Source organism: Peromyscus maniculatus, chromosome 11 (assembly GCF_049852395.1).
Source record: "Peromyscus maniculatus bairdii isolate BWxNUB_F1_BW_parent chromosome 11, HU_Pman_BW_mat_3.1, whole genome shotgun sequence".
Taxonomy (NCBI): domain Eukaryota; kingdom Metazoa; phylum Chordata; class Mammalia; order Rodentia; family Cricetidae; genus Peromyscus; species Peromyscus maniculatus.
In genome coordinates, this window is record NC_134862.1 from 41,356,597 (window position 1) to 41,426,345 (window position 69,749).

The following is a 69,749-nucleotide window of genomic DNA, read 5'->3' on the forward strand; positions in this document are numbered from 1 at the left end:
CCCTATTTATTTATTTATTTATTTATTTATTTATTTATTTTTTATTTATTTATTTATTATGTGTACAGTATTCTGCCTGCATGTGTCCCTGCAGGCCAGAAGAGGGCACCAGATCTCATTACAGATGGTTGTGAGCCACCATGTAGTTGTGGGAATTGAACTCAGGACCTCTGGAAGAGCAGTCGGTGCTCTTAACCACTGAGCCATCTCTCCAGCCCGTTTTGTTTTGTTTTTTAAATTTTACATGCATTGGTGTTTTTCTTGCATGTGTGTCTGCGTGAGGCTGTCAGATATTGGAGTTACAGACAGTTGTAAGCTGCCATGTGGGTGCTGAAGTTGAACCTGGGTCCTCCTCTACCCATCTTATATTCCTGTCTCCACCTCCCTAGTGCTGGGATTAAAGGTGTGATCCTCCCAAGTGCTGGGATTAAAGGTGTGTGCCACTGCTGCCTGGCTCCATGGTTAACAAGTGGCTGGCTCCACCCTCTGATCTCCAGGCAAGCTGTATTTGTCAGATCACAAAGAAACTCTCATACAACATGAGCCCTGTGGGTCTAGGGAAGCAGCCTGAAGACTCATCTCTGGTCCTCCTCCCACAGGATCTCAGTCTCGGAGAAGGGTGCCCTTGATCTGATGCTCCGAGTAGACATGACTCCAGGCCACTCTTCAGCTCCCCCAAAGGAGACAAGCATTGGCATCCTTTCCGCGGCTGTCAGCCGGTAAGCAGCTCCTGGCTCCGCCGCAGCTCCTGGCTCCCATCCCAGGACTGCTTTGGATGGAAGACCTGGTATTTATTTGCCCACTCTGAGACTGAAGAGCCAGCCTGCCTATACTTCCTGCCATAAAGCTGGCCCGAGGAGCAGAGGTGCAGGCCACCAGTCCCAAGAACAGGACTGGGATCAGAGGATCTATCAGTACAGTAAGAGGGCATGCAGGAACCAGCAGACAGAAACCTAGCCAGAGAGCTGGGTAGTCCGGAGCCCAGCCAAACAGTTAGAATTACGAGGTGGCAGTGACTGGTGAAGCTGTCTGAATTCTGCTGCTCTGGCAGGAGTACCAAGATAAATAAGAGGCACTGGCTATGGATAAAGACTCGGGTTTACAAGAACAACACTTACCTGTGTCTTGGTTCTCTTGGCAAAGTAAAAAGAAAGTGTGCTGGCTAGTTCAGTCAGCCTGACACAAGCTAGTCATCGGAGAGGAAGGAGCCTCCGTTGAGAAAATACCTCCGTAAGAGGGGACTATAGGCAAGCCTGTGGGGTGTTTTCTTAATTAGTGGTTGATGTGAGAGGGCCCAGCCCAGTGTGGGTGGTGCCATCCCTGGGCTGGTGGTCCTGGGTGCTCTAAAGCAGGCTGAGCAAGCCATGGGGAGCAAGCCAGTGAGCAGCGCCCCTGTGTGGCCTCTGCATCGATTACTGCCCTGTTTGAGTTCCTGTCCTGACTTCCTTCAATGATGGGCAGTGATGTGGAAGTATGTCCAAATGGACCCTTTCCTCCTTGAGTTGCTCTGGGTCATGGTGTTTCATCACAGCAATAGTCCCTAATGAGGACAGAACTGTTTTGTGTCAGGGAATACGGTAAAAATTGAGATGGCCCCTGCCCTAAGGAAGCCCAAGTTGGTACAGTAGACTGGCAGTCCTGCCACACTTGGTAAGCACTGTGAGAGTGGGCACAGGGTGGCAGAGGAGCGGAGCAAGAGAAGGACGTGACCCTGACTTACACTTGTGGCCAGGGAAGGCTCCTGCTGATGCTCTGGACCTTCAGCTGGGCTTGCTGGAGGTGACAGGCGGGTGGATGACTGAGCAGACTTGTTGAAACTTGCACCCATCTCCCGCATCCTCAGGATGCTGATCTTGGTCTGGGAGAGGCCTAGTCTTGAGAACTCTGTTTCTCTTCCAGACTGGAGCAGACACCAATGCCGAACATGTTTGGAAGTGGGCCAATGAAGAAGGCATTGAAACTTCTGGCAAATGAGGTGTGGGAGGAGCGTTCCGTGCTCCTGGCCAGCTATGTTGGAGAAGCAGAAAGTGGGTGGGGAAGGAAAGGGCTGGAGAGTAATAAAAGAGCCACTCTGTCAGTCGGGTCTCCGCCCATTCTCACCTCGGCCCAGCCAGCGGCTGAGTGAGCCAAGAAGGGGCGCGCTGTCTGGAGCTGAGAGGACTTACCCAAGGTCCTGCGGCCTAACGTGCCCAGGTCCCCTGGAAAGCTGTTTCTTACTCATCGTTTGTGACTGCTGAGCAATTGTTCCAAAGAATCAGATTTGTCCATCCGAGTGGAAACTGCCTCACTCCAGCAGACTGAGTCGGCCGATGGGGTGAGGGGGAGGTGTTGAGCACTGAACCCTGAGGTAGGCCTCCCGTAGAGAGACTCAGGCCTCAGCAGCAGCTGTTGTGCGGACCGTTCCCTCCTGCTGACCTTGATCTTTCTCTTCCAGTTTCCCTTCCCTGCCAATCTAGTCTTGAACAACCTGTGGCTATTTCGGCCCCTTGTCAGCAGGTAACGTATTCTGTCTCCCCCTCTAAGTCTCCCCTCTCCAGTCCCCCACCCCACCACCCACCCCCATTTCTTGGCTTACCTGGCCATAGATACTTCGTGTAATTAATGTAGAGGCCGATGTCTCTCTCAGCCTTAAAGGTCTCCAAGGTTTAGGACAAGAGAGTGAAATTCCAAGCCTTCCTAATGTCTAACCATAAGCTTTTCCCTGCAGGCTAATGGAGAGGAATCCCGTAACCAACGCGCTGGTCAGAACCACCACAGCCGTCACCATATTCAACGCAGGAGTCAAGGTAACATCATCCGGTTCCTCCGGCTACACTTGCCCCTCCAGCCCTTGAATTTATATACCGGCTTCCCCTTCCTGCTGTGGCTACAGTAAAGGAAGGGCTAGTGTGGTCCCATGACACCGTTCTGACATCAGCTGGAGAAGCCTCAAGAGCAAAGGCTCCAGAAGAAGTGTATAGCCCACTGAGTGTGGTCACATCTGTCTATGCATGTGTAGAGCGGGACTGGGGGCATTGGGTCTCCTAACCCATGCCCCAAATGTAATTCCGCATGTTTTATATTTTCCTATATATAGCACTGCGGTCATAAGGACTAAAACTTTCACATCCTTTAATCATCTAAGGTCTCTATCTATTTTTGTTTATTCGCTTACTTTTTAGTAGGGCCAGAGGTCGATCCTACAGCCTTCTACCTGGTGAGGTCTCTATCACAGCACCACAGCACCGGCCAAGTAGAACCTTTCATAAAAGTCTTTGTTTTTGAAGATTTAATTCAGTGGGTAGTTAATGTATGTCCCCCGGGTATAAATTCATAGACACACTCACTTGCCACTCATAAAATTTATGTCTTCCCCCAAATCCGCCTCAGTAAATGTAATTTCTATGTAAGTCTTACTTTTCTAGAAATAAGGAGCAATAATTTGATAAGCTTTTATTCCATAAAGAAAGCATTAAGTTTTCAGTAAACTGGCTCACTTGCAGTTGAACTACTCAGGAGTGTCTCTTGTTGAGGGACCAAGCCTGGCCCATAAAAGCATAGGGCTTTGAAGAGAATTAGACCCACCCATAACCATCAAGGCCACCAACACAACTTCAAGCACCACCACTTTCCTGAAGCACAATATGATCTTGAACTGTACTAATCTGGAAAACAAGACTGATTTGGGCTTGGCCTTTTATTTGTATGGTGTCTCACTGTGTAGCCCCTGCTGATCTAGAACTCACTATGTAGACCAGGTTGGCCTAAACCCCACAGAGATCCGCCTGCCTCTACTTCCTGAGTGCTGGGATCAAAGGCGTGCGCCACCACACCGGGTCCCAAGTTTTGATAGAAGTGAATGATGCCTCCAAATTTACTTCTGCCATAACGAACCTGAGCCAATCCAGGTTATTTTCACCAGCTATTATTCAAAATAGTCATATATGTCCAGCTATTGCTTGATCGCCAACATATTGTGCTCTTGCCTTTGTCCTGGGGTGATCTCTCCCCCGGGGCCAGGGGATACTCCATTTGATTCTTCTAGAAGCATGCAAGTAGTATTGCTTCAACCGCCAGCTGGAAAAGCAGAGGTGCTGTGAAGGAGCAGCTACTCAAAATTCACACTGCCAGTTTGTACTAGCCCAGCATGTTACCGAACCTGGTGCTTTTTGGCATCTTACCAGTTCAGAGAAAGATGTAGGAAATGTCTCTCAAGACATCAAGGAAATAATCCCTCTGTAGCCTGTCTTCTCCACACTAGTCATAAGCTCAGACAAAAAATAGGTAGGTTTTGTACCCAGACATGTAAAACAGCCACCACTACCATCCCTTAAGGGATTAAACACAGCTTACTATGGAGGAGACCCTAGAGACCCTGGGTGTTCCACCGCGAGGGAGCACCAGTGTTAACAGAAATGGCCAGGGTGTCCCGGGAACATGCACACAGAAGGCCCCCAGTGGCACAGCATAGAGTTGTCTGGCAGTCGCAGGGAAAGCAATCCTGTTCTGTGAGCCCTCCAGAACCAAGAAACACATAGATCTCACCTGAAGCAGAGGCCCTAAAAGTGTTGACTATAGCAGCGGGTCGAGGGCCAGGAGAAGACCAGGGCAGACTCCAGCCCTGGCTCCTTAAACCATGGCGGTTGCTTCCCTTCCTCCTGGTTGGTAGTTGGTGTGTTTCCTGGGCAGGGGCCGGCTCTGGAAGGCATGAGGAGGGTTCAGGCCAGCTTTCTGGTTCTCTGTCTAGGTGAATGTCATCCCCCCATTTGCTCAGGCTACAATCAACTTCCGGATTCACCCTTCGCAGACCGTACATGAGGTATGTACTTACCTTCCAAAGGGCAGGTGCAGCTTCAAGAAGTAGGACCCTCGAAACCTGAGGTTTGTTTTGTTTTGTTTTCCAAAAGTTCCTATGTATCAGCTGCATAAGACATATATGGTTTGGGAAAACTTGGAGTCTGAGGCTGAGACAGAAATACAGCTAAATGAGAGTGATAGTTTAAATCTTTAACGGGCTTGCTGTGTGCTTGGCACTATGCTTTGGTATACAGGCGCCTGCACTCACTCATTAGCACTCACACCACCCGATAAGGTAGGATCACTACTGTCCCCACTCAGCTAAGGAGAGCTGGGGTGCAGAGAGAGCAACAGAGCAGTATGCCTGTGAGTACATATCTGACAATCTGGCTCCGGGGCTGCTGCTTTTTCCAGCCCTTCACTACTATAATAATCAGGGGTAAACAGTCTCCCACAGGATCACACTGCAAAGCCACCTCGAAGGTCAAAACAGCCTTTTCTTACTAATAGAAATTTGAGCTGGGTGTTAAAGGACCATTAAGATGTTGCTAAGAGGGGCTAGAGAGATGGCTCAGTGGTTAAAAGCACCTCTTCCAGAGGTCCTGAGTTCAATTCCCAGCAACTACATGGTGGCTCACAACTATCTGTAATGGGGGTCTGGCGCCCTCTTCTGGCCTGCAAGGACAGCACTGTATACATAATAAATCTTTAAAATAAAAAAAGATGTTGCTAAGAATAAGATATAAGAATAAGATATTGAGGCAAAAGAGTAGATAAATGAGAATATAGGGGAAGTTTGAGACTAGCTTAGGCTAGAGACCTTGCCTCAAAAACAACAGCAAGACATATGAGCAATACTAAATGAACAGAGCTAGTTGTATGTGGGGAGGTTCAGCTTGTAAAAAACAATAATTTAAGGAATGAGGCCATGAATTTGAGAAAGAGTGGGGGAATATGGGAGGAGTTAAAGGGTGGGATGATATAAATATAGTATTCAAATGAAATTCTCAGTACCAACAAAACCAAGTAGATCAATGAAAAGCAGAGTAGGAACTGGGGAAATGGCTCAGTGGGAGAGTGCCTGCCATGTAAGCCTGGGGACCTCAGTTTGGGTTCCCAGCACCCGCAGAAAAGCCAGGTAAACTGTGAGCAGACATTTCCATGTCCCAAATAAACACACAGACGCTTATATGAATTATAAATGCTCAGCCGGTAGCTCAGGCTTATTACTAACTAGCTCTTACACTTAAATTAACCCATAATTATTATCTATGTTTAGCCACGTGGCTTGGTACCTTTTCTCAGTATACAGCATTCTCATCTTACTTCCTCTGCATCTGGCTGGCAGCTCCCATCATCCTCAGTTTGGCTTTCCTGCCTAACTTCCTGCCCAGCTACTGACCTGTCAGCTTTTTATTAACCAGTGAGAGTAACACATATTCATACTGTAGAAAAGGATTGTTCCACAGTGCACCTCTTAACCTAGCACTTGGGGGAGCAGAGCTAGGGTCCTTGGAGCTTGCTGGCTACCCAGTTGATCTAGCTGACTTGGTGAGCTCTAAGTTCAGACCCTGTCCTAAAAACCTAAGGTGGACCAGGATGTGATGGTACATGCATTTAACCCCAGAGCTTGGGAGACAGAGGTAGGTGAAACTGAGTTCAAGGCCAGCCTGGTCTGTATAGCAAGTTCCAAGCCCAGATGTCTTAGTCAGTGTTCAGGTGCTGTGAAGAGACACCATGACCTCAGCAACTCTTATAAAACAAAGCATTTCATTGCACCATGACCTCAGCAACTCTTATAAAACAAAGCATTTCATTGGGGGCTGGCTTACAGTTCAGAGGCTCAGTCCATTCTTACCATGGCAGGAAGCATGGTGGCACACAGGCAGACACGGTGCTGGAGAGGTAGCTGAGAGTTCTACATCTGGATCCACAGGCACCAGGAAGAGAGAAACCCTGGGCCTGGCTTGGGCTTTGGACACCTCAAAACCCATGCCCAGTGGCACACCTCCTCCAACAAGGCCACCCCTCCTAATCCTTCTAAGCAGCCCCACCCCCTGATGACAAAGCATTCAAACATATGAGCCTCTGGGGACCATGGCTATTCAAACCACTACACCAGACAAGGCTGCATAGTGAGATCCTCTCTCAAAAATAAAATGTAAGACAGAGAACAATAGAGAAAGGCACCCAACACTGACCTCTGTTCTGTTTATCACACATGCACACACATAGGAACATATGTGCACATGAACGCGCGCGCGCATGCACACACACACACACACACACACATACACACACACACACACACACACACACACACACACACACACACACACACACATTCACAATGACAATAACATCAAAAAAAGAAAACCCCAAGAGGGCAACCCAGCAGCTGGGAGATGGATAGTACATTCTAGAATACAGGAGGGACTCAAGGGTCAGACACACCTAGGTTTCTTTCTCCTTGTTGGTTTTCAAGAGTCCTTCCCACTTAAGATTCATCTGCCCCTATCTATGCAGGGAGGCAGGTGCACTCATGATTAGACACAGGAGTGGGTTAACAGCCTGCCCGGCCTTGGGAGAGGGGCCTGAGCTCAGAGTGAACCCTGGATTCAGCTGCTTTTCATCAGGTGCCAACCTTGTTCTCTCCCTGGAGGCTCAGGACCAGGAAATTACTGGATTTAATCAGCTGAGCTTTCCACCTGCTTTTTTTTTCCCCATTTTTTTCTTTTTTTCCAGCCCATTCCAACTCTATTTTTTTCCAAAGGCTGTTTTCCACCCATTAAGGCTTTCATCTCCCTGGCACTTTTCCCCTCCTAACCACAGAGGCCTTCCCTCTTATCTGTCTGATGACACTCCTGGAATCCCCAGGACTCATCCTGGCCACCTGCCCCGGTGAGGGGTGGAAAATCTCCATCCTTTAGAAAGCTCAGAGAACCCATTTGTTCTGACCGCTCTTTCTTGTCCAGGGGCCACAAGCTCAGAGCTTCACGCTGGGTCCAGTGGGAACACATGTGGAGGCCACAGCTCCCATCTAGCTACATCTGTTCTTCCCCACAGTGTAGAGGAAGGTGGCTGGGGGCAGACACACACACACACACACACACACACACACACACACACACACACACACACACACAAACACACACCAGCTGAGAGCCCTCCCATTATATTCCCAGCCCCTCCCCATTTTTCCTACTTTGTTATTTTGAAACAGGGCCTTGCTAAGTTACCCAAACTGGCCTTGAACTTGTCATTCTCCAAAGTAGCTATGATTACAGGCCTGCACCCCTGGACCTAGCTAGACATTCTTCTAAGCCCTTGGGATAGCGCTGACCCAGAAAGACAAGATTCCCATTCTAACGGTACTTGTGTGTGGTCCAGCGAGAAGGAACAGCAGGTAGCAGAAGTGGGGAGTAGTATAAGGTAATTGGCTGCCATGTCACACAGTGTGAAGTGGCAGTGGGGACATGCAGAGTTACATGCAGGGGCAGTGAAGTGTTAGCTGGGCATATTGACATGCCTTTTTTTTTTTTTTTTTAAGAAGGGTCTCAAGCCGGGCAGTGGTGGTGCATTCCTTTAATCCCAGCACTCGGGAGGCAGAGCCAGGCGGATCTCTGTGAGTTCAAGGCCAGCCTGGGCTACAGAGTGAGTTCCAGGACAGGCTCCAAAGCTACACAGAGAAACACTGTCTGGAAAAACAAAAACAAAAACAAAACTATGTAGCCCTCACTGGCCTGGAACTCACTGTAGATCAGGCTGGTCTTGGACTCACAGATCCTCCTGCCTCTGCCTCTGCTGGAATTAAAGCTATGCTCATCCACACCCAGCCAGCCAGACCGGCCTTTACTCCTGCCCTCAGGAGGTTCATATAAGATAGAGGCCCCACTGGGCTACAGTAATTGTCTGTTTGTAAAGAAGGGACATGACCCCTCCAGCAATAGTCAGAGTCACAATAATGGGACTAGAGGGAGGGACTGCCAATGGGAAGAGAGATCTCCAAGGTTGCTATGACGGTAAGAATGTTGGCTATCTGAATTTGGTCGGGTCTTAATGGTTGTGAATCCAGCTTCCATCCCGCTCTGTAGGCTGTTACCGGAAGACCCACAGCAGGCAACCGCTCAATATATGCTGTCCCACTTTTTAGCATGCTGGTTATGAATATCTTCCCTGTGATGCCTTTGAGGCGTGGTTTGCCGTAACACCTAACCCCAATTCCTTCTTCCATACCGTGCATACTGCACTGAGCGGAATGTAATAGTAGACCCGTCATAAACACGGAGAAGAAGCTTGGCTCCTGGTCACAGGAGCAGACAGGCAGAGAGGTCTGGGGGCTTGCCCAAAGTCACACCACTGTGAGCAATTATCCAGAGCATGACATTTTTGTCATGCCTCATTTTCTCTAACCCATCCTTCTTGACCTTAGGAATATCCTTTTGCCTCTTCTCTACCAGTACCATATCCTCTCTTCAGACTCAAAAATTCCCAACACCAAACTACACACCTAAGATGAATGCTTTTTGTTTTGTTTTGTTTTATTTTGTTTTGTTTTTCAAGTCAGGGTTTCTCTGTGTAGCTTTGGTGCCTTTCCTGGATCTCTGTAGCCCAGGCTGGCCTCGAACTCACAGAGATCCGCCTGCCTCTGCCTCCTGAGTGCTGGGACTAAAGGCCTGCGCCACCACTGCCTGACTGATGAATTCTTTTCTGATCCTCACCTCCTATTCTGGTGTACTCAGGACTCAGTAAAGCACCTTCCTTAGGTACTCAGAGACTCAGCCCAGCACTGCTAACTGTACAATGGGCGAGGTACTTAGAGGAACCACGCCTGTTATCATTTTTGTTGGTTCTTGTCTGTTTTGGCTCAAGTAGCCAACATTTATTCCTTTGTACTTGCTCCACACTATAAGGGAACGAGGCTGATGCAGTGTCTGCCTCTGAATCAGGCCCCGACCCCTCACTAAAAGGAGCCGGTCATCATACCTTCTTCAGTTTCCAGATGCAGAAACCTCTGGAGTGACTGAAGAAGGAAAAACAGGCACAGCCCCTATCTACTGCACAGATGATAACTTAGGAGCCTTTCCCTGGGTAAAACAATGTATGAAGACTATACATAGCTTTTTTTAAGGTACTGGGACTTGAACCTAGGGCCTTATGCATGCTAGGCGAGCAAGCATTCTGCCATTGAGCCATGCCCACGGTGAATTTGATATTTGAGAGTATTGGGGATACTAGTGCTGAGGTGAAACTGAGCTCTGATGGAAAACCAGTTCTCATAACCCTCACCCATTCATTCCCCGAAGGGCATTTGCTTCAATTCTGATGGAGTTTCTGAGCTACAAGTGGGAAACTTCACTGCTCTCTCCAGATGTAGCTTCTACCACACTTCTAGGGTCCATTGGCCTAAAATGAGTGCTCCCAATAATGCCCCCATTAGTGATCTCCAGCTATGAGACACGGGCCTCGGTAGGGCAGAAGCAGCTTCAGACTCATGACTGATCAAATGGTTGATATTGAGCTTTTCCTCGTGAGGCTGACTGGATTGGGGGGCCACAGTAAGCCTCCAGGTCCATTTCCTCATGTGACCTGAGCCTCCACATCCTTCCCGGGAGCAGGGATCTCAATGGATTCACCTCAGGCTCTGTCTTCTGGGAGTTTTCTCATGGTCCTGCTCAATAAAAAGAGGCAAAGGGAAACCTTTCAGCCCCAGCACCACACTCCTGATTTTGTGTGCATGGTGAGCTCATCTTTCTGGCTTGGTGTATTTGGTTACAAATCAGCGGCAGCTCAAGAGAGGAAAAAGAAAACTACGAGGTCTAGCCCTTTGCAACCCATGGCTGCACCCCAAAGTGCTCAGGTTGGAGCAGGATCGGCCCCTTGAGTTGGCTGAGATTCCCATCCTACTTACTATTCCTTATACTTTACCCATGGCCCATAACCCAAGGGAAAGAAACAATTTCCAGACTATCCAGTTCCCCATCTGACTCGGAGCGGTAAGATAATCCTCCCAAACACTTAGCTGAATTCTGCCATGCTTTCTAGGAAGTGCCAGCTCTTACATCACCCACCACGGCCAGGCAGCAAAAGCTGGGGTCCCACTGCAAAAACATTCTTTTCTCTAAACTCCAAGAGTGCTGCTACCTTGCTTTGAAACAAAAGATCTGAATTTGGTGCCCAGAGAGCAGATCTGTGACCCTCTTTGTTTCTACCCTGAAGGTCCTAGAACTCGTCAAGAACATCGTGGCTGATGACCGTGTCCAGTTACATGTGTTGAGATCCTTTGAGCCCTTGCCCATCAGCCCTTCAGATGCCCAGGCCATGGGCTACCAGCTGCTTCAACAGACCATACAGTCTGTCTTCCCGGAAGTCAATATTGTTGTCCCCGGTAATGACTTCATCGGCTGTGGCTGGTGGGTGGTGGTGGCTGGGGCTGCTTCCTATCTGATGTCCCATTCCCTGCCCCCAAGCCAGCCATTCATCCTGGAAACAGCTGGCTGCATCTGTCCCTGGAACTGTATTTTTCCCTCGGGGTGGAAGTGAGAAAGGAAACAGGAAAGGGAGAGAAACAATAAATTAGGTCAGTCGAGGATGGGTCCTTGCTTAACCTAGAGCAGCAGTGTCCCAGGTCCCTCTGCCATAGAGGAGGGGGTGGCTTAGAATACTCCTCTCCTAGAGGAGTTACCTCCGGGAGAATAACAGCTGAGCAGCCGGACTCAGAGTGGCAGCCCAGAAAAGCCTCTGTCTGAGTCCATTTATACCAGTGCTCCTCAGTCTAATGCCTGCAGATCCCTGTGCATTCCCCCACCTTCTAGCAGACCATCTAAACCTGCCAGTGGTTCTCCCAGGGAACTTCATAAACTGTAGAACAGCTGGACCCACTCGTGTATCCCAGCTGGAATCTGCCTCTTTGAAAGATGCTCCCAGAGGATTTTGGCATAGTGATGACTGAGCAGTTTCCAAATCTCTGGTCTCGATGTGTGGGCCTGTTCTAATGTGAAAGCCTGTGTCCAGTTCCTTCTAGGTAGGCTTACACATGGCTTTCTATGAACTTCTAAGAACCCCCGGCTCTCGCAGTCCATATCCTCCTCTTTCAGGCTCAAAGGCTCTCTTCACCCCATCCTTCCCACTGGCCACCATCCGGTCAGTAGGGTCGGACAGCAAGAGGGGTGGAGAAAAATCACAGGAAGAAACCCACAAAGCACAGAATAAGACTCAGGGATCCATTTGAAAGGAGAAGAGGAAAACAGAGCAAAACACAAAATACCGCCTTGAACCATCTCACTGCCCTTGAACTGATGCTGGGAATGTCCTTTCCCAGAGGCCATGCCTATTCAAGGCGAACCCCAGCCCAGCCCGGTGACCTACCCTTTGGGGACAGTAGGAGGTTGGGGAGGAGTTTCCTATCCTAGCTTTGCCTCCCCCACAGAGTCATCCCTCAGAAGATGAGACCAGCAGAACATTCTGCTCCATGAGGAGGGATCTTGTTCCACCTCAGTAAAATGTCCCCACAGTTGTCCTAAGTGATACACAATACAGGCCAAGGGGTCTCTCTGAACTCTTGATTCCTCAAAGAGCAAATGGCCTTGACTGTGGGGATACAATGAGAGGGCTCCTGGTCATCCTGGGACCAGAACAACTTAGCTTCTGACCACTCAGGGCTACCTCACCAGTGCTTCCCGGACATTCCATGTTCCTGGTTAAAGTTACAGTTTTTGTAAGGATTTGCAAAGCTTAGACAATCAAAAGTGTCCTAGGTGCTAAGTGTTGCATGCCTTTAGTGCCAGCACTTGGGAGGCAGAGGTAGGCGGATCTCTGAGTTTGAGGCCAGCCTGGTCTACAGATCCGAGTTCCAGGAAAGTCAGGGCTACCCAGAGAAGCCCTGTCCCGGGCGGATGCTCTTAGGAAGTCCCAGGAATTGGCTCCCAGTCAGTCACCCAGCTTCCCCTACCTCACTGGCCAGGTGGCTCACATAAAGTCCATTGCCTCTTACTCTCCCCTTTCTAGGTATCTGTATTGCCAATACAGACAGCCGGCACTATACCAACATCACCAACGGCATCTACCTGTTCAACCCCGTTTTCCTGAATTCTCAGGGCTTCAGTAGGTAAGTGGAACAGGGCTAAGCAGCAAGGCAGAGAGGAGATATATCTGAACTGTCCCCTCCCATTTGGGTGACTTTCAGAATAGAGGAAAACCAGATTCTGACAAATTAAAGAGATTCTAGAACCCAGTCTGGCATCATGGCTCCAGGAATTGTGGCAATAACCCCCCTACCACGTGAACTCCTCTTTTAAAAAATGGAGAGAATCAGGTGACTGTTGAACTTGTTGAAAATAAGGTAAAGCTGAATGTAGTAGCCTATAATCCTAGCACTTAAGAGACTGAGACAGGAGGATGGCCATTTTTTAAAAAATATTTTATGTATGAGTGTTTTGTTTGCATGTATAGCTAGCTGTACACATTTGCATGCATTGCCTTTGGGGGCCATAAGGGGAGCCCCAACAGATGGTTGTGAACCACCATGTGAGTGCTGGGACTCAAACCCCGATCCTCTGGAAGAGCAGACAGTGCTCTTAACTGCTGAGCCATCTCTCCAGCCCCATGGATTGCCAAACTTAAATCCAGCCTGAGCTATGTAACAAAAGCATGTCAAGGAAGGAAGAAAGAGACCCTTAAGTAGTCTTTCTCACTGTGAGAGACCACTCACCCCTGGACCTAACTTTCTCCACCTATAAACTAAGGAGACCCTCCAACATTCTTTGATAAGCAGACACACGTGAGTTCACAGGTGGGCATGCTACTTGGCCTTCTCAGAAGAAATACTGTGGAAATCCAAAATGTGAGAACCAGTTTTAACTGTCATGTCTGACTATTTTGTGACTCTTCAGCAAATTTTGACTCTTGAAGTTTGAGAAGATAAAATTTCCATTTAGTCTTCTTCAATCTATTACACCAGGCCTGATTTCTTCACCGCACCACAAGTCCCTTGAAACAGAATAAAAGTGTTTGAATGTGATCTTAAGAATAGCATTCATTATCATAAATATATTGAATGAATACTGCAAATGTAATCAATGAATACCACAACTGTAATTAATATCATGAGTGTAATTAATGAATATCATGAGTGTAATTAATATCTTGAATGTAATTCATGCCACTGAATTCGTGAACTTAAAAATGGTTACAATTGCAAATATTATGTTCATTTAAAAAAATAAGGGGGAGCCGGGCAGTGGTGGTGCACGCCTTTAATCCCAGCACTCGGGAGGCAAAGGCAGGCAGATCTCTTGAGTTCAATGCCAGCCTGCTCTACATAATGAGTTCTAGGGCAGCCAGGGCTACACAGAGAGACCCTGTCTCAAAAAAAACAAGCAAAAAGCATGGTAATTATGCTGTGGGGTTTGTTCCAGTTGGGGTGAGTGGCCCCTCTGTTTCCATCATCTTCTAATGGCAGTGTCCCTAGCTAGAGGCTGGGGAGGGGCCATGTGCCCCGGGCTGTTGCCTTCCTGCCCTCTCTTACCCCTGTGGGGAAAACTCAGGCAGGAGACTCTACTCTAAGAAAAGGAGAATCAGGAAGATAATTCTACCAGAGGAGAAACGGACCTCAGAACCAAAGACTGGGTTAAACTCCCCCCCCCCCCCCCGAGTTCTTGGGTGTGAGCACAGGTCCTTGAGAAATAACTGGTATGTCACGCATAAGCTGGCAAATGGCTTTTCTCACCTTGCCCCCGTGGAGGGCCAAAGACCAGTCATGGGTGGGGAGGGGGCAGGAAGGGTGTTCTGTGACAGCTCGTGTGACCCTTGTCTCCTCCCCCCAAACGTCTCTTCCCTCAGTATCCATGGAATCAACGAGAAGATCTCAGTCCAGAACTACGAGAACCAGGTGAAGTTCATCTTTGAGTTGATCCAGAATGCTGACACCTACAAGGAGCCAGTTCCTCACCTGCATGAACTGTGAGACCCCCGGCGCCCAGCCCTGGGCCAGGACCAACCTGTGGGGAGCGAGAGCTGGTTCTGATAAAAGGTTTGGTGGAAACCACCTTGTCATGCAGAGTTCGTCCGCCTGGCCCCCTCCTCCACTCACCATAGAACAAGCTCCAAGGAGGCGGAGAAGATACACAGGTCTAGCCTGGCATCCCTCTGACGTCTGTACTCTTCCCCTGAGCGGCCTCTTCTGCCTCTGTCCTGTCTTGGAAGGTGTTGGACTGTCTCATGCTGGTTGTTCAACTTGTCTGCTTTCCCATTTGTTAAGTGCAGATTTTGGAAAAATCTCAAGCAGGTTTTTATCTAGATAGAAGGCTAACTTAAGCTGGCCTGTCTTCTAGAATTCCTTTTCTCCCGCCACCCGCTCTCTTCATGGACTTGGGAGCTGCCTTCCCGACCTCTGCTTCCTTCCTCCACTCTGGTCTAGTCCACATCTGAGTAACTCGGTCACACTGAGAAGCTCCCCCAAGCACGGTCCACCAAATAAAGGGGTCTGTGTAGCGTCAGCTGGTCTCTGGTAGGTGAGCTTGAGGGGAGGCTCTGAGGGAACCCCAGAACTCCTGGTTCCAGAGGCTGGGGCCTGAAAAAGCAAGCTGCTGTCCCAGGGCTCCTGGAACTTTGCTCCCTTCTCTGCCCAGTCCCTGCCACCTGCTGCTGCTGCCCCACCCCAGGAGGCCCTAATCTGTGGAAACATTTCCCTGGCACAGCCTTGTTTACCCAGCTCCCGACAGGAACTCAAGATCCAGCCTCTCACTGGAGCCCAGAACCAGCAGAGCCAGTGGCCTTGGCACCACGACCTGTTTCAGAATGCCCAAGGGGAGGCGGGGGTCAAGGGAGGGGGTGGCTAGAGGGGCTCTTCCGAGGCAAGAGAGGCACAAGGAGGTGACCTCCAATAGAGCATAGCAGAGCTCCTGTCTTCTCCCTGGACTCCAACCCTGGGCGTATTTGAATCTGCCCAGTAGCTGCCAGGTGGGGGGCATTGGAAAGCAGCATTTCTTGACGCCAGGCCAGGATCTGTGCTTTGTGGATCACAAGGGAGTCGAGGTCACAAGGGGAGACACAGAAGCGGGACTGAAAGGACTCCCTCTTTTTCCCTCTCCAGGCTAGGGCCTTCCATGTCTCCTAAGGGATTGGCAGCACTGGGTTTCCTTGCCCCCGCCTCAGAAACCCCATCCTCCCTCCCTCCGGAGTCCTTACCTTCCTCCCGTGGATGTGAACTGTTCCTCACAGCTCTGGCTTAATTGTCAGCGTTAGGAACAGTGTGGGAATTATTCAGGCTTTTTTTGTTACTCCTGCTAAGATTCACATTCCTTCCCTCACTCTCCCTTTTTGGCCGCTTCGGTACTTATTCAGCCTCTGTTGGAGGGCAAGCTTAAGAACAAAAATAATCCTTTGCAGAGCCCTACAAAGTAGTCTCATGCACCTTATCTCAGCCCTGTGGATATGCTCTTGGGACTCCGTCCTACAGAGATGGACTGGATTCTGAGTGGGTTGCACATTTAGCTGAATGGTTGCTTGAACCCACATTACCTGGCTCCCAAAGGCACCACTGTTCTCCGATCCTGAACCGCCTACTCCCCACTGGTTTCTTATTGAGTTCTCATAACAACTACTGAGGTGTGAGTGTGTCCCCCACGTTTGTATGTTGCGAACTCAATCACAGGAGAAAAGTATTCCGAGGGAGGAAACATAACCCACTGTGGTCTGCCTTTGTGGGGCTATTAGGATTAGACAAGGCCGTCAGGGCTGAGCCTCATCATTGACTTCTTTGTGGCTTTAAAGAATAGGGTTTGAGAAGATAGACGTGCTTAGTCTGATTTGGACATCCCACCATGAATACCTGTGTTGAAATATCACACAATACCCCATGAAAAGAGAGAAGGGGAGGGGGAGGCCAGAAGACAGACAAGTTCATACATGCATTCCCTGCATCTTGCCATGTGATGACCTATGCAGACCAGTGCTCCCCATGTGATTTTAAAGCTCAGGGGCTGTGAGCCAAAACAAACCCCTTTTCTTTATAACTCAACCCAGTTAGCAGTATTGTGTCCTTGGAAACCGGAAAACCGAACAGCGCAACTCGGATGTGCTGCTACTGCTCATTTCATAAATGAAGTCCCAGGTTTGCAGATGTCAAGGTTGCCCAAGGTCGTGCAGGTGCTAAGGGCGGGGTCTCTCTGAACCCAAAGTCTGTGCTAATTGTTCTGAAGAGAAGACAGACTCCCAAAAGCCCAAGGTGACAGGATGCTTAAGGGATTGTTCTAGGACTAGAAGGAGGTCCAGATCCCCAAGTCCTGCCTCCCCCGAGAAACTGTGGGGTTTGGCTTATTCCTTGTGACCCAGGGAGAGGCGGAGAACAAAGACTCCTCCATCTGGAATTATTTCCGTGCTCTAGCGCTCTGTTCCTCTGGCTGACCTCCCCCTATCCACACCTCTCCCTGTCGGCCTGCCTTTCTTCCTGCCCTCCTCCCTCTCTAGGTTCAGCTCTTTTCCCTTTGAGAGCAATCGAGCCTCGAGTGACTGGAGTGACAGGAGGAGAATGAGCAGGGAGCGTGTCCCCATCCATCTCACTTCCTTTTCCAGCTTTAGAAAGGATAAGCTTTCTGAAATCCCCAATGGGAAGAAAGGGGCTTGAGAGGGAAGGGCTGAGTCCCTGAGAACTCAAGCCAGGGCGGTGGCCTTGAAGGCTCCCGGAGGAGGTGGCCCAAAGCGTTAGCTAGCCTGGCTAGAATTAGACTCCGCATAGGATGGACAAGAAATCCAGCATACATATACTACGCACATATCCCCTGACCCTAATCAAAGGCATAGCTCAAGCTTTCTACTTACATCTCATTTCATCCCTGCCTAGGTGGGAAGCAAGACAAAATATGTGTAATCAGAGATGGGGAACCAAAAATTGGGCTGTGATCCTTGATCGTGAGTCTTGAGCTAAAAATATTTTTATTTTTGTCTCTGAGACAGGGTCTCACTATGTATCCCTGGCTGCCCTGGAACTTGCTATGTAGACCAGGATGGCCGTAAACTCACAGAGATCCTCTGCCTCCTGAATGCTGTGATTAAAGGCCACCTCTGACTTAGTATTCTTTTCTTCCAGTAAGAGCTGAATAGTTCCTCAAATGTTTTTGAAAACAAATATTTTAATTGAATAAAACAACTTGAAATTCTTGTCTGATGTCCAGAACACTGTCAGTCATGAAATTGTCCCTTTGCATATGTTACTTTTAGATCTACAAATACAAAAATTTCAGAATTGAATAAAACGTTTAATACTAAGAAAAGCTCTTTGGCCATTCTGCAATGTTGTGAATATTACACTTACTCATGAATACCCCAAACCAGGGATTAGCACTCAAGGCCATCAAGAAAAAGACGGTCAATATTACCGATAAATAACACATCACACAAGGACCATTGCCCTCTTTGTATCCAAGGAGAGAGCATGCAGCTTCCCTTTGTCTTTTGTCCCAAGTGTTTTGACAACTCAGCTCTTCCCTGTACTCCATAGCCATGCCTGCCTCTAGTTTACAACATCCCACAAGCCTTTAGGACAGTCGGGCATTGTTAACTTTTTCTGAAGATGGAGGGCATGCTTGCTTTGACAAGCACATACACCAAACTTGGAAGCAAACAAAAATTAGTGTGCCCCCCCACACACACACCCTGCAAGGATGGCATGGGACTTTGTAAGATGTTCCATACTTTTAAAATCAGTCTTCCTTTATTTTTATGTTATGTGTATAGGCCTTCAGTGTGTTTGAATGACTGAGTACCACATGTGTGCAGTGCCTGTAGAGGCCAGAGGAGGGCACTAGATCCCCTGGGACAGGAGTTATAGGGTTATGAGCCACAATTTAGGTACTGTGAATCAAACTCTGGTCCTCTAGAAGAGCAGCCGAGTGTTCTCAACCACTGAGTCACCTCTCCATCCCCTCATATTTTTAATGTATACCCACTTCAGAACACTACAAGATAGACCAAAATATATACTATTTTAATTTATCGATTTGAATAAAGACTTAGGGCTGGAGAGATGGCTCAGCAGTAAGGGCACTGGATGCTCTTCCAGGAGATCAGGGTCCGGTCCCCAGCAACCACATGGCAGCTCACAACTGTCTGTAACTCCACTTCCAGGGGATCTGACACCTTCACACAGACATATATGCAGGCGAAACACCAATGCACATAAAATAAAAATAAGTTATAAAAAATAAATAATAAAGACTTAGGGCAAGATAGAGAAGTGTTTCCCTGGAGCCTAATCCCTCAGGAATGTATGCTCAGAGTTACTAGCTGCCTCATCAACACTGCATATTAAATGACAAGGGACCGAGCGTGAGACACATCGGGGCTATGATATACGGCTCGTTCTAAAGCAAGAGGCCTAGGTCGGAGAGGAAGTCTTATTCTGTATGTGTCTCGCTGCCTAGTTTGGGTGAAGAGATCACTATTGCTACTGAGAGCTCAGAGTTGAATGAGAACTAGACAAAGGACTGAGAACATGCTAAGATGATGAAGAGATGGACATGTGGGACCGTCAGAAAAACGGATGATGTCAGCTTGGGCCTTTTAAGTCAGGGGAGGGAAAGAGAAGTACAGCAGAGACCCTCTCTTGGGTCCTGTCTCGTTTTGTTCCTCCCTTCTGACCTTGGTACGGAATTTACTATCTACCAGGTGCTGCGATACATAAAGGCACCGGGTGCTGATATAATCAACCCATAGAGTAAGTAAGCCGTTGCAGTGTAACAAGCGGAAAACAGAGGCAGGGGGATGGAAAAGGCTACGTAAATGTGAAAGTTGTCAGTCCTCCTCAGGGAAAGGCAGACCGAGGCTACAGTGAGCTACACACAACACTTTATAGTCACCAGGGTGGCCGTCATCAAAAGAGTGGAAAAAAACGAATGTTGGCGGGGATGTAGAGAGGCTGGAAACCCTGTGCCTTCGCCGGTGGGAATGTGAAACGGTGCGGCAGCTGTGGAGTCAACTGTGGAAACAGTCGGTGTTTCCTCTGAAACCAGAAAATTGCCGTATTACCCGGCAGTTCCACTTCGAAGAGTGTGGTCAAGAGAACTGAAAACAACAGGCGCTCAAACACCTTTTTGTGGACCCCCAAAAAACGACATCACAGAAAATTTTAAATATAAAAATTTTAATGTATACAATTTAAATTATATACACTATCTATGCTCAAAGACTTTGTGATGTAGATTGGGAAACAAAACAAATGTAATAAAACAAGACATTCATGGGCCAGCAGGATGGCGTAAAAGGTGCTTGCTGCCAAACTTTACCACCAGAGTTCAATCCCCAGGACCTACACATAGTCCTCTGGCCTTCATATACACAGTCTGGCACATGTGTGCCACCCTCTTACACACACACTAAGTTAATTTATTTTTTTAAAAGAAATTCATGGAGCTGGAGGTATAGCTCAGTGACAGAGTACTTGCTGGGCATCCATGGAGCCCTGGGTTCTATCCCCAGCAACTGAGAGAAGAGAAGAGGGATGAGGGGGGAGAAGGAAGGAATGAAAAAGAAATATGCATGAGAGAAATCTTGAGCTGTGTAAGTGGCCATCTCATCTTGCATACTCTTCACATGGACGCAGCCACACACTTAATGCTGTCCTCTGCATATGCCACATTCTCCCTCGCCTGACTACCTGCCATTTCCACCTTTTCCTTTTAACCAGGATGGTTCTCCTCCCTGCTTTCCGTTCTTCTGGGCAAGCACTTAGGAATGAAATGCTTGGTCATGTGGAAATGCTGTGCTTAACTTTGAGAAAACACCACGTGTTCGCTGCAGAAGCCAAAACCATCTTACCTTCCCAGCAGTAACGTACACTGACAGGTGTTATTTTCTGTGTTTGTTCCCCTGCCACTACTTATATGACCAATGTAGCAGATGCAACGTGTTATCTTGTGGTTTGGATTTGCATTTCCCTAATGACTAACTTCAATTACTTTTCTAATCTACCTAGCTTGTTCTCAGTCCACTGACTTCATTTTCTAGTCCTTATACTGCAGCAAACATTTTCATAGGGTGATTACTAAGAGCAAATGAATTTTCATATGAACCTACACTGTCAGATTTGGTCAGAGCTCCACTGGGTCATTGAAGACTTTCTGAGCCTGGCAGAGACCTCCCAGGCAAAGACAAAGCTCTCTTGCTAAAGGATGTTTCTATGAAAGCTCCTGGAGAATCCAATATGAAGTCAGGACTGAGAGCCAGCAGGCAAGTGCTAATTAGATCCAAACTAACCGGATCAGGAGTGTTACCTGGGTACCTCATAAGAATATATTTTTCTGGCCGGGCGGTGGTGGTGCACGCCTTTAATCCCAGCACTCGGGAGGCAGAGCCAGGCGGATCGCTGTGAGTTCGAGGCCAGCCTGGGCTACCAAGTGAGCTCCAGGAAAGGCGCAAAGCTACACAGAGAAACCCTGTCTCGAAAAACCAAAAAAAAAAAAAAAAAAAGAATATATTTTTCTGGTCTGTCTCCTCAAAGTTTTGTAAACAAAATTTTCAGGAAGTTAGAAATCTGTATTTTAAAACAAGTGCCCATTGGTGATTCCTATGACCAGGCCAGTTTAGTAAATTGAAGACAAGTAAGCAAAGGATTGCTACAAGCAGCAAAAATATATGAAGTAGGATTTCAGCTGATTATGACAAAGCTAATACCTGGAAGAAGCCAAGGGCCTTCCAGAGGTCAAGCTGAGGCTCAAGAAGCCTTGGTGATTTTGGCTTTTGATTATCAGTCATTTTGTGCTATGAGTTTCTTGTGTGCTGTTGTAGCTTTTCCATCATTTATTGACCAGGTCCCCTCTACTAAAAGAATATTTAGATAACCTTCGCTGGTAGCTATGCTCAACCAGAACCCCAGGTCAAGCCTCCCTATAATTATCATCATTGGCAGCATCCGGTCAGGTCCATCCCCAGATGGAAGAAAGTACCTCATCAGAGATACTCGCTAAGAACAGACTTAAGCCTCCAAGGCCTAACAACACTGTCTCCTAGGTCAGGAGGATAGTGCAATTTAGGGTGAGACCCTCTTTCCTTACAGCCTTACTAATAGACTCCTAATTTCTTACCTAACCACTTCTAGGAATGTGCATTGAGCACATAAATTCCCTTCTTGATATACTAACCGACCATTAGCTCTCTATTGACCACTCCCCTTTTGGGTTGTAAAAGAAAGCCTGGTGGTCACCACCTGAGGAAAATTCTTAGCTGCCTTTATGACCCCCTAAGAATTCAAGCCTGGTGACCTTGCTCAGCAAGAGGATTGCTATTGCTTGGGTTTATAACTGGATTCCTGAGAGACTTAGAACTGAGAGAATGGAAAGAATAAGGAGGCAGAGAGGAAGAGAGAGAGGAAAAAAAGAGAACGGAAGAACTAGATAGGTAAGAACTGGATTGAAGTGCTAAAAGAGAGTACTAGAGGAACAAGACAGAAGATGAGGAAGAGCCAGATGAGGAAGAACAAGATGAGAAAGAAGGAGATGGGAGAGGAGCTAAGATGGGAAGGAACTAGATGGATGAGAACCTAGATGGGGCAGAATTAAGATGAAGGAATTAAGATAGAACTTAGAGGAACAGCAGATAAATGTAGAGAGAAATCAGGCAAGAAAGGAGCTAGGCATGAGAGCAGAATAGAAGCTGTGTAGAGAGAACTATCACAGAATAATAAAGTGCATGAACTAAGGAGTTTTGTATACATAGATTCATTTCTTATCCTCAAATATTAAATTATCAGCTGGTTGTAGATTCTTCCGGGACCCTGGGAAGGGACAATCAAGGGGCTGGACCCCCATAGTTCCCCATAAAGGATAATAAATACAGAGGATAGTTTGAAACCAGATACTATGATTTGCAGGCTATGTTCTTCTGAAATGCTAGCTCTTACAAGATGAAGCTTCCAATCTCCAGGTTGTAGCCCACTGAAGGAACGCAATCCCATTAGCTCTCAGCCAGTGCCCATATTCCGAGACTGCCCATCCTTAACTCTTCACACTCTGCAAAGTTTAGAATTCAACATGAAGCTCAGAGGGTGTGAACTGACCCTTCCTGGTGTCTCATGCTTGGTTTTGGCTCTTTCCTTTTAGTGAAATCAGAACAGACTTAGTGTGTGAGGGAATTTTCCGAATGCAGTGTTACCTACCATCTGGAATCTCTGAGAAAGGCAGTCGTGTCTCCCCATTAGAGATGTGGCTCAGAAATATAAAGGCGCCGGGCGGTGGTGGCGCACGCCTTTAATCCCAGCACTCGGGAGGCAGAGCCAGGCGGATCTCTGTGAGTTCGAGGCCAGCCTGGGCTACCAAGTGAGTTCCAGGAAAGGCGCAAAGCTACACAGAGAAACCCTGTCTCGAAAAACCAAAAAAAAAAAAAAAAAGAAATATAAAGGCGCTCACTCAAGGTCACATACCTAATATGTGGCTAAGCATGATTCATGTAATTTCAGAGCTGTGTCACATTCCACCCTGCCACACTGTTTTAGGGACAACCCAGCCTCCTGTTGTAGGTCACTGACCGATTTCGCCTGCTGCTATTCACCCAGCTGTGTGCAATAAAATGCTGTAAAATACCTTGAACTCTTCTGCTTGAAGAAACCCCAGTGTGGGTATCAAGGAAGTGCTGGGAACCCAGAGTTCAGTTAGAGAGAAGCCAAGGCCATACTTCCCCATACCACCCGCATCCCTACATCCTTTTAGAGCTGAATGGAGCCGGAAGGGGATATCACCTCAGCTCCAGCAGCAGGAAAGAAGTTGACCTCTGGGAGGGTGGCAGTGGGGGGGTGTTACAGCGGGAGGGGGGGGCGCAGGCGCGGGGGAATAGGAGGGGGCCCACACATGCTCTGAAAAACAAAAGTCCGGAAACTTTCCAACCATGCTGGGCTAGTCTTGTGACCATGGCATAGTGGTGAGGGACTCTGGGATTTTATGATGCTTTCAAGATGACTCTCCAAGTTGTCGTGAAGGAGCCCTCAGTGGTCAGCAGCTGTACCTGAAGGAAGGCCACGGGGGTTTGGAGAACCACAGAACAGAAGGCGAAATGAACTGCCTTAGGAAAAGTGCCAAGCAAGACTGGAGAAGGCTATTCCAAGAAGCCTTCCTCTTGCGGGCTCCTCTAGGACCCTAATTGTGATTAACAGTTCTGTTTCCCCCATAAACCTTCCCCAAGCTCTCAAAAGGAAACTCTGCTTCCTACACAAATGCCAGTTTACACTTCAACTTAGTCACTACCCCGAATTCATCCCACGGATGCATTTCTGGAGCTACTGTTAGCGTCGGGATCAATGCGGCTCCACTTCTCAGGAACCTCAGCAGAGGACGCTGTGAGTTTATTACAGCATTTTGGTAGGACAATTCCTCCACCCCCACAGGAGTGGGGACCACTCAGAGACTCCACAGCAGACCTGTGTGGGTGCTCCAGCTGAAGCAGGAGTGGGGGAGAAACATGAAAATGTTGGAGAGAAAGACAGCAAACAGAAAAGCCACACAGTACAACAGGCCTTCGGAAAGACTTTGTGGAAAATGATGGTTCCCCTGTGTTCAGAATGAACATCACTGGCCATGTAGCAGCTAAAGACGGATCTAAACCGGAAAAAGGAGATCTCCGATGACGGGAAGTGCTGCGACTGCCCCCAGAGTGTCAGGGAACCTGCTTCGGAGTGCTTACTGCTCTCTCAGGGGACCTGATTTTGGTACCCATCACCCACATCAGCTGACAGCTGTCTGTAACTCCAGCTCCAGGGGATCTCATGTCTTCTCCTGGACTCCATGTGAACATGCACTTACACACAGACACACACACATAAGCACATAATTTTAAATAAAAAATAACATTTTAATTTAAAAAAGACTCTTTAACTTATATTTTTTTAATTTATTATTAGTATGTGGACAGGTACATGTGTAGAGGTCAGAGGACACTCTGTAAAATCAGTTCTTTTCCTTCAGCCTTTCAAAGGTTCTGGGGATTGAACTCAGTCACCAGGCTTGTGCAGCAAGCGCCTTTACTCACTGAGCCATTTCGTTGGCCCAAGAGTGGACACATCCATAAGGCCTGATGAGGAGCATGTGAGCTTCTTGGGCACATGGAGGTTCTTGTCTTACAAAGGGCTGTAAAAATGATCAGAGACCCATACTGTCTTCCTACCACTGACGACTGAGTCTTGCCTGAAGTCTCTGGCTGGCTTGCTACCTGCTGCTAATTCCTGTCTTTGCCTCTGTGACCTTTGTCCCCCACATCCGTGTTTCTCACTTCACAGACTGTAGCTATTTCTGCTCTTTCAGTAAAGAAGGGTGAGATGTCTTCCTCTTCCCAAGGTTACAGCTGGCTGGGCTGGAAGGAAGTGTGTGTGCTTCCCCGAGGCCTGCTCACTGTCTAACTCTAGGAATCGGCATAACAGAGGTCACACTAGCTGGGTGAATCTCCTCTATCTCACTCATCAGCCATTCATCATATTTACTGAGTACTTACTGTGTGCCAGGTGCCAGAGACACATAAGTCATCAAAACATAGAGGTTATAACCTGGTCCCAGTGGTCCTGACACTTCAGGATATCCCAAAATAAGGTGTTCTGTACTTAAGACTTAAAAAGGTATTTTTAATACACAAAGCTAATGAAGAACTCATATCCAAAATATATGAACTCCTGAAAAGCAATAAGACAAAAACTCAGTGGAAAGTTGACATAATACTTAACCATTCAAAAGGCAAAGAAATGTGTAGGAAAAGTGCTCAGCCTTATTGGAAATTGGGGCAATACAAATTTAAGCCACAATGAAATACCACCACACATCCACCAGAATGACTACCATTTTTTTTATTGCTGTTTGTTTGTTTTTGAACATAGTTTCATCACAGCAGCCTCGACAGGCCTGGAACTCACTATGTAGACCAGGATGGTCTTGAACCCATAGAGATCATCCTGCCTCTGCCTTTTTGGTGCTAGGATTGAACAGCTACAACTTTAATCTTTCAGATTGATAGTACCAGTATTAATAAGGTTGTGAAGCAACCAGGCATTGCTAGCAATAATATAATTAATAAAAGCACATTAGAAAATTATTAGTAGCATTTACTAAAGCTAAACATTTGCCTGCCCTATGACCCCATCCTGTTCCAATGTGCAAGTTCAGGCTGGGCGTGGTGGCACATGCACTTTTAATCCTAGCACTTAAGAGGCAGAGGCACAGGCAGGCAGATCTCTGGGAGTTCAAGGCAGCCTGGCCTATAGAGTGAATTCTAGGTCAGTCAGGGCTACACAGAGAAACCCTGTTTTAAAAACAAACAAACAAAAAAGAATGTAAGTGCACCAAATGGCACAAAGATACCATAGCAGACTCATATAATAATCACACCTAGAAACAACTTAACTACCCACCAACAGATGCAAATCGTGTGTGCTTGCCTCCTGACAGTACACTGCAATCAAGATGCATTAACTGATGCTATCGTGTGTCTGCAGGAGGGAGAGAGACCAGGCGCAGAAACCACTCCTACCTCCTGAGTGCTTCCGTTACATACAGCCCAAAAGCTGGCGGACAAAACTAACTGTTGGATAGAGGCTACCTTAGGGAAAAGGGGTAGTGACCGAGGGGGCTTCTAGGGCGGCAGTGATGACTGAATTCTTCCTCTCGGTGGTGGCTACATGGGCCTGTTCCCTGTGTCGTAACTTGTTGGTCTATACTCTAGGCTTTATGTGTTTTCCCATATGTTTGGTTTACTTCAATGGAAAGGAGAAACTTGTCAAGTAGATAAAAAGTGGGGGGAATGTGAGAGAGAGAGAGAGAGAGAGAGAGAGAGAGAGAGAGAGAGAGAGAGAGAGAGAGAGAACGATTTTGTTTGTATGTTGTCAGTGGGTGAAAGTTTTTAGTCTTTTTGAGACAGAGTCTCAACTGCATAGCCCTAACTATCCTGGCACTCTCTCTGTAAACTACAATAGCCTCATTTTTTTTTAGAGAGATTCTCTTGCCTCTGCCTCCTGAGGGCTAAGATTACCATAAAGCTGATCCTTCTGGAGAACTAGTGTCGCCCGGTCTAGGAGTAACCTCTGTGTCCAAACACAGGTTCGGCTTTAAAGCCAAAATTGGGATTCTACTACAATGACATTTGCTTAATGTCCTTAAAACAATGTAGGCCTTTGATGTCCCAGCAGCTGAGCTGAACCCTGGGATGCTGGATTGGCAGGTGGGGGCAGGCTTGTGTGGATACATCTGCCGTCATTGTCCAAAGGATTGGCCCGCTCAGGTTACTGTAGCACATGTGTGCCAAAAGCTTGGTTGCCAGCAAGATACATCTCTGCTCCCATCCTCATTCAAGGTCTGGAGGTATGTTCAACTGCCCCCAAGCGCCTTTCTAGAGGGGGAAGGGGCAGGAAGGAACCACTGGTCACAGGTTCCACCGACAAGAGGGGAAAGCCTGGGGGTGGGAGTTCCTTTATAGGGAGGTCACATCCCCTGCACAAAAACATCCCAAAGAGAACTGAGTTTGGGTTGATGAGGTGGAGACACCCTAGGGAGGAAGTGGTAAAAAGGCGAGGGTGAAAACACTCTCCTCTTTGATCCCACAAGATGCGTCAGGGAAAATTGGACTTCATTTCGCCCGGGATGGACACATCTCTCCCATGGGGCCACGAGTTGGTCAAAGCAATCCCGCTCCCCTCCACCCTTACCGCAGGTGGTGTGTGTGGCCCCAGCCGTGAGTCTAACACATTTTCCCTCCAGCCTGCCCATCCCCACCCCTTTGAAGGCTGGAACTTTATTAAGGCAGATTCATTCGGGTTCGGCCAGTCGCTCAGGGAGGAACGCGGAACCTGGAGAGAGAGAGAGAGAACGAGCCTGAGGAAAAAGAACTGTGCCCAAGAGGAAGGTAGGGACTGGGCGCCGGGAAGGAACACGCGATGGCTGCCGGGGCCCGCGCGATCGCCAGCTGGCCGGCCGGCTGGGGTGGTTTCGGGTCTTCCGGAAGGGCCAGAGGCTCACGAGAGATAGTCTAGATGCAGGGGTACATGGGTACAGGCGTGCTCGTCTTGCGAGGCCACGGGAACTCAGGCGCGCACCACCGGGCAGCGCGCTCGAGCACCGCGAGCCCACGCCACCCTCCGACACCGAGTTCCCGTCACTCGGCTCCGGTCCTTCCCCCGCCCCCGCGCACGAAGCGCGGGAAATGGGCGGGGCCGGGGCGGAGCCCGCCCCTCTTCCTGCTCTGATTGGGTGACGCGGTTGTCCATCCTGAATCTATTTTTTTTTTTGATGGAGGGGGGGTTGCCACCCGCTCTGCCCCAGATCACGTTTGCCACCCACAGCCAACCACTCTTGTCGAAGTCCCCGGGCAAGAGGCGATCGAGGGCGAGCGAGCTCGGCACCCCAGGCCCCGTCCGGTCCCCGCCGGCCCGAGGCGGAATATCCTGCCCTCCAGGCCACCTCCCCATCGTGGAGTCGGAGCAGCGGCCTCGTAGGAAGGCAGAAGCGAAATGTAGCGAGCCGGGTGTCGCGGTTGAACGCTCGCCTTGGCTGGGAGTGTAGCGGGGCACACGCTGGGGCTCGAGGAGGACGGCTAAGGGGGAGGAGTGATGAGAAGAGGGGGTACCCTGCACCCCCCGAGACCGCGGGCCCCTGCTGCCACTCTCCAGGCGCCCTTCATCCCCAGCGAGGCGCAGGTCAGTGTTGTTGGGTCTGGGGTAGGTGAGGGAGGACCAGGGCTCTAGCAGGCGAGTCTGAGTTGCGGGAAGACGGCGGAAGCCGTCCAGTTACTCCTCCACCCCACCCCTGTAGTTGGGGATACCCAAACAGGTCCTTTTTGTGCATCCCCTCCTAGGAAAGAGATGGGGCGTCCTAGGGCCTGAGGCCCATCGGTAGTGTCCTTACTGGTGATGTAGTTAAGGGACTGGCCTGCCCCTTGCAAGCCCCCTTCCTGGTCAGAGTGGCCTGCCAGCGAGATGGGAGGGGTGGTGGTGTCAGGTTTTAGCGAACGAACTCAGAAACTTTTCTGGCATGGGCGCGGTGGACTCAACTGTGTTTCCTCCCGGCTGACTGGTGAGGAGCTTTGAAAACAACGGTGCTGTGTTGAGGTGGCTTGGCAGGCGACCGGGTGGATGGAAGACTCATAACTTGGGCCCTAGAGTTTGACTCAGCCTTAACCCAACTGGAGTTGACTAACCGTGAGTGTTCGGAATACTAACAGCCTGTCCGTGATACCTGCAAGACCGTCTGGAAGTGTTTTACTATTGAGAGCCAGGCTGGTGAAATGCAACAAGTGGGAATCAAGGCCGGGGGTGGGGAGGGGGGTTCCTTTAAGCAGAGAAAAGTGGAACAGGGAAAGACAGAGACATGATTTGGGAGTGAATGCCTATTAGCTTGAGACACTTCGGGTTTGCCTTCCTTTGTTTTGCTTTCCCCTTCCTCCACCTTTTTTTTAACTTGTGTTTGTTTTTGAGAATGGCACCATGTCCAGCTGTTGGTCACCCTAGGGAACAGGGGGAGCCTAGGTAACCAGAATATGTAGGTAATCACCAGTAATTTCACCCTCTGTCTCTTCAGCCTGGTTAACTGCCGCGTCCTGTCGGCCAAGCTCCCTCGGCCAAGCATGGAGGGAGAGGAGGATAGACAGGGCCCCCGGCAGGCTCAGCTCGCCTCTGAGCTTTCTGTAACACTGTTGATTCTCAAGGGCAGGAGGAGGTAGTAGGCCTCTGGCTCTTGGCCTTGGTCTGGCAGGCTTGCCCTGGTGAGTCCTCCTGGCATTTTCCCTCTTGGGAGGGCTAGGGCAGTTAGAGTCTGGGGTGCTTCTCTCAGTGATCAGTCTCCCTGTTTGTTCGGCCCGTCTTGCCGATGCTGTCTTGGGAGAAGTCATTCACAGAGCGGTGGCTGTGGAGGGACTTGGCGTCTGAGTTTGTGACTTACTGCTAAGGAACTATGCTTACTACTGAGTTCTTATCATGATTTCAGAAGACAGCTCCGGGGAACATCCCTGCCCATCCCAGGTTGCTCAGAAGGCAATGCCAAGGTCTCCTGCACCGTGTCTTCTGTGGGGATGTAGAACCCACTGGGCCTCCACATCAAGTGGGGCAGGACAGTGTCATTTTAGTGGGAAAAGAACAGCAAATGGCCATCTCTTTAACAGACTACGACATGCTCTGGAGATCATCCCAGTAGGAACTGGGGCTTGCTATAGACTAACATTTTCTCCTCTCTCTTTTTCCCTTCCTCCCACATAAGGTGTTCCGCACAAATTCTTGTGACTTTAAGGACCAGGCAACCGAGAAAGTCCAAGATCTTCTCAAGAAGGGAAGAGACCTCTGGGAGAGTGGGGAAAGACAGCAGACACCGTCTTGGGACGAGCTGAGCCCAAGGTGCTGCGGGAAGCTGAAGGCACCCAGCAGGAGTGGGAAGAAGCCCCAGCCTCACACTGAGGCTGTGTTCTGAACAGTCTGAACGCATTCAGCTTTTCACAAGCCAGGGCTGCAGCACCAGGCACCGCAGACTCAAGGTTGAGCCTTTCCCGAGGAGGAGCCGGCCACTGAGAACCAAAGATTTCCCCAGCACAGTGCAGAGCCGGGGGCAAATGCCCCCGCACCCCCAGTGGCAGCCGCTGCGCCTGGTGTGAGGAGTCTGTTTCCTTCCAGCTCCGGGCCGCCACGCTTGATGGGGCTGCCTTTTGGTAGATCAGTTTTTACAGTGCCAGGTAGGAGTGGGGAGCCGCGGGAAGAGGTCCCGCGGCACTCAAGCCTGGGTTCAACCCAAGACTAAGTTCTTTCCCGAGTTAGAGTCAGAGAGAGAAAGAAAAAAAAAAATAAATTCTCCCCTCCTCTCCTCCCTGCCTGTCATGTCCTCTAAGCCAGAGCCAAAGGACATCCACCAGCCGAACGGTACTGGCCCTACTCCCTCTCCATGCTCTTCGGATGGCCCTGGGCGAGAGCCCTTGGCTGGGACCTCAGAGTTCCTGGGGCCTGATGGGGCTGGGGTGGAGGTGGTGGTGATTGAGTCTCGAGCTAACGCCAAGGGAGTCCGGGAGGAGGACGCGCTGCTGGAAAACGGCAGCCAGAGCAATGAAAGCGACGACGTCAGCACAGACCGCGGCCCCGCGCCGCCCTCCCCGCTCAAGGAGACCTCCTTTTCCATTGGACTGCAAGTGCTGTTCCCCTTCCTCCTGGCAGGCTTTGGGACCGTGGCAGCTGGCATGGTGCTGGACATTGTGCAGGTAAGGCCCGCGTGGATAGCTTCCTCTCGCAAGCCCTCGCTCCCTCGGCCTCCTGGGAAACTGGCTCTTGGAACTTCCTCTCCACCTCTGTCAGAAGCAGCTGCTGCTTCCTAGAATACCATTTCCCTTTGGATCACGTCCTTGGTTTCACCGTTGCCTCTGTTACTTTCTGCAGAAGCCTGCAAGAAGCCAAGTAGCCCCAGGGAGGTGGTCAGGGCAGTGTTGCCCGGCAGGAACAGATGTAACTCCAGATCTCAGGCGGAAAGGAGGAGAGAGAGGCAGGGCTGTTGTTTGCCATGACGCCTCGGTGTTGTTGAGTCCAGCTCAGGAGGAGAGATCTAGATGGGTCTCATCTCTGCCTGCTTTCCTTTTACTGGAAGTTTCAAGGGTACCCGTGATAGAAAGCGCCTTCTCAAGCCTTTCTTCCTTTCCCCTGCTGGGCAGGAATTTACTCAGCTGTCAGGAGGGTCTCAGGTCCAGTGAGAAAGCTCTTCAGGCATTTTGTATTGCTTATCTTCGCGCATCCTTGGCACAGTCTCCTTGGTGAGTGAGGATGGTTTGGGAAGGTGGTGTTAGGATCTGAAAAGGCTGTGAGTGCCCAGGGATGTAACCAGACCTGGGCAGAACCATCGCTCTTTGCTCCTCGTCTGGCATGAACCTCCTCTGGACCAACAGGGCAATCCATGGGGCGAGTGGGTAGAAAGAACAGTAAGAGTTGGTAGGACCTGAGAGCTAAGAGCCAGGCCGGGGGCATGCTGTATTTAGTGCACTGTGAGTCAGGACTTACCGAGAGCCTCCAGGTTGGAGAGAGAAAGTCTTGTTTCTGAGTAAAAGTTGCTGGAGCTCAGTGAGACACATGGTTCTAGGCTCATCTGAACTAATTGGGATGTGATCCAGTGATGCTGGCTCTATCCTAGGTACTACAGAGTCCAGAGGCAGAAGGTGTTTTGGCCCATGGCCTTGGGGACCACTGCTCCTCCCACCCAGGCTTCCCTCACTGTGACGGCTCCCAAAAGAGTATGAAGCTCAGTATCACCTCCCTTGCGCCCAGCTAATGCTGCAAGCCATGCACACAGAGACCACGGCAGGGGTCCGCAGGCCGGTCCCAGGGGGCTGAAGGTGGTTGGTTGTAGGTGCTGTCTTAAGTGTCCGTGTAGACCCTGAGTTTTGCGGGCGAACCTTCCAGCTTTGGGAGCTCACGGGAATGATATTTATAGCTTGCAAAAGTACCTGGTGCTACCTCCCCTCTCCTCAAACCTGTTATTGTGAGGACTGCTCCTACACGGAGGTTGGGAAGCCAATCCAGAGCTGGGGACTCCTCCCCCTGCCTTCCTTTTTTCCTGGTGCTGAGAGCAGGGCGGGCGGGCGGGCGGGGGGAGAGACCTGAGGCCGGTCTTGTAGTCTGCCTCACCTCTCCTTTCTGAGGCCCCGGTTCTCATTCTTACCACTTTCTGAGTTCTGGCTTCGTGCCCATAAAGAGCTGCAGGGCTGCTGGTGTAGTTCAGTGGTGCAGTCCTTGCCTGGCATGCACAAAGCTCCAGTTCCCATCCCCAGTACCACAAGATGAAGACAAGGGGGCTGCAGAGCCAGCATCCTGGGGTGAACTAGGAGACGCTTAGCTTAGTTTCTGGATAACGATGATGATAGTGGGGGGCGGGGGGAAGGGATATCGGGGGTCTGTCCTGTAGGCCTAAAAAGCAGGAAAAAGGCATTCTTCTCCATTTTATAGGTGGGAGACTGGGCTATGGATATGCCACTGGTCATCGCTCCGAGAGCCGGTGTCCATAACCTTTGTTATGGCGGGTATTTGCAACCTGGCTTAAGACTGAGGAGCCTGCCCTTTCTGTCTTGTCTTGAAGAACAGGGTAGACTGGGAACCAGGACAAATTAGCGTTGGATTTTAAAGTGAACCAGAGCCAAAGGGAGAGGAGGATCAGCCCCTGTGACCCCACATGTAAGGGTTCCAGAGTAGGAACAGTCCTCTGATGCCCTGTGCCCGTAGACCTGAGACATGGAGAGATTTAGACAGCAGGGAACCTGGAACTGCCCAGCCTGCCCACGGAGGGCTGGCATCTCCCTCGGTGTGGCATCTCGGCTTATACCAGAGCTAGGGTTCCGCTGGTGTAGATGACAATGACTGGCTTGTCCTTGTGCCCCTCCCCCCCACGCTCCCACCACAGCTGGGCTAAAGCAGGGCCCACAGCTGGCTACAGCGAGAGGACTGGAGTGGGTGAGTACTGGAGCCCATGGGGCAGGGAGCCACAGGAAGACGTTTACTCCACATCCAGGGAAGTGATGGGGATGGTATGCAGGGTTCACACCTGTGTCCTCCCCTCACCGGATAAGAAAACCTCCAGAGAGACAGTCTAGAAGTGCCTGAGATGAGGCCATCTGGTGGTTGTCCAAGGTCCCTATGGTTCGGACCACCTTAGTACAGATACCTCCTTGGCCCACGTTTCCCACTGCAGCTAAGACGGGGTTGTTTGTTGTTGTTGTTGTTGTTTTTTGTTTTTTTTAAGATTTATTTATTTATTATGTATACAGAAGAGGGTGCCAGATCTCATTACAGATGGTTGTGAGCCACCATGTGGTTGCTGGGAATTGAACTCAGAACCTCTGGAAGAGCAGTCAGTGCTCTTAACCTCTGAGCCATCTCTCCAGCCCAAGACGGGGCTTTTCCTAGAAGAGCCTCTTCTGTCTCTTGTCTGACCTCCAGCTTGTAGCCTCCACAGTGAAATAAGGAGCATAGGATTTTCCAGAGCATAGCAGGAGAGCGGACTGGAGTCTCTTCGGACTGGCCCACCCCAGCCAATGTTTTGCGAGGGAAGCAGGAGCGAGCCCGGTTTGGGGTTTGGGGCTTCAGAAAGAGACTGCAGAGGAGCCTCAAGCTGCCCGAGGTTGGCGGCTCTCCCCAAGTTCTGTCCTGGGCTCCTGCAGGGCATCACGGCCATTTTCCATCAGCCTTTGTGATCTCCACAGGACCTCTCAACTAAATTGGAAGAGGAGACTCTCCTGTTCTTTTTTAATGCGCTCCTTACTTGCTGGGTCTCCAGAGAAAGTGGGCCCCCTCCCTAGTGCCTTCAAAGATGGACATGGATGGCAGCATGGCCTTGGGGAAGTGGTACGGGAGGGAAACAGAGCTCTTTTTCTGGAGGCTGCTGGAGCCCCTGGGCAGGACACTCAGATCCTGTTTCCCTTGACCACCTCTGCTCTGCCCATCTCTGCCTTCTGTGTGCTATCAGGCCCATTTCCTTTTCCCATGCTGTGCACAGCTCTGCCCATGCAGGCATTGCCCTGAGGCCCCTCTGCTTGGATACCTCCAGGATACCTGGGACAAGTCTCTAGCAGATGGAAACTGTGATCCAGCCTGACCCCAGATTGCCTGAAAAGTCCTTGGTGCCTGGGGCTAGAATCTGGGAGTTTGGGTCCTTTCAATGTCTTGATTCTATCTCTTCCTGACTTTGCCGATGTGTTTCCGGAGCTGGAGGCTCTGGCGGATGAGGTGGCAGGTGGAAGAGCAGGTTGGATGGCCAAGGAAGGAGTCACAGAAGAGCTCTGAGCTGTGAGGCTTGGGCAATTGCTCTGGGTCAGGGTCAGTTTTGAGTGTGGAGGCCCCTGTCTCATCACATTCCATACTTTCAGAGTATCAGGAATGGAGGAGAGAGAACAAAGAGAAGAGGGCCTCGGATTCTGAGAAGCAATTTAAAAAAAAATCCCTAAGTGTTCCCCTCTAACCTCCAAGGCAAGCAGCTTCCTGGACCCTGTTCCATCCCCATTGGTACAGGAAGGTATGGATGGTAGCTTAGCTAATGGCTTACCTGACTGGTGTGACTTCCAGGGCAGATACCCCAAGCCACAGTGAACTGAATTAGGCCAAAGGAGTAAGAAAAACCACCTTCATCTATTCCACTCCATCCTCATCCTCAGGACCACCCTGCTTTCTGACTGGCTCTGCTTCCCAGAATCCTGTGCATGCATACAGGTCATAGACTCCCACTCTGAACTACATTTTTGAGAGGGTCTTGTGGATAGGAAAAATAGATGTAGGGATTAGCTCTTCTGTCCCAGATGCCAGCTTAGGGCTTTGCTGGATCAAAAGGTCAGATGTTGGGAGTTCCAGGCTGTTCTGTGAGTTGGGGAGACTTCTGCATGGGACTGCTCCTGGCTCGGATCCTTTTCCTTGCCCATCTGTCCCCTCTCATCCCTTCCAAAACTCCACAACTTCCAGATGCCTCTGCAGAGGGCACGTATGTATTGGAAGGAGAAAACTAGGGGTGCTCATGGTGGCAGCTGGAGGGGTTAACTGAACTCTATACATTCTCTTCTCCAAGACCGCGTTGCTGCGTAGCCCAGGCTAGACTCAGACTCACAGCCTGCCTCATCATCCTGAATGGCAGACTTGCAGGCACGTGCCACCCTGCCCAGCTGCATCTTTTCTCGTCTTGATAATAAAGACATGCTATACTCCTTACAAACCATTCAGAAAATGTCCCTTGCATATCCATTTAGTGTTCCCTTCTGGGACATTTCTCTTTCGCTGGCATGTGCCCTTCGCTTTCACTCTCTGGAGAGCTGAACTTTCAGAGAGCTAGCAGCTTGGGCGCAGGTAGGCAAGCATTTGGGGTGAGAAGGTGTGGGGCTGTGTTCGAGAACGCTCCAAAAGCCCACAGTCAGCACACTTGTCAAGGGAGGGGAAGAGTTCTTCCCTCTCCGAAGCTGCTTATCCAGTTTGAGAGAGGCAAGGCAGTTTGGGCCTCAGCTAAAGGGAGCTGGATCCCCAGGGGTGTGGGCCCCAGCCTTGTCCAAGAGTAACACTCCCAGGGCTCATGAGGCACCTCACAGGGGCAACAGCCGAAAGGTCAGAACTGCTGTGGAGCCAGCCAGGAGTGCCTCTTCCCCCACAGGAGTCTTCAGAGAGTCTAGGTCCTTTAGGAGATGCTAAGAAGAATCCTAGGCCCCGGACCTCTAGCCCTGAAGAAATGAGCTCTTCTCTGGATCCTATTCACTGCACATATACCCCAAGAACACTATCAAAAAGTCAAGATCTTTGCCTTGTAGGACCTTCTGGTGTTTTGGCCTCTGCTCCCTGACCTTAGCCCCCTCTGGTGGCCTCGTGAATCTTGGTTTTGGTATTGGGTAGGTTTGGTTTGGTTTTTTTCGAGACAGGGTTTCTCTGTGTAACAGCCCTCGCTGGCTGTCCTAGAACTCACTTCGTAGACCAGTCTGGCCTTGAACGATCCACCTGCCTCTGCCTCTGGGTGCTGGGATCAAAGGCTTGCGCCTCCACCTCCGACTTTGTTTGGTTTTTGAGATTAAAGTCTCTCTTTGTACCTTCAGCCATCTTCAGACTCCCAATCCTCCTGCCTCTGCCTCTGAGTGCTGGGATTACAGACTTACCATCTGGGTCATTTGTTTGCTTTTAATGTTGTGGGAAAGTCACATAACACGAAACTACACTGTAACCATCTTGAAATATGTAAAGTGTGTTCTCAGTTCCATTTTCTCTAACTTATACTCTTCATCCATATAACGCTAATTCCTTTCTCTAGGCTCTCAGCCCTTAGCAACCACAATTCCTTTTTTTTTTTTTTTCTGTGAATGTGATGATTACTCCAGAGAGCTCATATAAGTGGAATCATACAATTTTTGCCTTGTTGTGGCTGTTTGGTTGGTATAATGTCCTCAAGACTCATCCATGTTGTAGCGTGGAACAGGACTTCCTTTTCAAGGCTGAGTCATACTTCAGTATTGTTATGCCCTGTTTTACTGGTCTATTCAGCTGCTGGTGGACATTTGGCTGTCATGAGTAAGTGAAGCTACGAACAGTATATAAATAGTCCTTTAAGATCCTGCTTTCAGTTATTTTGGATAAATAATTAGGACTTGGGGGCAAGTAGTCAGGAGAAGTACTAGGATTGCTAGATCACATGGCCATTCTTATTTAATCACTCACTCATTTACTGTGTGTATTACATGGATTGTATACATGTTGAATGGGCATATGCATGTACATGGAAGCCAGTAGTCAACATGGGACATTTTCTCTGCTGCTCCCCACCATTTTTGGGTTTTTTGTTTGTTTGTTTGTTTAGTGTTATTTTTTGTGTATGGGTGTTTTACCTGCATCATGTCTGTGCATCACATGCATGCCTGGTGCCTGGAAAGGCCAGAAACGGGTGTCAAATCTCTTGGGGTTATAGACAGTTGTGAGCCACCATGTGGGTATTGGGAATAGAACCTGGGTCTTCCGAAAGAGCAGTTAGTGTTCAATCACTGTGCCATCTCTCCAGATCCATCTCTCCACTTTTTTTTTTTTTTTTTTTTTTTTTAAAGATAGACTTTCTCACTGAACCTGGAGCTCACTGGTTGTAAGCTGGTGAGCCAGTGATCCTCAAGGCCCAGCAAGCTCTGGTGTTGGGGTTACAGACATGCACTGCTGTGCTTGGCTTTTATGTGAGCGCTAGGAATCCAACTCAGGAACTCAGGCTTGTGCAGCATTGACCTTGCTGACCCAGCCATCACCTCAGCCTGTTTGTTTGTTCTGAGACAGGGTCTCTCTGTGTAGCCCTGGCTATCCTGGAACTCACTCTGTAGACCAGGCTGGCCTCCAACTTAGAGATCCGCCTGGCTCTGCCTCCCAGTGCTGGGATTAAAAGCACGCACCACAACCATCTGGCTTATTTATTTTTAACACAGGGTCTTGCTATATAGATAGCTGGCCTTGAACTTTCAGCAAAGCCTATACCTCCCAAGTGCTGGGGATACAAGCGTATCCACCATATACAATTTACTGTTAGTGTGAGGAACTGCCAGACTGTTTTCATAGTAGCTACATTTTACTCCCACCAGTAATGTAAAAGTGTCCTGATGTCCACGTCCATACAACACTTGGTACAAACAATACTTGGTGTTTTCCGTTCGTCCCCTCAGCCACCCTGACAGGTATGTGGTGACATCATCTCACTGTGGTTTTGATTGACAGCCTTGCTCTTTGGCAGTAGAGTAGAGGAGCCGGAACTGCCTTGTGGGCTAGCTCTAGTCTAGTCAGGCCCCTGAGCGGAACCCTGGAGCGAGGGCCCCAGCCGGCCATTGTGGGGAAGGAAGCTGAGGACAGCAGCATGAGAGACCTTCCTGTATCCTTTATAAGAGACTCAGCTCTCGGCCCAGTGCGCCTGCCCGTCACAGCTCCTTGTCTCTAGACACCCAAACCAACCTGCACACATCCACCTGATGTCCACCCCGCCCCCCTTCACAAACCTGCAGGCTGCCCTTTCTTAAAACCCCATGGCCCTTTAGGGCCAAGAAGGGAGGCATAATCTTCTTTAGGAAAGCCTCAGTTTTGGTTACAACTAAGGGGCTTTTAGTTGCCAGCGTGGATCCTTCAGTAACTAGGGTAGTGCTTTCTTTTCTTTTGTCTTTTTGTTTTTTGTTTGTTTGGTTGGTTAGTTGGTTAGTTTGGTTTGGTTAGGTTTTGGGTTTTTGGTTTCTGGTTTTTGTTTTTTTGTTTGTTTGGTTTGGTTTGGTTTTGAGACAGAGTTTCTCTTGTGTGTAGCCCTGGCAGTTCTGGAACTTGCTCTGTAGACCAGGCTGGCCTCAAACTCATCCTGCCTCGAGGCCTCCCGATTGGTAGTACTTTTCTGAACCTCCAGTTTTCTCATGTGCAAAATGGGAATAAAAACAGCTCTTCATTGGCTTTTGAGGTGACTAGATGAGAAAATACATTAACATATGTCAGCCAAAGAAGTTGGTGGGAGAGCCAGGACTGATTGACCCAGGATTAGAACCCGTGTCTCCTGACTCCAGGTCCAGCCTCTCCCAACAGGGGTATATTTGCTTCTGTTAGCTAAGATAATGGGAGTGTGAAGAGGAATAAAAAATCTCATGCAAACCAGCCTAGGAGAAGCACCATCTAAATTCAGAGCTTGCTTAGGAAAGTCACTGTGGCTGAGACCCAAAGCCCTTGGAAATAGAAACCAAACAAACGTTCTAATCACCCGGGCCCCAGCCCTGTGGAGCCTCGCTCTCCACAGCTGAGACAACACCTCCCGAGGCTGAGGCCACAGAGAAACTGGCTAAGGCAAGGGGGCTACAGAGTGCCATTTGGGAGGACATTACCAGAGAGTTCTGGGGCAAGAGCCAACTTGGGGGGGCTCCACGGTGGGGTCCCCACAAAAGCATATAGAAGGGGCAGTCAGGCTAGGAGTCTCTTCTGTTCTGGAATGGGGGTTGGGCTGTGCTTTTTGGAATTCCTGGGTTTATTCTCCTCCCAGGCTTCTCACGGGGGAGGTCAGGTGCCTGTGTGCTTGCTCCTGCTAGTCCCTGTTCCCCCACCACCACCCCACACTCTGTTCAGCTCCAATGCCAGTCCTTTGAGGTACTGAAATTCTTGGACTCTGTGTTCATCTTATAGCACTGGGAGGTCTTCCAGAAGGTGACAGAGGTCTTCATCCTGGTGCCTGCACTGCTGGGACTCAAAGGGAACTTGGAAATGACCCTGGCGTCGAGGCTGTCCACTGCAGTGAGTGTCCTAGCCGTGGGGGAGCAGGGGAGAGGGGCAGGGAGAAGGTAACGGGTAACACCGAGACTAGTAGGTGTCCGCACAACCGCCTGGGCCTGTGGAGGGAAGGGAAGCCGCGGAGGGAGATCCCAGACTGGGTGTCCTGTCCCCGGGCAGGGGCTCCCTGCCCGGAATGGTTCCCAGGCTCGGACTCTGGATGTCCCAGCCATCTCTGGATGCCTGCCTCACCTCCTGCCTTGCAGCCTTGCCTCGTGACTGTTTGTGCAGCTTTGACAGGCAGGCATCATGCTGGTCCCTCCAGCCACGCAGGTGGGGGCCGCCTCTGATCTCTAGCCCTACTCTGCAGCTGGGCGGGAGCAGAGCCAGGCCCTCCCCACACCCTCCAAAGCATCCCCTGTCCCCACCGCAGCTCGTTCTTCAAGAGAAGAGGCATGGCCGTCTCCCACAGTCCTTTCCGCCTGCCACAGCCATTCATGGACTAAGGCCAATAGAAGGCCATGGCTGGGAGGCGAGGGGTGTTAAAAACTCAGGAGACCAGGCATGTCCTTCTGTGACCAAGCCTGGAGAAGACAGTGTAGAGGGGAGCCAGGCTAACCCACTTCTTTCCTCCTGGCGGGTGCCACCCGCTCCTTTCCAAACACTGGCAGCCTCAGCCCTGGACCAACAACTGACCTTGCCTTCCCTAAGAGAACAAGCTGCTTCCGCAGCATGCAGATCCATGCAGGAGCCTGCTGCCTAGATAAACAAGCCACAGTGGACTCTGCCTCAGCTCCCCTGGCATCCTGGAACTCACCTGCCCGGGTGCTTTCATATTCCAGTCGCGGCGGCGTCTTCAGCTCTCTGCATTGCTCTTTGGTCCAGTCTAACAGATAGAAAGAACCCCAGGCCCCACGCAGAGAACTCCAACCCCTCACCCTCCCTCTTCCAGGCCAACATTGGACAAATGGACACACCTAAGGAGCTCTGGCGGATGATCACGGGGAATATGGCCCTCATCCAGGTAAGAAAACACGGACCAGAGACAAGAGGCCAAGCATCTCCTTAGTCAGGAATCCCTGAAAGGCTTAGGTCAGCCCAGCTGGCTCCTAAGTGGCTGGCTCTCCAGCATCCTGTAAAGTAGGCTAGGAGGTGACTAGTTACTCAGGAAAATGGCCAAGCGAGGGAGAGCCCCCACCGCGTCCCTGGCACATGTCTAGGCTCGAGGTGGTTCTGGGGCTTTTGAGTGTCGGAGAGTGTCCTCTGCCACTGTTGTCCCATCTCCCCAGGAGGCCACACAGATCGAATGTCTTCCCCCCTTGAGTCTCAGGTCTTGACTCTGACTGATCTCCAACCAGCCAGTAACGTGTCCTGGATTTTTGCAGGGTGCGCTACCCAGTGCTCGGGTCGGGGCTAAAACTACATACAGGCATCCGTCTAGCCCCGCAAGGACTATAGAGTCCAGTCCTGCCTGCTTGCTGAGTAAGGGCTAGGAAGAGTCCATTGGGTCCTCGGTGACCTCAGCTAAGGAACCCTGCTCCAGGCTCTGCACGTTACCACATCTCTCCCCAGGTGCAGGCCACGGTGGTGGGCTTCCTGGCGTCCATTGCAGCCGTCGTCTTTGGCTGGATCCCTGACGGCCACTTTAGTATCCCGCATGCCTTCCTGCTGTGCGCCAGCAGTGTGGCCACGGCCTTCATCGCCTCCTTGGTGCTGGGTAAGGAAGGGAGGATGCCCAGGGGGTGAGGCTGCTGCTCGCAAGGTGTTGACTCCGCCTAGCACCTCCATGCCCTTTTGTTCATTGGCGCTGCTTTTTATTTTTCCCCCCGCTTCTCACCCTGCCCGGCCCGCCTCTCCCTCCTCGCCAGGTATGATCATGATTGGAGTCATCATTGGGTCTCGAAAAATTGGGATCAACCCAGACAACGTGGCCACGCCCATCGCCGCCAGCCTGGGCGACCTCATCACCTTGGCACTCCTCTCAGGCATCAGCTGGGGACTCTACCTGGAACTGAGTAAGGCTAAGGCCTCTGAGAATGGCGTGGGTGGACTCTGGGGTGGCACTGGGCAAGTAGGGACCATTTTGCAAATGTGTGAAGATTTTTCCTTTATTGTTGACTATGAATGGTTCATCACACCTCCTAGGGAGGCTGGATAGGCACTCATGTCAATTCCCTGCAGGCAGGCGGCAGAAGGGAGAGATTCAGAACTCATCCCTGCTTCGTCTAGGGGCTTTGTTTCCCCTCGAGGGATGAGATAAGGAAAGGATAGAAGACTAGAATCGGTTTGTAAACTGAAGAAGAGGAGGAGAGGCAGGGGATTTCTGGGATCAGACCAGGACAGGTACAGTCTGGCGTCTGCCTCTGTTAACTTTACTGCCTGAGCTGGGCGTGATGGTGCACTCAGCCACTCAGGAGGCGAAAGCAGGAAGATGGGGGGACTAAGGCCAACTCGGGCTACATAGCAAGACCTTGTCTCAAAGCAAAAACGAGAGCTCTCCGCTTCCATTGCTTCCTCTACAGAGGGGACACTGCCGCCTGGGTGTGCAGTGATGATCGGATGAGGCGAAACGCTAACTTAGGATAGAATTACTGTTGAGGGGTTGGTCTCTTGGGACATCTGCAGGCTGAGCTGGGGGAAGCTGGGCACTGGGGCCATGGTGCTTATCTCCTTCTGGTCTCTGCCCTCTCAGAGCACTGGCGATACATCTACCCCCTGGTATGTGCCTTCTTTGTGGCCCTGCTGCCTGTCTGGGTGGTGCTGGCCCGAAGGAGCCCAGCCACAAGGGAGGTGTTGTATTCAGGCTGGGAGCCCGTCATCATTGCCATGGCCATCAGCAGGTAGGCTGGGGCCCTCAGTAGACACCCCTGTATCACTCCCACCTCACCGTAGACCCCATCTGAAACCCTAGAGTAGGAAAAATGGCGCACATTCTGGAAAAGCATCCATAGTGTCAGTCCTGTGTCCTCCTCTTGCAAGTGACAGGAACCGTCTGTATTAGGTTTCATTCCAAAGCAGAACATTTTGACCTTGGGAACTAAGAAGCAGCGGTGTCCAGGGTTGCACACAATGCCGTCAAGACCCTGGGACTCTTTCTCACTCTGCTTTCTCTGTGGTGATCAGCCGTCTGGGTTTTCTCTCTTCTGATTCCTCCCAGTTCCAGCAAGAGGAGGGAGGCTTTGCCCGACAGCTGCACAAAGACCCAGTATAGGATGTCGTTGCTTCCTGTTCAGTTGGTCACAGTTCTGTCCTTGAATCCGTCATTTGGTCTCGGGAGTGCAGCTGTCTGGTTGGATGGGGAGATTAGCCACAATCGAAGCAGTGTTACCTGGCCCACAGTGCCGGAGTGAGAGAGCTGGTTCCCCTGAGGGAGGAGGAGCCAGGGCTGTTTCCACAGAGGAGTCAGGGCTGAGCAGGCAGGAGGCCAGGGTCCTCACGGGAAGGTGGCTCTGCTCACACGTCTTGTACCAGAGCACACTGTGCCAAGTCAGGAGATTAGGGGCGACAACTGTGGCGTGCAGGAGACTGGAAGGAGACTCCTGGAGAAGCCACGTTGCTGCTGCCCTTGTCCCCAAGGTCAGATAGGCCTGTGCCTCCCAGCCCAGAGACTAGAGCAGAACCTCTCAGGGGCCTCCGTCTCATTTGTCTCGTGTCTCTGCAGTGTGGGCGGCCTCATCTTGGACAAGACTGTCTCGGACCCCAACTTCGCAGGAATGGCTGTCTTCACACCTGTGATTAATGGTGAGGCCTTAGCATCAGCAGCTGGGGAACAGCTGGACGTGGCTTCAGTGCCACTCGGGGCTCCAGCAGGCTAGAGAACCTAAGTCAGAGAGGACAAGACTTAGAGATGGGGTAAAAGGGCCAACAGGGGACCCTGAGGCGTGCAGAAATTAGCAACATGGAAGTCTCTAGCCCTGAAGGGCCAAGGGGACCCAGAGATTATCCTGTGGGAGTCCAGTTAGAATTTGAGTCTGCCCCTGCAAGAGTAAGAGCTCTTGCCAAAAAGCAGAAAAGGATCTAGAAAAAAGCAAACAAACAACCCACTAGACCTCTCTCTCTGCACACCTGCTGGTACCTCCCCCTGCACAAGCTGAGTAAAAGCATCCAGCAAGGGAGAGACCTACAGCCGTCCACCTCTCTGGGCCCAGGGCAAAGCCGAGAAGCACAGGGACTAGGTTGGGGTGTGGCATAAAAGGCCAACAGTAACCAGCAGTTTCCTGGGGCGGGACCAGATCAGAGATCACGATCCATACTGGAAGCTGGTTACTGAGCTTGTGAGCACCCGGGGGCCTGGGTCAGCTCCGGAGAAGGCCAAGGCAAGGAAGGCCGTGGCCCCTGCTGTGGAGCAGGCCGCTGGCGTCTGTGCTCTACAGTCAGGCTACATCCCTGCCAGTGCCCTCAGAGGCACTTCAGGGGTGCATGGAGCTGTCACACCTGCCCGCGAGGGAAGCTGAAAGCCTAGAAGATGCCTAAGAAGCAGTGAAGTATCTGTCTTCTCCCGTCATATTTTGCTCTCTTGGCACGTGGGGGAAGGGCGGCGTCTGCATCGGCTCTGTCTAGTGAAGGAAGAAGACAGGGCCCCCAGAGATAAAAGACAAAGAACAAGGCGGCTTCCTCCCTGTCCTTCCTGTGCCAAGTCTGAGTCCCTCTGTGTGTCTCCCTGCAGGTGTTGGGGGCAATCTGGTGGCTGTGCAGGCCAGCCGCATCTCCACCTTCCTCCACATGAACGGCATGCCCGGGGAGAACTCTGAGCCAACTCCTCGCCGCTGCCCCAGTCCGTGCACCACCTTCTTCAGCCCTGGTAACCACGGCACCTCAACTTCCTGGGTCCATCCCTGCCTAGAGGAAGGGGGGGGGTGGTCCTACAAACAGGAACTTCACTAGAGAGGCACTTGGGGCCCGGGTTCAAGGTTCTCCTCCGCCGAGCTGAGCCTGCTCTTGTGAAGAGTCCATCCCAGAGAAGACGTTGTCTTCTCCCGAAACCCCCTGGGGATATAGCTGTGTGCTGACCTAGAGCGTGGCAGTGGCCATCCTGTGACCCCTTGGTCTTCCTGTCTCCCTCTGCCCTCCTGCAGACGTGAATTCGCGCTCAGCCCGGGTCCTCTTCCTCCTTGTGGTCCCCGGACATCTGGTGTTCCTCTACACCATCAGCTGCATGCAGGGCGGGCACACCACCCTCACCTTCATCTTCATCATCTTCTACATGACAGCTGCACTGCTCCAGGTACGGCTTCCCCAGCGGAAGCGGGGGAGCCCAGGGGCCCACAGGGAGTACGGACCCCAAGTCTGGCCCCCGTCCCTTCCACTTCTTCCTCCGGGTCTGGATAGCCACTGGCCAGGACTCGGGGGAATAGAATAGGCTGTAGCTCTGGAAGGGTTCCAGCCATACTATGTGACTTCAGCCTCGTTGTGTCCCCTGCTCAGCCTCAGTGATACGTTTTTCAAAGTGAGAGGAATAGACCAGCCACAGGGGTTTCAGGCAGGTGGTTTTGACAGGGGGCTTTGAACCACCTGTACCCTGCACCCACCCCCCCACCCCCCGCTGGCCTTGCCACAAAACCCCTCTTGACGGTTTTGCATTCTGGGCTTCCTTTAAATGAAGGGCCCCACAGCTCGAACAAGCATCAAAACCATTTTACAAGACACATCCAGCTTCAGGACTCATCCAGCCTGGTCTTTCTGTCCTGCCGTGGTCCCTTCCCCCTGTGGCCTTGCTAGATTTGGTGTAGCCATTCTCCTGTCGATAGACAGTTGTCCCTCCAAGCCCCCAGCGCAGTCCTTAGAAAAGTCGTGTGTCAGGAATCTTGGCCAGAGCTGAGCTAAGGATCAGCCGATTGCTGCTGGGAAGCCACATCACCACGCTCCCTTGCAGATGTAATCAGGCGCACCCCCGGGTGGGAAGGGGGCATAGGCATGCCAGGGGTCTGGTGCGGCTGTTGCAGGTCATCCCTTCGCCTAGGTTGGGGGGCCAAAGCTTCGTTCCGTCTCCTATCTATGAATAAGAGCCTGCGGTCAGTCTTAGCTGAGCCCTCCTTCTTTAAATCTGTGGAGGAGCCAAGTGTTGACCGTTGCACCCTGCAGAGTTCTGCCAGGTCCCTTTGCACCTGTCCCAGCATGTGTGTGTCCCTGGGCTGCTCAGGAGGCTCGATGTGAAGACAGCTGCCGCCATTCCCTCCTAGCACACATCCAGTCACGCTCTTCATTATTTGGGACTCTGCCGCAGCTGTCAAAAAGGCTATGACGTTGCAGGGAGGCCGCACTGCAATGCCAGGGCCAGGGCCACAGGAACACAAGGTAGCCGTGTGCAGAGCAGGGGCTGTGAAAGGTTCTGGAATAGGAATCTCTGCTTTCTGCACCTGAGTCCCTTTAAGGCAGAATTTTCATACCACGGCCTTTACAAAGTACAGTCAAGAATAAACCCACCACCACCCTCCAGTGACCATGGCAGAGCCTAACCATCAGAAAGTGTCTCGTTCTCTGGAGTCGGTGGCTGAGCGGTTAAGAGCACTGGCTGCTCTTCCAGAGGACCTGGGTTCAATTCCCAGCACTCACATGGTGGCTCACACCTGTCTGTAACTTCAGTTCTAGGGGACCCGACGCCCCACACACAGACATGTGTACATGCAGGCAAAGCAGCAATGCATATAAAAATAAATAAATTATTTTTTTAAAAAAAGGAAGTGTCTCATTCTGATATAGATATGGTCACTTGGGGACCCGTAAATCAGGCATTAGTGTCCTAGAAGTGAGTTCCAATTGCAAAGTGCGTGTAAGTCTGACCATATTCAGAAGGACCAGTGTTAGGCCTGAGAGTGTGCGTTTGTAACACACACACACCCCACCGCAGTCGATACCACGGGTCCTGGACCCAGAACCAGATTCTGATCCTGGCTGTTCTCGACCATCTATAATGATAAAAGGTAAGCAAGGGTCCAGATCAATCGAAGTAGTAGATAATCCAAAATGCGTTTGGAACTGCTCCGCACTGGCACTGACTTTATGTCTGGCTGACTTGTTCAGGACCTATTTTTGCAGATGAATGTTAGAATACGCTTAGGTTCTTGGAGCCCACAGCAGCAGGCTGGAAAGGGTGACGAGACAGCCAGCTGTTACCCAGAGGACAGGACAGCGATCCTGGTAGGAGAAACTGGCTCTACCTGCCCGCCCCTACCAGGCTCCTGAAGAGGCCATCACGGCAGGGATTGGGGTAACTCGGTCTGACCCAGAATTAGAGGCGAGGGCGGAGTTCCTGTAAGGGTAGGGTTTAGTTTAGAAAAAGCCTTTGGCTTGGTGTGAGCCGTCCTGGCAAAAAGGTCGTGACTAGCCCAAGCCTTGGGACCCACTGAACAAGTCCAGTCCAGTCCAGTCGTGTGGCCTCTGGCTCCCCCTGCAGAAAGACGATGGCTACAGGCAGAACCCTTATGTCTCTTCAGGTGCTGATTCTCCTGTACATCGCAGACTGGATGGTGCACTGGATGTGGGGTCGGGGCCTGGACCCAGACAACTTCTCCATCCCATACTTGACTGCTTTGGGGGACCTGCTTGGCACTGGGCTCCTAGCACTCAGCTTCCATGTCCTCTGGCTCATTGGGGACAGAGACACAGATGTTGGGGACTAGCTTAGCCACTCAGCCTTCCCCCCACCCCTCTGCACTTTCTATTTGGATTTTTTTTTCCTTTTGTTCCCCTGCCCCACCCTACACTACACTCCCACATCTTTCCGGGATTTCACTTTGATACCCAATTCTCATTATTTTCAATGGGAATTTTTATACATTGAGCCAAGTTTGGATAGCAAGAATTCCGGAAAGACAGATGGACTGGAGTTAGCAGTAAGAGTAGACTTTTGAGACAATCACCAAGTGCAATTCCATGGTGGGTGCCTCCAGGTGAGGTAGATTGGGACCTTGGCATTCTGTCCGGCATCTGGGGACCTTTGGATTAGCTTTAGCAACCTGAGCCTTGGCCCTAACGAGAAACTCTTTGTAAGTGGGCTCCGGGTTGTTTTCAGTTTGGTTGAACGGAGGGCTAATTAACACTCCCACACGTACATGTACTTTTATAGCTATGGACCAACTTCAAAGCGCTGGGCAGGAGAAAGTTGCTTCCGCTCCCACCAGTCACCGCCATGTTGTCCTAGGCCAGCCTGCACGCAGAGTCAGGTGAACTTGACTGTTCCGTCTACGCACATGTGCCTTGCCCAAACTGCCTGATTGCTTTCCAACCGAATGAGCGGTGGCCGGGCTCTGCATGGGTCAGTGTTGTCCATAGGTTTCCAAAGGTCCACATGCCCCCTGAGTCTAGAGACCCTAGTGACTCTTCCAGCCTCCGTTCTAATTGTCTCCAAGCACTCCCTCTCGCCACAGCTTACCAGATGGGCTTCTAAGATTGGGGGCAGGACAAGGAAATGTGGCAAACGAGATTGATGCAACCTGGAGGTGTTCCACTGCCCCCCCTCACGAGGACGTAACCGCATGGTCTGTCACTTCCTAAAGTCACCTATTTTTGTCATACCAGGGGTCAGTTGGCCTTTCTCTTGGCTCCCGCCCACTGACATTCGTCATCCATTCATTCATTCAGCAAATCTCAGCCTCCCCTAGATGGGCCTTCCCGCGGCATGGCCTGCAATAATTCTCCATTGAGCAATAGTTACGGGGTGCCTACTGTGTTGGGTACAGTGCCAAGCTTGACTAGCCAGTGCTAAGGGGGTCACAGCCCTGACCTCACCTCATTCCCTAGGTTGCAGAGGCCATGTGCCCCTTTCAAGCTGGCAGTAAAGGTTCCCTCGCTGTAGGTATCTGTGCCTACTTCAAGGCAAGCTCCGCCTCTTTCCCTCTAGACCTGAACTCCGGTGATTGCCAGCCCCATTGCTCGGGCAGTTTCATGTCCCAAAGTACCCTCCCTCCCTCCCTCCCTCCCTCCCTCCCTCCCTCCCTCCCTCCCTCCCTCCCCTTCTCTTCTCTGCACATCTCACTACACACTCAGAAGAGGGTTTAGAGCAAGCTGAGTATCAGTTGGCTGCCTCGGCATCTGCCTATACACCATTGGAAGGAAACTGGAGTCCCTTCCCCACACGTTGCCCCAAACAGCTTCCTTCTAGCCTGTTTGCCAGGAGCCCATAAACTCTTCCCCTGTGTAGCCTAAAGTACTGGTCTGCAAGGAGAGGATTCAACTGTGCCTGGACCTACAGAGACTTCTCACCTTCATCCCCTCCCACATCACCTGACGTCACAGAACCTTCCAACTGGAAGGAGTCACAGGTTTTCTAGCTGTTGTGTCGTGCAGCTTAACACCAATCTGGGCTTGTTTCTGGTCTGCCCTCTGGCCTCACTCCACCCCTAAACACACACTTGTACAGGCCCCACACCCCGAGACAGTGACCCCGGGCTCCCCAGCCACTTCCCCTATCCTGATTTATGGTGTTGGATCAGGTTGTCTGGAGACTGAAGCGTCCCTCTTCCTTTGCCTAGAAAACAGAAAGGTAGGCACACCCAGGCTCAGCGTGTGTGAGCAGGAGGCCTGGAGTGAAGGAAGCTGACGTCAGTAGGAGACGCCTCTCTTCTCTCCCGGTTGCACCTATTGCATGTACTTTTGGCCTGACTGGAAGAAACAAAATTGGTTTACTTTCATATTCTTCACAAGTTACAGAACTGTGTCTTAAGAGAATTATTTATAGTTGCTATAACTGAATTGACAAATGTCGACTTAACTGATAAATTATATTTGGTAAAATAAAGTGAAAGTTTATTTCGATGGTTGGTGTTCCGGTGTGTCTCATCACAAAGCAGCCTCGACCGTTTTCTTGGACCCCATTCTGTGGTCCCACTCCCTCTTCAGAAGTGGGAAGTGACCAATGGGTGACAAGCAAGGAATCCCCTTAGAGAGAATAACAGTAAACACATCTGTTGAGAAATTGTTTCAGAGGTTGAGAGCAGAGTCCCTGTGTTCAGATATTAGACTGTGGTCTCCCCCGCCCCGAATTAACTCGGTGGTAATGGTATCTATGGATAGAATTCCTTCTTGCAGCGGTTTATAGTTGAATCAAAGTAAAAATGCTTTTTACGTGGGGTATTTACCATGTACCTTCACTGTGTTCAATGCTGTAAACTCTGAGAAATTTACGAAACCGGCTGCAAAGGAATCATGCTTGTACTTGGATTTATATGACCTTCCACAAATCACTGACCCTCTCTCAGCTTGCTTCCTAACCTGAATTGTTATAGGATATATATCATTTATATGGTGGTTGTGAGGTGCACGAAGTTATGTTCCCCGGTACATACTAAGCCCCAAAGTACTACAAAATATTAAAAGTGGGTAAGTTAGTCAACATTCCATTGCTGTAACAAAATGCCTGAGATAATGAACTTATAAAAAGGGAAGGTAGCTGGAGAAAGGGCTCAGAAGTTAGGAGTGCCTTGCTGCTCTTGTAGAGGACCGCAGTTTAGTTCCCAGCATCCGTATCAGGCAGCTCACAACCCAATGCCCTCTTCTGGCCTCCATGGCCACCTGCACATACATTGGTGTCTTTCTTAAAAAGTTCAAAGTCCAGGGCTGGGGATTCAATTGGTAGCGTGCTTATCTATCATGCACAAAACCCTGGGTTTGATTCCTAATAGCACATAAAACAGCATGGTTGTGAATACCTGTGATCCCAGCACTTGGGAGGAAGAGGCAGGAGGTTCAGAAATTCAAAGTCATTCTCAGCAAGTCTGAAGCCAGCTGTGGCTACGTAAGACTATCTCAACAAACAAACAAATCCAACTAGATAAAAATAATAGTACATGCCTGTAATCCCAGGATTAGGTAGGCAGAGGCAAAACAGGTTCGGAAAAATGGAAGGTATCCATCACCATTGCCCTGAGGACTCATGGGGACCTATTCCCAAGACAAGAGGATCACCATTCACCCTCTCCCTGGGCCTCCTGTGTTACAGAAGACAGAGCCCAGAGTGTGCCCGCCCATGCCTCTGCGTTCTGTATTCCTCATTGGCTTAGCTTCTAGGTTATCTTTTTCCTCTATCAAGGTGAAAGATGGCAGCCAGAATTCTCTGGATGAATCAGGCTTACCAAAAGTTCTACTCCAAAGTAGACACTGCCTTGCCTCCATCAGACCACATTCTTATTCGTTTAACTTCAGCAAGTAAAGGGTCCTCCTGCTTGCTTTCAGAATAAGGAAACACATGGAAGATAGTTTCCCCTGGGAAATCCTCCTAATCCACATACACAACTTAATGTCTTAAAATACTAATAGAGGTATTAGTATGTATAGAAAAAGACTTGGATCCCAGCTTTTGGTCATAATTAGCTTATAAGCCCCCAAACTGGACAGTAACGCCTGCCTCTTCGTGGGACTGTTGGACAGACAGAAAATTCCATAAACAGAAGCTTTTACTGTTACAATGACAACAGGAGTTGAATGGGTTGAATTTTTAGAAGCCACGTGAAAAGAAAAATACCCAGAATATGGAGTTGGGATAACATGAAGAACTGGACAGGAGGACAGCTGAAATGGAGCCCAGTGTCCCACAGGGAAGAGGGCTAGCCAGCTGCAAAGAGGCTCTCGTTGGTTAAATGCATCATGGCCTTGAGTCCAAAACTCAGGAACTCAGCCCCACCTAGAAATCATCTCATACAGAGAGTTTGCTTCAGACACGAAAAGTCATAGAGATGTGTACCTAAGGGGCTGGGGATTTAGCTCAATGGTAGAGCGCTTGCTTAGCAAGTGCAAGGCCCTGGGTTCGGTCCTCAGCTCTGGAAAAGAAAAAGAAAAAAAAAAAAAAGAGATGTGTACATAAGGCTAGATACCGGTGGTCAGTGAGCAGGACAGATGTTAGCCTGATAGACACAATCATTTTCTAGAAACAAGCTTCCTAGGCAAGCAGCTGATCAGTAAGTTTCTGGGAATCATAACAGAGAAGTTGCTTTTAGTACTTCAGAGTTCAAGGACAGCAGTCTGTGTTGGTTAGGTGCACAAGTCTGCAATAGAGGCATGTAAGAGAGGGCCAGATACTCCTGGAAGACTGGTCCCTCTGCCAGATGGAGCCCTAAGATGTGTGGCCAGGATCTTGCAGAGGCTCCTCTCTTGGCATCTATGCCGAACAACTTCCCTTTCGATCAACGATCCTCTAAACATATTTATAGCTCGTATAGCCCCTTGGTATTTCCAAGCTCCTGGGTAGGGCCATTTCGGTGGACAACGGTGGCTGGCCCACAGGAATGATGATGTCTGCTTCCTCACTTCTGAGCAAAGGAGTTCAGAAAAAGGACACCAGAAACTAGACCAGCACCCTCCCAACCCCTCCCTTCGACAGATGCCACTTTCCCAAAGTCGGGCTGGCAGCTGTGACCACACACCCGGTTTTTAAACCTTAATTGCTCTCTAGCTTCTTCTCCCTTCCTCTCTCTCTTTTTGTATCTAGTCCATATTTGGAAGAAGAGGGGGAATATTTAATGAATGAGGCAACCTGGCAACAAAGGTGGTTTAAAAAAAATTTTTTTTCAATGATTCCCTTAGCTAAACCCAGGCTCAGAACTTGCCCTAGATGTGGGCACAGGCTGGCAGAGGAGTGGTCAGCAGCTACCCCTTAAACTTCCCAGCCTCTCTCTCAGGCGTATACTCAGGTACCTTTGTTGTGGAGCCTCAGGCTGATGGCTTGGCTGGGCCCCAGGCATTTCACCAATCTGCTTTCTCTCCCAGAAACAGTCACCAAAACGCTGGGATTAGACTGGGGTTGTAGTTCAGTTGCTCCAGTGCTTGATTTCCATGCAGGAAACCCGGCATGGGCTTGATCTTCAGCCCTGCAGTAACAACACAAACATGGTCAGGAGAGCCTGAGGCTGTACACCTGCCGAAGACCCACAGCCTTCTCTGGGTCTGCTGGGCCATTGGTCGGGTCACCTTATAGGTTCCAACACATTTTTCCACTCTGTTTCCAGGACAGTGGTGGGCCTTCTGGACATTTGAAATCAAACTCCTAAGCTCTTGGGCAATTGCCTGGTACAAGGTCATCTCTTTGGCAAGTGTTGGTTGAGTGCATACTGTAAGCTTCATCAATAGTTGCCTGGCAATAACAACATACTAGAATGCATACCACATCCTCTGAGGAAGGCACTTGCCAAAAATGTTTTTCCGGTTTTATTAATCTTGAGGAAACAATCAGACAATCCAGAACGGCAGACTTTCTATCAAGCAAGTAACTGGACTAGACTGGTTTGTTCTTAGAGACGGAATTTGGGTTTGGTAGTCCAGGCTGCTGGCTTCCTCTTTGGAAAGAAAGGCAATGCCACTTGAGAGAGAGAGAGAGAGAGAGAGAGAGAGAGAGAGAGAGAGAGAGAGAGAGAGAGAGAGAGAGAGGCTGGGCATGGTGGCACATGCCTTTAAATTTAGCAGAAGGGGGCTGGACAGATGGCTCAGAGGTTAAGAGCACCGACTGTTCTTCCAGAGGTCCTGAGTTCAATTCCCAGCAACCACATGGTGGCTCACAACCATCTAAAATGAGATCTGGTGCCCTCTTCTGGCCTGCAGTCATACATGCTGTATAATAAATAAATAAATAAATAAATAAATAAATAAATAAATAAATAAATAAATAAATCTTTTTTTAAAAAATCTAGCAGAAGGCAGAGACAAGTGAATCTCTAAATTTGAGGCCAGCCTATGTGGTGAATTACAGGCCAGCCAAAGCTACATAGTGAGACCTTGTCTGAAAACAAATGGGGGGTGGGGGCGGATGTTACAATTTCTCTAGTGACAGAAACAGTGTATGTCTCTATTAGTCAGGTGTGTGTTCTGTGACAAATATTCCTGATGTAAGCAATTTAAAAGAGGAAAGGCTTCATTTGGCTCATGATTCCAGTGCATGGTGGAGGCAGGGAGGGACATGGCGGCGCAGAGCAGCTGACATTGTGGAGGCCGGGAAACAGAGAATGCATGTGCCAGCAGACTTTCCCATTCTCCCTTCCTGGTTCTACCCTGGCCTCTGCCTAAGGGCTGATGCCCCTACACACATCATGATTCTCTCCCCTCGTCCTCTCTGGAATGTCCTCACAGACACACCCACACGTGTGCTGTACTAACCGTCTAGACATTTCTCAGTCCAATCAAATTCCAATACCAGAGCTTAGGAGGTAGAGGTAGAAGAACCAGTTTATTTTATTTTATTTTATTTTATTTTATTTTATTTTATTTTATTTTATTTATTTCCCATGCAAGAAACCTTGGGTTTAGCCGGGTGGCGGCGGCACACGCCTTTAATCCCAGCGCTCCGGAGGCAGAGCCAGGTGGATCTCTGTGAGTTCTAGGCCAGCCTGGGCTACAGAGTGAGTTCCAGGACAGGCTTCAAAGCTACACAGAGAAACCCTGTCTCGAAAAACAAAAAAAAAGAAAGAAAGAAAGAAAGGAAGGAAGGAAGGAAGGGAGAGAGAGAGAGAGAGAGAGAGAGAGAGAGAGAGAGAGAGAGAGAGAGAAAGGAAGGAAGGAAGGAAGGAAGGAAGGAAGGAAGGAAGGAAGGAAGGAAGGAAGGAAGGAAGGAAGAAAGAAACCTTGGGTTTAATCTCTAGCAGTGCAAATAAACAAAACAAAACCTGAGCAGAAGAGCCATATGCCTACAGAAGACCCACAGCCTCCCCCTTCTCTGAGTCTGTCCTTTTCCTCCGGGTTGCTGGAGCATTTGATGGATCACCTTATATGCTATATACTTGATATACATTTTTTACTTACTTTATATAAACAGTTCAGATCACCCAGGCTGCTACATGAGGCCTTGTCTCAAACACAACACGCTGGTTACTTGCACATTAAATACTTACCATCACATAATTAAGTGGCCAAAAGTCAAACAGAAGGGCACGGACTGAGGTAGAAAGTAAGTGGGTGGGTAAGATGGCTCAGAGAGAAAAGATGCTTCCAACTCCAGCCTACTGACCTGAATTTGATCCCTGGCACTCACAGGGTGGAGGGCGACAACTGACTCCCCAGGGCTGACCTCTGACCGCCACACACCACGTCACACACTCAGCCTCACATACACGCATGTACACATACACGCATGTACACATACACAAAATCACTAAAGCATAAACTAACCCTCAAAAAAACCTGTGTTGTTCCACATGGTGGCTACTAGCCAAAGGTATTTAAGAAGTAGGTTGGGGGCCAGGCAGTGGTGGTGCATGCCTTTAATCCCAGCACTGGGGAAGCAGAGGCAGGTGGATCTCTATGAGTTTGAGGCCAGCCTGGTCTACAGAGCAAGATCCAGGACAGGCTCCAAAGCTACACAGAGAAACACTGTCTCCAAAAGGAAAAAAAAAAAGTAGGTTGGGGGCTGGAGAGGTTGCTGGGTGGTTAAGAGTACCGTCTTATTCAGTGAGCCCAAGTTCAATTTCCAGTAGCCACATGGCAGTTCACACTTGGCTGTGACCCAGTCCCAGGGGAACCGTCCCTCTTCTGGTCTTTGTAGGCACCCCATGCATGTAGCACACAGACATTCAGGTCACTACTAACACAAATAAAATAAAAATAAACTCAAAAAGTGACTAGGTAATTGATGAACGGTTTTTTTAATTTATTCTGTTTCAATTAATTTAAATGTAAATAGCAACACATGGCTACTAAGTCCTATATTGAGCTCAGCATAGTCTTAGATTATAAGAAACTTGAGAGAGTAAAGATGTAGTTCACAGAATGCTTGCCTAATGTGCATGAGGTTCTGGGTTCCATTTCATCAGTGCAAAAAGAAGAAAAAGAGGCAGAGACACAGGGAGACGAACATTGACAACAAACAGATAATAACCAAATGCCATACACGAGTCTGCACCGAATTTTGGATCAGAGACAGGGAGAAACGAGAAAAAGTGTCTGGAGACCTATAAAGAAAGAGAAATCCATACTATTAGATGACACTATTAAATTGAAACCAATTTTAAAGTGTAGTTTACTTGATTGGAGAGGATGTTCCAGGATACAGTGTATCCTAGCAGAGAACTTATATGGGTGAAACTAGTAACATTGTGTCCAGTCAGGAAGCAGAGAACAATGAAGGCAGGTCGTCTGCTTGCTCTCTCTGTATTTCGTCTGGGACCCCAGCCCATAGGATGGCGTCACCTACATTTACTGTGGGTCTCCCTACCTAATGTAATCTAATCTGGAAACTCCCTCAAGATATGCCTAGAAGTTTCTGGGGGCAGGGTCCCTGCAAGTGTCACGGTAGACAGGGAAATGAACCTGGAGAGGCAAGAAGGAAAACTGTTCAGTCCAACTTAGTTGGTGCTGTGTCAACCTTCTAGAAAGTCTAACAACAGGCAACTGCACATTGCCAGCATATTTAAACACAGTACAATTTGGAAAGGTTTCTAGGCAACAATCATTACAATTCCAGGTTCACAATAAAGCTTAAGGTGTGACTGCATAGAAACTCCTTTACGAAGTACATGTGATCATGAAGATGGGTTCCATAGCTTAGGGCTTAGCATCTAGTGTGGTAGAGATAGCAGAGGTCAGTCAGCAAGCCTCTGTGACGTCTCCCCTAAAAATGGGCTTTATTAGCCGGGTGGTGGTGGCAGCGGTGGCGGCGGCGGCGGCGGCGGCGGCGGCGGCGGCGGCGGACGCCTGTAATCCCAGTACTCGGGAGGCAGGTGGATCTCTGTGAGTTCAAGGCCAGCTTGGTCTACAGAGCTAGTCCAGAACAGGCTCCAAAGCTACAGAGAAACCCTGTCTCGACCCCCCCCCCCAAAAAAAAAGAATGGGCTCCATTAACTAGAGCTAAAGATAAAAGTCTGGGGATGGTGGTCTGGGATAAACATCCTGGGAGACTGGGGTGAGGTCTGGCTCTACAGAGAGCAAAGGTCACCAGATCATTGACAATATCTACTCCCAGTTTTCTGGGTGGAAAACGGGTATTTATTTCCTCCATTGAGGAGACACCCCTGCATTATTAACAGTCCTGGTGTCTCCGGTGCTTATCTGTGAGCATGAAGACCATTGCCCTCTACATGATCCCATGGTGGGTTGACTAAATTCTACCAAGTTGACAATCAAGACTAGCCGCTATGATTGATCAACACAGTGAAAGAGCAAAGTGGTGTGAACTGTATTTTTCTATAGGCTCAGAAAATTTCAGAATAATAGAAGCGAAAGTGAAAACTGGGGAAGGCAAACATCCACCAGAAGAGTGCGAAAGTGACCGCTGTTTCTGGCTTCCAAACTCCATTCTCAAACTGTGCGAGCAATTCAGATTGCCAGAATCTTTTTGTTTGTTTGTTTTTGTTTGTTTTTCTTTTCTTTTTCTTTCTTTCTTTTTTTTTTTTTTTTTTTTTTTTTTGAGACAGGGTTTCTCTGTGTAGCTCTGGCTGTCCTGGAACTCACTCTGTAGCCCAGGCTGACCTCGAACTCATAGAGATCCCCCTGCCTCTGCCTCCCTCCCGAGTGCTGGGACTAACGGCATGTGCCACCACCATCCAGCTCAGATTTCAGACTCTAAATGCATTTTCCTGTCTCATGTTTATAACTCTCCCTGAGGAGACACTACCATCAGAATGACAATTTAGTAAGAGGGGAAGACACTTATCTCCATCAAAGGAGGAAAGTTACTTCTTTTCCTTTTTCATTATTGGTTTTGGATTTCTTGAGACAAGATGTCTAAGGGTGACCTCAAACTCATCATCTAGCTGGTTTACCTTGAACTTCTGACCTTTTCTAGAATTTTTTTTTTTTCCGAGACAAGGTTTCTCTGTGTAGCTTTGCGCCTTTTCTGGAACTCACTTGGTAGCCCAGGCTGGCCTCGAACTCACAGAGATCCGCCTGGCTCTGCCTCCTGAATGCTGGAATTAAAGGCATGCACCCGGCCTAAATAAACCATTTTTTTTTTAAAGATTTATTCATTTATTATGTATACAGTGTTCTGTCTGCATGTATGCCTGTAGACCAAAAGAGGGCACCAGAGCTCATTACAGATGGTTGTGAGCCACCATGTGGTTGCTGGGAATTGAACTCAGGACCTCTGGAAGAGCAGTCACTGCTCTTAACCTCTGAGCCATCTCTCCAGCCCTAGAATTTCTTTTTTTTAATGCCTGTGCTTTGCCTGCTTGTATGTTTGTGAGCCACATGTGTGTCTGGTGCCGTAGAGGCCAGAAGAGGGCATCAGTGTCTACAGGCATACCACCATGAAAACATCTGATCTCAGCAGAAGAGGCCTTTGCCTCCCCGGAAGCAGAGGTGCACATAGTTGTGAGATTGTGAGCTGCTATTCGGGTGCTGGGAACTGAACGTGGGTCCTCTGTGGGTGTAGGAGATGCTGTGCCCTTGACCACTGAGCCAGCTCTCCAGACTGGAGTGTTTGGCTTCTGCTTCTCCTGCCTTTGTCTGCTCAAGTGCTCAGACTGCAGGCCTGTGCTGTCACGCCTGCCCTGTGGTCACTCCTCTGGCAGAAATTCTGTGACTTTGGGGAGCAGCAGACTTGTACATCTCCCCTCTTAAGTCCTGACTCCCCACCTTTCTGATTTAAGAGTCTACAACTGTTTCTTCTCCCCAATGCCCTGGGCCAAACACAAACCTTTGAAGTTCTCCTTGACTTTGCAATATACTGTAAGTCAAATAATTATCAACTGTCATGCTGGAGGCCCGCTCCAGCAGGTTCAGGCCCCAAAGAGGAGGGATGGGTGTGGGAGGGGACAGGACACACATGACACAGTCTGAGGGTGAGTCGGGATGACTGTTTACTGAGAAAAGAATACGGTGAGTTCAAGGCCAGCCTGGTCTACAAAGAGAGTTCCAGGACAGCCAAGGAAATCCTGTCTCAAATACACCCCCCAAAACAACACTTTTTATACTCTATAGTTGCACCTAAAAGTAAGTGGAAGAAGAGAGGCATATGAGCTGTCGTGTGGTTTGAGAAAAAGGATTGAGGAAGCTAGCCTTGACCTTGACAAGTTAATAGGCACCAGTCATAATGTTAACGGAGGGCCACAAGTTCCTCTTGCCAGAGATAAGAATGTCTCCTTTTATAGCAAGCAAGAACTTTCTTCAAGTCCCTGAGAGAATGGGGGTTTTTGTCTTAATACCTGACCTTGGGAAAGGGACTTTTCTGGGGGATCAGACACTGCATTATAGTATAATGCCATTTTTTTATATGGCTTAGTTTATCCAAATAACTAAAGCTTAAGGTGAGCGAAGAGGAAGCTAGACAAATATTAGTGTGAACCTAAGTATACCTTAGGAATTTTTAAATCTTGATTATCAAATATATCTCATTTATCAAATAAATCTTATTTATCAAATATACCTTATTTATCAAGCAAATGTTACTTATCTAAATTTTCTAACAGCTTGGTGTTAACTTGTATGAGAGTAGGCAGAGTTATGCTATATGGTTCCACGGTGGCAGGAATTTTTTTTCCAAAGAATTATTTTGTTTAGAGAGGCTGCCATTTTATACCTCTCTCTCTCTCTCTCTCTCTCTCTCTCTCTCTCTCTCTCTCTCTCTCTGTTTGTTTTTTGAGACAGGGTTTCTCGGTGTAGCTTTGGTGCCTGTCCTGGAGCTCACTCTGTAGACCATGCTGGCCTTGAACTCACAGAGATCCACCTGCCTCTGCCTCCTGAGTGCTGGGATTAAAGGCATGCACCACCACCACCACCACCACCACCACCACCACCACCACCACCACCCGGCACATTTTCATCCTTTAAAGCTCGAACAAAAACTCCCATGATGCACAGTGAGAATGATTAAAGATGGAAGTCAAGGGGTGCTTGGAGAATTGAGATCCGCAAAGGAGAAATGCTAGAACTTTGTCAAGCAGCAGTGGTCGCTGCCATGAAGTCCATGCCACTACCACATAATTTCAAAAACATTTTCTTTAACACCTTATTTGTTTTTATGTGTATGGGTCATAGGGTTCCTATGAGTTCCAGATTCATCCAGGCTACATAACAGGACACTATAAAAAAAGAAAGAAAGGAAGGAAGAAAGAAAGAAAGAAAGAAAGAAAGAAAGGAAGGGAGGGAGGGAGGGAGGGAGGGAGGGAGGAAGGAAGAAAGAAAGAAAGAAAGAAAGAAAGAAAGAAAGAAAGAAAGAAAGAAAGAAAGAAAGAAAGAAAGAAAGAAAGAAAGAAAGAAAGAAAGGAGACACAAAGGACCCTGTTTTGTGGGAGGAGGACAGTTCTCACTTAAGATCAGGAAAGATAAAGTTGGTAAAGAGGGTGGAACACGCGCATGGGCAACTTTGAATACTTATGGAATGGCTGGTCAGTTTGGGAAAGCTAGTCAGCTGATGATGAGGAAACAGTGATGTTTTAGAGAAGTTTCAGGGGATAAATTAACAAACGACTGTGCAACAAGTCCTCAAATCATGGAGACCCGTGACCAGGTCACTGGAGCGCTCCTGTGTGGGCGAGACGCGTCTGCTCCCCGACCCTGAGCGCTGTGTAAGTTCTGCTAACCAGTTGGACCACCGGAGTTTCCAACAATAGCTGTGGCCCCATCTGGGAGCCCAGTTTATATAGAGGCTGATTAACAAAAAGTAAAGCGTAGAAATGGTAAGACGTTAACACGAACAAGAGTAAAGGTGACCCCTGCTGCAACTTATGATGAGTTCTCCACCCTGCCCTTCAGGACTGCATTTTAAGAAAGTGGACAGCTCAAAGGGCTCTGTGCTATGGCTGCCTCTCTGCTGGGGCCTCTCCCAATCATTCTGTACTGTGTATGTCCTGGTTTCTATGAGGATGAGAACAGGAGACTCTGGATGGTTGTAAGCCTGGGCTTTAGAGCTTAACATCCAACTCTTAACCGGCTTGTAGCTACCATGACTGTCACCTTGTGGCAGATGAGAAGACCCCTCCAGGCGTTCTTGACCCCCTTCCCCTCTGCTTTGCCCTGTCTTCTGATGATTTGGCAGCAATATTCTGTGATATTATACTGGGGGACAGACTCCAATTTCTGGAAATTGGTGAACTATTCCAAGGTTGGTGTCACAGAGCAAATGGTCCTAGAGATGGAGGACGCTGATGATTCTGAGTTTGTCGATCCCTCCCTCCCTGCTGAGACCTCAGCTTGAGATGATCTGCTTCTGGAGCCTGCCTGTCTGTGTCCTGAGTCTTCTCCCTTGCTGGGTACAGTTGGGCTTTTCTTGTCCCCATTTGCCTCTGATGCTGATGGTCCTTCTAAAGACTCCTCCTCCCTTGAACCCCTCTCCTGGGCTCCCAGTGTAGCATCACCTCAGGTTGCTCTGATCTGGAGGTGCCTCTGGAGCCGGAATGGATGGGCACTCCATGCCCTGTGGATCTCTGAGACACCAACATTGACTAGCAGTTGACCTGGTGCTGGGCAGAGGATGCTGTGCTCAGTACCTTGAAGGCACTTTGGGATATGCACAGGGAACATCTGGTGTGCTTCTCACACATGTTCAGTACTAATCTTATAGAGTGATGCTGACCCTAACCCCTACCACCAAATTTGTTTTTAACTAATTAAACTTTACCGATTTTACTTAAAAAAAAAAAAAAAAAAAAAAAAAGAGTAAAAGAGTAAAGGCATAAGGCTGTATTCATTTTAGACAAAGGTCAATGCACAAGTGGGACGGGATGGCAGGGTGAGTGGCTATCTAGGCAAAGCTGCTCTGTTCTAGAGGTGTCTTACAAAGGAACGGATAGAAGCTAGGAAAAAGGAAGTTATTTCAAAATTTGTTTATTGAGACTCACTATCACCCTAGCGACCAGACTCCTGTGGGTGATCGGGGCTATTTTCCAGCCTTGCCTTTTGAAGGACAGCCCTCCAGAAAGACTATTTTGACTTACAGGCGTACAGAAAAAGCTGGACCAAAGGGCACTGCCTACTGTCACAGTTCCTCAAGGGCTTTCAGCTTGAAAGAATCGCCATATCCATTTTGTCGTATTTAGAGATGGTTGTTTGACTTCAATTCTGTTGCTGTGATAAAAAAATACTCTGACCAAAAGCAACTTAGGGGCAGAAAAGGGTTTATTTCATCTTAGACTCAGGACGGGGGACCCGAAAGCAGAACTGCATACTATTCCACTCACCATCACCAGTGAAGGAAACACAACAGAAACTTTGAAGGAACACAGCTTTATGAGTCCTGCAGGCTGATGCTTAGCTGGCCTTCTTACATCCAGAACCATCTGCCCAGGAACCACGTGGTTCCTGGGCTGGGCCTTCCTACACCAATTAGCAAGAGAGTCCTCCACAGACAGCCCACAGCCCAATCTGATCTAGATAATTCATCACTGCTTTCCTCTTAGACAACCACAGGCTGTGCCAAGTGGACAAAGCTAATCAGGATGATGGCTACCTGACACTTTCTTTTCTTTTTTTTCTTTTTTCTTTTCTTTTTTTTTTTTTTGCTGTCCTGAAACTCTGAGGATGACCATAAACTTTTAATCCTCCTATTCTACCTCCTAAATGCTGTACCACCACTGTTAGCTTACGGTGACTGGAAATTAAACTGATGGTGTAACGAATGCTAGGCAGGTACTTAAGAGTACTTGTTGCCCTTCCAGAGGACCCAGGTTCAATTCCCAGCACACACATGAAGGCTCATAAGCAACTGTAATCATAGTCCTGGGGGATCCAATGCCCTCTTCTGGCTTCCATGGGCACCAGCACACATGTGGTGCACAGACATACATGCAGGCAAAACATTCATATACATAACATTAAATAAAAATTTAAAAATGGTAATAATAGGGCTGAAGAGATGGCTCAGCAATTAAGAGCACTGGCTGCTCTTCCAGAGGACCTGGGTTCAATTCCCAGCACCCACATGACAGCTCATTGCTGCCTGTGACTCCAGTCTCAGGGGATCTGATACCTTCACACAGACAGACATACAGGCAAAACACAAACGCACATGAAATAAAAATAAATTAATTAAAAACTGTTAAGGATAATTAAGATAACAAACTGGTAATAAGGGTTTACATGTATACAGAAATAAGGTTTTGTTTTGTTTTGTTTGTTTGTTTTTCAAGACAGGGTTTCTCTGTGTAGCTTTGCATCTTTCCTGGATCTCACTCTGTAGACCAGGCTGGCCTCGAACTCACAAAGATATGCCTGCCTCTGCCTCCTGAGTGCTGGGATTAAAGGTATGCGCCACCACCTCCTGACCAGAAATAAGTTTTAAAAAAAGAAAAAGAAAAAGATGGTAATAATAAAAATGTAAGTGATTGGTTGCCCCCACAATAGTCACACCATTTCTGCACCACTGGACACATCTTGCTGGCATGCTGACTGTAGCACACGACCAGGGTTCACCACTAGTGACCACCCACCTCCAGCAGCCTGGATAGCCCCTCCTAGCAGAGAAGCTTCCAGTTCGGTTACAGCTTGATGTCTCTATGAACTACAATCAAAGCATGTGGTGTCTTCAACAATAGGGTCCTACCATCTAGTTCTGCTAATCAAGCCAACAGGAGCAGTTGTCTGTACTGGTTTGGAGCCTCAGAGCATCCCCGAGAAGCATTTTTTTAAGAATCTGCATGTCGTATTTGACTTTTTCAAAGGAGGGACTGAGGAAAATGAATGTAGATAAAAAGAATTAATAATGCTCAAAATATGAAGTCTACATGGAGGAGAGAAATAATGGGGTTAATGGTGGGAAAGCCAAAGGGTGCTGAACTATGTCAAAGCAGTAGGAACTGAGAAAACGCAGTCCTTAAGTGGAGAGGGGACAGGCAAGCGTGGTGAACAGAACAGAGAATGTCAATGTGTGAATGGAAATATTTAATCTCCACAAGTACAAAACTGGGTGTGGTTACAGAAAAGTCACAAGTTCAAGGTCATGTGTAAGCAGTTGAGGCCAACCTAGCCTACAGAAAACCCTCTTTCAAACAAACAAACAGCAACAACAAGGAAAGTGAAGCTTATTCTACCAGCCACAACTCCTATCTAAAGGTCAGGCAGGACAGAAAAATTACAGGTAGAAAAAATTAAAAATATTTGCCAATCATTTTATGATTATTCAGAAACAATAGCAGTAACAAAAGGAAAAGTACTTTGTGCTCAAATGATATCCGTGGCTGGTGTAAGAAATGTGGAAGTATGAATGAGGAACTGTCTCTTGCTTATTCTATATTGCTATTGCCAGAGCTAGTTTTTTAAGTTTTGTGACTTTTGACAGATTTTTCTAAGGATCAATCTCTTGGGTGAAATGTCCCTGAATTTGCCTGTTATTGGTCATATGGAAAACAGGAGATCACATTTACAAGGTTCGAGATATGACTGTGTTGTTGACACAACAGGAAATGGACTCCACTTGGAACATGAGGGATTATGTTTGGGCTTTTGTTAATGGAGTAGTTTATCTCAGTGTCATAAAACCTTTAAAAATATGATAAAACCATCTGGAAACCTTTAAAATGTGTTTTTAAAAGATCTGGGGACAGATTTAGACAGGAGAGATCGTGGCTTATGTAGTTCGGGACGCCCCCGAAGTTGTTTCAAACCCCTTATCCCTGTCTCAGGAGAGGAAAGGGTCCGGGTATCCTTGTAGGTTGCAGAAGATGATGACCTTGGGTTTTCTGATCCTCCGGTCTCCATCTCCCCAAGGCAATGATTACAAGCCTGCACCACCACGCCGAATTTTAGAATTGTTTTAAAATAGACTTCTGAATGCTTGAAAGTTTGAAAACTTTGAAACTTTATGTAGCTTTGTGCAAGGTGGCTAGGAAACTACATTTCCCAAGAGTCCACTCGGCAACTCTCTACACTCCCCCGGTCGCTTCACCAAGAGGTACACTGGGAAATGTAGTGCTCCGTGCAGCGGGGCGGACAACGCTGGTGAAGGAAGACGGGAAGTGCGCCGCCAGTGGCAGGACAGGGACGGGACAAGGACTCTGCACACTCCCAATTTGGTGTATGTGGTCGGAGAAGAGTCCAGGTCTTCTGTACCTAGCAGAGCAAGGTGCCAATAGGGTTCACGCGCTGGTGAGCTATTTGGAGGTCCCTGACGGGAAGGTGCCAATCGCAGGGGGTCGAGCTCGTACCCGCCCCACCCTGGCTGCGACCGCACCGGGAGGAAGCGCGCAGAGGCCGAGTGCAGAAGTTTCCTTTTCTGCTTTCCCGTCAGAGCAACTTCAGCTAGCCAAGGGTGGGGATGCATGCATGACTTCAGTCAGAAGAAACCCCGGGAACCCAAGGGGTTAAAATAAGCGACTTCCCGAAAACACAACATTCAAAACAAAACAAAACCTCTCCCCACCGCTAGCCATGGGCAGCCGAGATCACTTGTTCAAAGTGCTGGTGGTGGGGGACGCCGCCGTGGGCAAGACGTCACTGGTCCAGCGCTACTCCCAGGACAGCTTCAGCAAGCACTACAAGTCCACCGTGGGAGGTGAGAGGCCGCGGGCGGCTGGGAGCAGGCGTCCGGGCTTGCAGCTGGTAGCCGATGGGTACTGGGGTCATCTCTGGGGGGGTTCCCAGCCTCTGCCAACTGCCTGCAAAGATCGGGCTGAAGTTTGATGGAGAAGGTGGAGGGGTCTGAGTAGGGCTGATCACAGCCTATAGTACCCGCCTGTAGTACATGCGCTGCCCAGAGCAACTTTTCCAATCAGCTGAGGCAGCTGAGCCCTGGTTCAAGGGCAGGCTGGGGAGGGTTGCCCTGTTTCTCACCAGCTTGGGAGTGGTGTTGAGGAAAGAACCGACTTAAGCTAAAGAGGAGAGCCCGGGAGGGAGCTAGGCAGTCAGAAGGACCGGATGTGGGGAAGGTTGGGGGACAGATTCTGGTCAGGACTGCTGAGCCCCTCGGTCGCTTTAATAAAGATAATTCGTGGACTTCGTGGGAAATGTGAGGAATTCAAGAAAGAATGTGAAATACACCCCAAGTGGCCAATCTTCCCACCCTTCTTCTCTCACGCTGGGGGAGGGAGGAGAGGAGAGGAGAGGAGAGTTACATTAATTAACAAAAAGTTAATTAATTTCTTTCCTAGCGTGGCCTTTGAAGTTAACTGAACTGTACCTAACCCCCTACCCCCCACCCCCACATGACTGCAAGTACAAAGTAGTTAACAAGATGGTGATATGAAAGAGTAACCTAAAATAAAAATTAAAAAAATTATGTAAAATTTGTACCGGCATAGATTTTGAAAGTGTATGCCGGTGTTCATATGAAAGTTGTTTTTAACTAACTATTTACTTTGAAATGAAAACTTGAAAGAATAGTTGACCAAAGGTGGGAGAGACGTCAGTGGGTAATGGTGCTTTATGCCAAGCCTAAACAACCTCACAAGATGGGCAGAGAAGAGACTCCCAAAAGTTGTCCTCTGACCTCCATGGGAGCACTGTGGCATGAGCATGCACACAGACAGACAGACAGACAGACAGACAGACACTATAAAACATTTTAACGTACAAAAGCATCTGGCAAAATTAAGGGCTTACTTAACATTTCAAAGACTGTTTCCTGACTACTTTGCCCACCACTCCTAAATATAAGTCCTTGTTCCATGGATTTGGGTTAAAAGTGTCCTGTGAATTAATTTTTCCCAGTGGCCTTCGTTTTCCTACAGTATGAATATAATTGACTCTGGCAAGTTTGCCTTTGTTGGTCTGCTTCCCAATGTTTATTATAAATTCTCTCTAGTTTTTACTTCGGTCACAGATGTAGAAGAGTGTTTCCGAACTGAAATTACTCTGTTTTCTCTCCTTGACAAATAGCCGCCCCCCCCCAGCACAGTAAGGTTTTCTATACCTTTAATTCCACACTCAAGAGGTGAGAGCAGGAAGGTCTCAAGTTGGTGCTTGTCCGCACTGCACAACTTTGGGAGGTTCCCCTGGAATAGTTGTTCAGCCCAAGGTCGTGGAGTTTCAGCATCTGCAGACCCCATGGCAGATTCTAGCGCAGCTCTCAGACTTCATCCTCTGGCACCCTTTCAGCTATCCCGTTCCTACCTGGTATAGTTAGCGAAGCCTTATGGAGGACATAGAGGACAGTGTGGTTGTGTTTTCTCATAATACGATCTGAGTAGGTACCAACAGTGAAGTTGGACCGCACTTAGCTTCATTTCCTTCATCTTCCCCTTCATCCTTTCCTTGAGAAAATCCCCTAAAAACACCCAGAAACCACTTAACCTGAGAACAGGAATTATTTCCATAATCACTCCCACTCTCCCGTTCCTAGCCATGCAGATAATTAGTATCCAATAACTTGATCTGATAGAGGAGGAAACACTGAATATCCTTTGAGTGTGAAATTTGTGTCCTACACTTATGCACCAGGTGGACTCATCTCCATCTATCGAAGGCTGAAACCTAATTGGAATTTCAAGACACAGGAGTTGTCATTGTGTATTTAATCTTAGCTTATCCCTGGATTAAAAAAAAACACATTTATTTTGTGTGTATGTATATATGGACATGTGCATCATGACATACATGTAGAACTCAGAGGATAGATGGTCCATCGAGTTTAGGTTATGGGGACTGAATTTGGGTTGACAGGCTTGGAAGAAAGTACCTTTAACTTAAAGAACCATCTCACTGGCCCATCCCTGGGTTTGTTTTTAAAGGCAGATTTTATTGACGTATAATATGCATGTATTTTCAGTGGATTTTGCTCTGAAGGTTCTCCAGTGGTCTGACTCAGAGATGGTGCGGCTTCAACTGTGGGATATTGCAGGTAAAATGGAAAGACCAGATGAGAACAAGAGAGAAATTATTTAACCATCAAGCCGCCTCGGGTGGGGTGTAGGGAGGGTGGAAATGGGATGGCGGAACCGTTATCTTTTTTTTTCCCCCCTGAAGCTACAAGTTTGAGCTGCTCTGAGCTTTTGAGACGATTTTGAAGGTGCATTGCCCGAAAGACAAAGAGATGTCCTGCCATCTCCGTGTGGGTGCAGATGCTGTTAAGGTGGCAGATTGTCCAGGCCATGGGTGGGTACTCCCCTAGTAAGAGGGATGGGCTCTAGATCTTCAACTGACTTTAGTGAGAAAGAAGATCTCCAGAAAATAAGACAATGATAGTGGTGGATCCTTATTATATGCTTCTGTTCTTCAAAGTATTTCAAATGTACTGATTCACTAGCCCTGTCGTAAAAGCTTTTATCTTACTCAGCGCATGACAGATCTGAAGTGCTCAGCCTGATTTTCTTAGTCACACAGATAGTAAGTGGCAGACAGGGAAGTGGACATTGCCGTTTAGATACAGAATCTGACTGAATTTAATAATCCCTTAACGGGATAGACGGAGTCAGAGGGCCTCTCTACCATACACAAAACGCCTTGTCTGCCACCGAAGGAAGAGTAGCCAGGATACCAGAGAATCACTTTCAAAATCACCTTTCGAGAGCTTCCTCTTCCCTCCAGGGCAGGAGCGTTTCACCTCCATGACGCGACTCTACTACCGAGACGCCTCTGCCTGTGTGATCATGTTTGACGTCACCAACGCCACGACTTTCAGCAACAGCCAAAGATGGAAACAGGATCTGGACAGCAAGCTCACACTGCCCAGTGGAGAGCCTGTACCCTGCCTGCTCTTGGCCAACAAGGTGTGTGGCCATTCTAAGTAAACGGCCCCTAGCATCTGTCAGCGGCCAGAGTAAAGGTATCTAAAAGGCCCTGTGTTTCTGAGCATGCACACCCCGTTTTATCGTGTTTTTTTTTTTCAAGCTAGAGTCTGTGTAGCCAAGGCTGACCTAAAGCTGACCGTCCTGCTTCTGTTAATCAAATGCTATAATTAGTGCCACCGTGCCTGGGCGCCAGCACACCAGCATGCCTGTTTGCCCCTTTCAAGTTGGAAGTCACCTCCGCTTTCTTTGGAAGAGATATTGAGAAAGTGGATTTCTGTTTGTTTGTTTGTTTGTTTGTTTGTTTCTTCCTATTATATTTTGTGTGGGGTGTGTTTTGCCTGCATGTATATCTATATACCATGTGTGTTCCTGGTGTCCAAGGAGGCCAGAAGAAAGTGTCAGGTTCCTTAGGTCTGGAGTTACAGAACATTGTGAGCTGACGTGTGGGTGCTGGGAATTGAACCAGGGTCCTCCAAAAGAGCAGCCAGTGCTCTGAACTGCTGAGCCAACTCAACATTCCTGAGAGTGACTCTATTATTTTAAAGGAAGAATCTTGACAGCAAATTTTGGATGTTGGTGGTCGTAGCCAAGCCATTGGTTGAAAATTGTTCTCAATGCACGAAGTCCCTTTGAAGATTATGGTGTTGCTATTTATGTATTTTCTTTGTCAGAGTGATCTGTCCCCTTGGGCGGTGAGCCGGGACCAGATTGACCGGTTCAGTAAAGAGAATGGTTTCACAGGTTGGACAGAAACATCAGTCAAGGAGAACAGAAATATTAATGAGGCTATGAGGTGAGTAGCCCTCAGTGTTCTGGGGACAGGCATACAGACTTATTGTCCACCGTGACCCCATGGACCCTCTTTTCCGGTTTCTGAGCAAACAAGTACAGGTTAAGCCCCTGGAATGCCAGTGTCCCTAAAATAATTGAGGACATCGGAGTGCTTAAACCTGGTGTCTTTATGGCCTGCTGCCTGGTGTAAGACAATGTGGGGGGAAATGGGGGCAACTCCTTTCTCTCCATCTACCTTCTCGGTACCTTATTTTTTTGTTGTTGTTGTTTTCTTTTCTTTTCTTTTTTTTTTTTAAAGAGTCCTCGTTGAGAAGATGATGAACAATTCCAGAGAAGATATGATGTCTTTGTCCACCCAAGGGAACTACATCAATCTCCAAACCAAGTCCTCCTCTGGCTGGACATGCTGCTAGGTCCATGTGGCTCCTTTTCTGTCCAGGTCACTGAACTTTCCCACCCACCTCTTCCTATTGGCTGCCCACCTGGCATAAATGTTCTGTTAAGAACATTTGAACAGTCTCTTGCCGGCCGCTGCCCTGAAAGGAGGCCAGCTGGGACTTGGGAAGGACTGCCTGGGACTCATGTGCATTTTGTTGCTCTTGGACGTTGTCTCTGACTTACTGTTGGCCCATGTACTCTAGCTAGAGCTTCCTATGGGATGGTGATCATCTCATCTCTCAACTTAGCATGAGTTCATGGGAAGGATTAAAAATTAGCACCTGTGTGTTTGTGGTGCAGGGGATTAGTCAGGGCCTTGCCCATGCTGGGCAGGCACAGGGCTACTGATGTACATCCTAGCTCTAGCCTCTGGGGTTGAGAATAATTCTCAGGGCCAGCAAGGTGGCTCAGTGCATAAAGGCATTTGCCACCAAGCCAGAAAACCTGAGTTCAGTCCCTGGGGCCCACGTGTTAGGAGAACTGACTCACACAAGTTTGTCCTGTGACTTACAAACTCAACCATGGCACACTCACACATACAAAGTAAA

General features: G+C 49.1%; 3 protein-coding genes and 1 pseudogene across 3 annotated transcripts in view; all 4 read left to right on the forward strand.

Moving 5' to 3' along the window:
* Pm20d1 (peptidase M20 domain containing 1) overlaps nt 1-18,047 on the forward strand; it is a 26,988-nt gene extending 8,941 nt beyond the window's left edge. The window contains exons 6-13 of the mRNA XM_006988828.4: nt 600-719; nt 1,900-1,975; nt 2,435-2,496; nt 2,708-2,786; nt 4,727-4,798; nt 10,996-11,164; nt 12,784-12,883; nt 14,617-18,047. Coding sequence (XP_006988890.1) covers nt 600-719; nt 1,900-1,975; nt 2,435-2,496; nt 2,708-2,786; nt 4,727-4,798; nt 10,996-11,164; nt 12,784-12,883; nt 14,617-14,740 — 802 coding nt within the window. The 3' untranslated portion in view covers nt 14,741-18,047. The remainder of the gene's footprint in view (nt 1-599; nt 720-1,899; nt 1,976-2,434; nt 2,497-2,707; nt 2,787-4,726; nt 4,799-10,995; nt 11,165-12,783; nt 12,884-14,616) is intronic.
* Nucleotides 18,048-28,003: 9,956 nt separating this feature from the next.
* Slc41a1 (solute carrier family 41 member 1) lies at nt 28,004-49,213 on the forward strand. Its single transcript, XM_006988825.4, has 11 exons — nt 28,004-28,429; nt 29,985-30,966; nt 39,377-39,484; nt 40,413-40,484; nt 41,033-41,177; nt 41,329-41,475; nt 42,153-42,300; nt 43,122-43,201; nt 44,127-44,261; nt 44,536-44,684; nt 46,894-49,213. Exons 2-11 carry the CDS (start codon nt 30,592-30,594, stop codon nt 47,077-47,079), a joined length of 1,545 nt encoding a protein of 514 aa, XP_006988887.1. The 5' UTR covers nt 28,004-28,429; nt 29,985-30,591; the 3' UTR covers nt 47,080-49,213.
* Nucleotides 49,214-60,110: 10,897 nt separating this feature from the next.
* Nucleotides 60,111-60,509, forward strand: LOC121821204 (protein TCL1B2-like; annotated as a pseudogene).
* A 3,770-nt stretch (nt 60,510-64,279) lies between these two features.
* The window catches only part of Rab29 (RAB29, member RAS oncogene family), a 5,502-nt gene continuing 32 nt past the window's right edge, over nt 64,280-69,749 (forward strand). The window contains exons 1-5 of the mRNA XM_076547350.1: nt 64,280-64,799; nt 67,011-67,082; nt 67,769-67,950; nt 68,643-68,764; nt 69,062-69,749. The exon at nt 69,062-69,749 is cut by the window's right edge and continues 32 nt beyond it. Coding sequence (XP_076403465.1) covers nt 64,676-64,799; nt 67,011-67,082; nt 67,769-67,950; nt 68,643-68,764; nt 69,062-69,176 — 615 coding nt within the window. The 5' untranslated portion in view covers nt 64,280-64,675 and the 3' untranslated portion in view covers nt 69,177-69,749. The remainder of the gene's footprint in view (nt 64,800-67,010; nt 67,083-67,768; nt 67,951-68,642; nt 68,765-69,061) is intronic.

Excerpts from the sequence above, each read along its gene's own strand:
- Slc41a1 (XM_006988825.4), top strand. The coding sequence starts at position 30,592 with ATGTCCTCTAAGCCAGAGCCAAAGGACATCCACCAGCCGAACGGTACT. Across the intron at positions 42,301-43,121 it reads ATTGCCATGGCCATCAGCAG|TGTGGGCGGCCTCATCTTGG; the intron begins GTAGGCTGGGGC and ends GTGTCTCTGCAG. Across the intron at positions 44,262-44,535 it reads CACCACCTTCTTCAGCCCTG|ACGTGAATTCGCGCTCAGCC; the intron begins GTAACCACGGCA and ends GCCCTCCTGCAG.